At 32.1% G+C, this 54866-nt stretch overlaps 7 protein-coding genes across 11 annotated transcripts; 3 read left to right on the top strand and 4 right to left on the bottom strand.

The window, feature by feature from the left end:
- Window positions 1–8400: 8400 nt before the first annotated feature.
- LOC117933376 (receptor-like protein EIX2) lies at window positions 8401–11388 on the bottom strand. Its single transcript, XM_034854740.1, has 2 exons — window positions 10783–11388; window positions 8401–10086 (listed from the first exon to the last, which is right to left on the bottom strand). Exons 1-2 carry the CDS (start codon window positions 11386–11388, stop codon window positions 8401–8403), a joined length of 2292 nt encoding a protein of 763 aa, XP_034710631.1.
- Window positions 11389–16370: 4982 nt separating this feature from the next.
- On the bottom strand, window positions 16371–17987 carry LOC117933377 (receptor-like protein EIX2). Its single transcript, XM_034854741.1, has one exon. It carries the CDS (start codon window positions 17985–17987, stop codon window positions 16371–16373), a length of 1617 nt encoding a protein of 538 aa, XP_034710632.1.
- A 7450-nt stretch (window positions 17988–25437) lies between these two features.
- Window positions 25438–42474, top strand: LOC117933969 (trafficking protein particle complex subunit 1-like). Of its 5 annotated transcripts, none has more exons than XR_004654399.1 (7): window positions 37778–37870; window positions 38234–38543; window positions 39450–39564; window positions 40460–40578; window positions 41069–41129; window positions 41256–41305; window positions 41629–42474. XR_004654399.1 is itself a non-coding variant. In XM_034855554.1 (6 exons), the coding sequence occupies exons 2-5, from the start codon at window positions 38320–38322 to the stop codon at window positions 41118–41120; spliced, it is 510 nt and encodes a 169-aa protein (XP_034711445.1). In that variant the 5' UTR covers window positions 25438–25519; window positions 38234–38319; the 3' UTR covers window positions 41121–41129; window positions 41256–41500. The 5 variants fall into 5 exon arrangements, 3 of the variants coding, with proteins under 3 accessions (XP_034711445.1, XP_034711446.1, XP_034711444.1); XR_004654398.1 differs by having other exon boundaries at window positions 41644–42474; XM_034855554.1 differs by lacking the exons at window positions 37778–37870; window positions 41629–42474 and adding an exon at window positions 25438–25519 and having other exon boundaries at window positions 41256–41500.
- On the bottom strand, window positions 26372–27562 carry LOC117933378 (receptor-like protein EIX2). Its single transcript, XM_034854743.1, has one exon. The coding sequence runs from the start codon at window positions 27560–27562 to the stop codon at window positions 26372–26374; it is 1191 nt and encodes a 396-aa protein (XP_034710634.1).
- LOC117933379 (receptor-like protein EIX2) lies at window positions 27610–29408 on the bottom strand. The gene is made up of 2 exons (XM_034854744.1): window positions 28748–29408; window positions 27610–27774 (listed from the first exon to the last, which is right to left on the bottom strand). The coding sequence occupies exons 1-2, from the start codon at window positions 29351–29353 to the stop codon at window positions 27610–27612; spliced, it is 771 nt and encodes a 256-aa protein (XP_034710635.1). The 5' UTR covers window positions 29354–29408.
- A 2911-nt stretch (window positions 42475–45385) lies between the features above and the next one.
- LOC117932945 (UDP-glycosyltransferase 88A1-like) lies at window positions 45386–47113 on the top strand. The gene has a single exon (XM_034854273.1). It carries the CDS (start codon window positions 45537–45539, stop codon window positions 46968–46970), a length of 1434 nt encoding a protein of 477 aa, XP_034710164.1. The 5' UTR covers window positions 45386–45536; the 3' UTR covers window positions 46971–47113.
- A 5818-nt stretch (window positions 47114–52931) lies between these two features.
- Window positions 52932–54570, top strand: LOC117932972 (UDP-glycosyltransferase 88A1-like). The gene has a single exon (XM_034854307.1). The coding sequence runs from the start codon at window positions 53004–53006 to the stop codon at window positions 54432–54434; it is 1431 nt and encodes a 476-aa protein (XP_034710198.1). The 5' UTR covers window positions 52932–53003; the 3' UTR covers window positions 54435–54570.
- The last annotated feature ends 296 nt before the right edge of the window (window positions 54571–54866 follow it).

Consider the following 54866-nt stretch of genomic DNA (forward strand, 5'->3'; position numbering starts at 1 on the left):
CAGACATTTCAACCTCAAGTGTCTTCAATTGTGCAACAATATCCCTTATTTGCATTATGTGCTCTCGCACACCACTCACATCGGTGAGCCTTAAGGATTAAAACTTCATTATTAGGGTGCTGGCAAGTGCATTATCTGAAGTCACAAGTTGCTCATCAATAGCCTTCAGTAATGCCTTGACATTGTCATGCTGATCGACAGAACCACGAATACCATAAGAGATTTTGGTCTTTATGAACATCAGACTAAGGCGATTTGTCCGCTCCCATTGTTCATAAAGAGCCTTTTCTACTGTAGTGCTAGTGTCAGTAATGGTTGGTTTGTCTTTCCTGATAGCATAATCAATGTCCATGCTCCCTAAATGAAAGAGAATTCTCTCATTCCAAACCTTATAGTTATCACTTTTCAATTCGGGAATGTCACATTTTATATTAGAGAAATTCTTAGTTGCATGATTGCACAAAAATTAAACATACATGCTTATAATTCAAATTTGAGACTAATAAACAAATATCAAGTTTTACCAATGTAACTCATGTTCAAAAATTATGAATCTAGTGACATAAAACTTACTTGTGGGCTAAAGTTCTAATTCAATCAGATCCATGTAAAACCTTATGATAAAACTATCAAATTATGTTCCATTTCCTAATTCCTGTGGGTAATTAAGAAATATAATTTGATATTCAATCCTAATTAATTATACAAATATAATAAAAAATTCCTGTGGGATAAAATTTTATTATATCAAATATAATTAATTACCCATAATGTCATTTTCCTATATGTGATCCCAAAACACTTAATATATAATTTGCATAATTAAAGATGCTTTGACTACTCCTTAATTAATTAAAATTATATAGATCACTTGACATTTAATTAATTCACAAGAAAACTTATCTAAATTGCATGAAACCATAAACAATTTTTACACAAAACTCAATATCAATGTGCAAAGTTTCTAAAATTGTATAAATTATAAGCACATTAATATCTAAAATTATATCCATAAAGAGCATTTAAGAGTAAATTTAATGTGCAAATTATTTAATTTAATGTTGTATGCATAATAAACCATTAAAAATAAAAATATGCATTCAACTAGCAAAAATAAATAATCTAGCACATAAAATATCCATAAATTAACATATTTTAAAAACACTATATTTTATGATTTATTTTTTATCACAATTCACTAATTCCAGATCTCTGGCCAGGGACATGGAAAGCCGTGTCACATTATAAACCAACCCCTTTTACAAAAATAAATAAATTTATAGGTTGCTGTTAAGGAGTCAAACCTGTGCAATGAATGAGGGAGGACAAGGCTATGACCAACTGGGCTACTACCCCTTTTCTGATTACTTGTTTACCTATTTAAGTCTTATTGACAGTCAAAACGATAAGCCCCTGTAGTCGTCCCCTACCTTCAGTCGGGTTTGTTTGACCCATCTGCAACCCGAAATGAAACCTGACGGTTTCCAGACACCAAAATGATGATTTAAAACACCGAAATGTTAGAAATCTCATCTCCTAATGATTTCTAACAATATTTTTCATCAAAAACTTCTAAAACTAAAAACTCCAAAATACAAAAACTCACTTGATTGAAAAATGCAGATTGTAAAATGAACAAGACAAAGACATACAAGGCTCTGATACCAACTGCTAGACAATAATAAATAATCTAAACATGCTATAAAAACCGTTAAATAGCAATTAGATCATAAACGAAATTATAGATAGATCAGAAAACATACCTCCCGCCATTGCCATTCTACAGGTTAAAATGTGTTTTGCTATTTTCGGGTTTTAGGTGCTTCTAAACCTTCACAACCTCTACTTAGATGGTGTTTTGAAAAATTGAAAGAGATTGCAGGCTTAGGGAACCTTACCCATTAGTGTTCTGCCTCGTTTTAGAGACTCTCTCCATCACCGAGTCTGCTTGGAGCGTGCATAGAACATGGGGTAGTGATGCAAACGTGACTCTGAGCATGAATCCTCATTCTTAAATGGATGGAATGATGTGGACCACATTTCGAATCATGTCTTCAGTTTATTACCGAAGATGTAGGAGAAAAAAATCCCAACAATAATCCCACATTGAAAAGGGATTGGCACATTTTGTGGGTTTATATTATTTCCCGCTTAACTATTACTAGAGTTTTATTATTAGATTTGGTTTCTCTTTGATTTTTAGAAACCAAATCTAATTATAATATTTAGAAAGTTTCTAAATTAAGGTTAACTTTCTAATATGCCCCCTTAAACTTGATTTGTGACTCTAATAAGCATCCTTAACCTTCTAAAATCTTCAAACTTGAGACTTGGTAAAAATATCTACAATTTGACCTTGAAATTTTACAAATTTTAATTGGTCCTCCTTCTTCGTAATACACTCTAATATAATGATATCTTCTATTGATATGCTTGCTTCAATTATGGAAAATTGGATTTTCTAATATGCAATAATTGATTTGTTGTCCACATAGATTTTTGTTGGTTCTTTTTGTGGAAAATTAAGCTCCTTCAACAAAATTTTGAGCCAAATTGCATGACATACACATGATGTTGCCAAAGCAAATTCCATTTCACAAGTTTAAAGTGTCACAATAGGTTGCTTCTTTGAGGACCAAATAAATGCGACATCTCCCATGAGAAAGCAAAGCTAGTAGCACTCTTTCAAAATTTTATGTCATCACCCCAATCACTATCACTATATCCAACAAGTTTAAAATTGTGAGAAATTGAATAATATAAATCATGATCAAGTGTACCTTTGATGCAATGAAGAATTCACTTGGTAGTTTTCTCGTGAGTCATCATTGGTGCTTCCATAAAATGACTAATATGTCTAACTTAAAAAAAAATGTCTAGTCTTGTGCAAGTTAAATGCTGTAGACTTCCAACTAAACTTCCGGATTATGTTGGATTCACATTTTCTCTTTCTTCATATCTTGACGATTTAACTCCACATTCAATTGGTGTGTTCACCAGATTATACATATTCATGCCAATCTTCTTGATAATTTCTTTTGCATGGCCTTCTTGAGAAATAAAAATATCATTTTTGGTTTATATCATTTCTATGCCGATCGTTCTTAATCAAACCTTTTGCATTAGAAAAAGGTGGTGGTGGCGGCGGATAAGACTAGAAATTGATCCCATGAAGTCCTCATGTTCTCATAAGTCGTCCATGTTGGAAGAGTGTGTGAGTGGGTGGTCTGAGTAAAAAGCAAAAGGTGGTAATCCCACATTGAAAAGGGATTGACACCTTTTGTGGGTTTATATTATTTCCCACTTAACTATCACTTGAGTTTTATTATTAAATTCAGCACCTGGACAGTCTTATATTGTAAACTGCAAGCACCTGACCATCTATTTTGGGGAGAGGAAGGATGGTGTGGAGGTTTATTTAATTAATTGTAACCTAGATATTTATATTGTGTTTAACCATTTTGATTAGTATGTATATGATACTTCTACATGTATTGGAGAAGATGGTTTTCTCAATGTAACTTAATGGATGGAAAGATTTTGCTATAAGCAGCTTTTTGATTTTATTAAAATGCATGCTCACATTTTTTTTTGTTGTAGACATGAATTAACTCGATGGGTTATCGTGACTTTTTAAGTGTTGCAGGTGGTCAATATGCTGTCATAATTTCTTCTAGAGGCTTCTATAAAGTATTCTGATGTACGTCCCAGGTATTCTTCCCATTTATGACTTTGGTTTGGTAGAACAATCCCCTGTAAGTCCTGTAGCCTTTGATACTTTTTTGCTATTTAATTGAAATGATGAATTTTGTCTAATGTTTGTGGATTATTGCTTGTCCTTTCGTTATTCAGGAGCCAACTTACCTATTTCTTGTGGTATTTATAGAAAACCAACAACTATGGATCTTTTTAATAATGTTTTCAAACAATGGTTTTTCATAATAATTTTAAAAACAGTTTTGAATTGGTTTTACGAATAAAATTTTCTTTATCTATATTGGTTAGCGGAATATGAAAGGATAAGATATGTGTATCATATTCCATTAGATAGGAAATACAATCTTAAGATATGATTTTTAATGGAATATATTATTTTTAGATATACATATTTTATAAATATGATATTTTAAGACATTATATCCAATGCGAGTTGTTATATTATTTTATATTTATATTTAATTTAAAAAATAAATAAAAATAATAATATGAAATATATGTATATATATTCCAATATTTTTTATTTAAAAAATTGAAATTTCTCTTATGTTTAACAATGTTCATAATTAAAATATTTAAATTTTATAAATAAAAGATTTTTATATTATGTTATTCAATATATAAAAATAATTTATAAATTATATATTAAAATAATTTATATATTATATATTAAAATTAGTTTATAGATTTTTTTAGTTTTTTAACAATAAATTTAATTTATAATAAAAAAAAACTTATTTTACAAAATGAGTATGTAAAAAATAAAAAATTGATAATTTTTTTTTTATGATACATGAGATATACATATCTTATATTTTAACACATGAGATTAACATATCTCATATAGAAGTAATAAAAAAATGGATAATATATTCCACTAATTATTCAATTTTATGTTTGGTTGAATATAAAATAAAATAAGTATCCCATCACCAACTAAATGAAATATGATATAATATCATCTCAAATGATATAATATCCTCTTCCCGATCCTATCTCATACTATATCCGATTGACTAAACACGAATTCTGGAATTTAAATATGAAAAATGGATTTTTCTATTTATTGTATGCTGATATATGTTGAAGAAACTATGAAAAAGTACATTGTGTCTCAAACTCATTTTTCTAACACATAGTCGTCTCCCTCTTTTACATAGGTCAATAAATCCAAGAGCAAGATGACTGATCTTTCCCTCAATACACTACTTGCCTAACGCACAGTTCATTCTTAAGGGTTGATCTGGACTTTCCTTGAAGTTACCGTGAAGAACGCCAGTTTCCCAGCACTCTTTTGTCCCATTAGACTAGTTTTTCTTGGCAACCAAAATGAGCACACACGAAAAATCAATGAATGGTTAGCCGTGTGTGAAGAGTCCACAGCCAAAAAGATGCTTAAATTTGCATTCAAGAAACACAAATGCTACTCTACATACTAACAACAGCCAAAAAGTTTGCATTTCATGTTATCCAAGAGGTGGAATAGGCATTCTTCCATGCCTTTTAGATTGCCAATTAGTATTTGTTTATTTTTATCGTTTTCCTTGCTATCCAAATATATATATATTGTGAACCCCGTATTTCTCATGTGCGTTCCCACTCTACGGCATGACGGAATGACTCAGTTTTTATTTATTAAAAAGTAGGATTTTTTAGAAAAAGATTTGGAGTCGCTACTTATTTTTGTTTTATTTTAAAAGGGAAAATAAAATAAGAAAGAAAACCCTAAATGTGACTCTTTATTTGGAAAAGACAATCTACAAGAATAGAGACGGGTTCCAGGGTCAAGTTATTTATCGGGAAGTTATGGTGAAAGACCATAGCACCCCTCTAAGCCCGTATACATACGGTCTCTACTAAATGAATTGAAGGAATTGTGACAATTAACTAATTAATCATGAATACCAAAGTTAATAACATAAATCAATATACATAAAAGTGATAAAAAAAAAATAAAATTACAAGAATGTACAAAATAAATGACAATAGAATTATACAAATTGATTTATTGAACTAATTAAAAAAATATTTGAAAAATTTAGTTTTTTGAAAATTTCGAAGGATTTTATTAAAAACAATTTTAAATGAATGATTTCAATTTATTTATTTACAAAAAAAAGAGTCAATTTATTTTCTCAATTTCATTTGTATTCAATTTTCAAAAAAGTTATTTACACTTATTGTATCAAAAGAATTTATTACAAAATTTCAATTTGTGAACAAAAATTATTTTTACTTGCTTTTACTAGAAAATAATGAATTTTTACAATTTTATTTACAAAAATATTTCAATTTGTTTTCATTTAAGAAAAGTGACTTATACGAATTATTAAATAAAATATAACTTTATTTTCAAAATAATTTTTAAATAAAAATTAATTTTTGGGCAACTTTATTTACAAAATAATTTTTGGACAATTTTTATTAAACAAATAAATTTTTGGATAATTATTATTAAAAACAAATTTTTTGGATTTTTCTAATTTTTATTAATAAAAAAACTTTATTTTATTAAGAAGAATATTTTAAAATTATTATTTATTAAAACATGTTTATTAAATTATTCCTCTTATTTAAACAAAATTTCTAATATGTTCGATATTGAAGTATGTACACATTCAATAAATATATACAAATAAATATTTACAGAAACTAATAAAAATAAAACTAAATAGTAGTGGTAAATAAATCATGTACCCAAATAAGCTTACAACAAGTTCAATATCTTTCTATAACTTTTTTATTCTCACTTTCTTCCATGAAATTTCGTACTCCACGTGTCATAAATTTGTACTTAACCAACAAGATTGCAAAATGGGCCTATGCAAAAACAAAAATAGCCCAAATTCAAATTTCAAAGTAGTCCAACAAATTTTATCAATTAAAATGGGCCAAAATAGCAATTTAAACCCAACATATTTCACATGTCATAGGCCCTAATCCAAAATTTCCAAATTAATAGTCAAAATACAACATAATTAACCAAGCCCAAAATATCACAAAACAAAATAAATTTAATTAGGCCTAAATTTAATATCTCATAATCTAAACCTAATTTAATAGACACCACAATTGTCCATGTCCAAATTAAATAGTTCAAATTGACCAAGCTCATATCAAATATTCAAATCATCCAACAAATTTCATCCACATTGTGGGCCCAAAATTCATATTAATTAACAAACCTACATTAATAATACATATGGTCAAAAGAAATAATGTCTCAATTCCAATCCAATAAGCCTAAATAAATAACCAATAAATAATAGGCTCAAGTCCAAATAAGATAAACAATATGCATATCCAAATCTCAAGACCTAAATATATGACCTACGAACATAAATGCATAAGCCCATATCCAAAACTCAAAACCAAAACACAAGGCCCACAAACAAATACAAACCCAATTTAAAAAACAATCATTATTAAAATCAAAAGTAAAAATAAAACTTACACAATTTCAAATTTTGGAAAGATGAGAAAGAGAGAAAGTTGAGGAATGGAAGACTGAGAGAGGGAAGAAGGGAGTCGCCGACTCGCAGTGGCTCCTTGGCGATGGGAGAGGTTGATGGTTTTTTTTGAAAAATGAAAAAAAGAAATGGAAGGAAGGAAACGAGTGAGGGGGGGGGGGGGGGGGGGGGGGGGGGGGGAGGGGGAGGAGTACGGGTAGTGTGTGGGCCGGCAAATAATGAAAGAGAGAGTAAAAAAAGATGATTAAAAAAAAAAAACCAAAAAATGGAGGGGGGTATGGGGAATGGGTTAGACGTGCAGGAGAAGGAAATGGGTAAGGGGAGTGGGAAGGATGAAGAGAAAGAGAAAGAGGAAGAGAGAGGAGAGACAAGAGAGAAAATAAAAATAAAAATATAATATAATATAATAATAATAAAAAAAAAGAAATAAAACCATTAAAAATAATAATAAAAACTAAGAATTAAAGGGTATAAGTGGGCCAAACAATATCATAGATAATCGAGATTTAAAATCTAAAGGTAAAATTAGGATCAAAATTTATAAAAATAAAAATGAGATAAATTTTAAGGTCTACATATATTAGTATTTTTTTGAACCAAACATAGTATTAAAGTTTTAAAATAAATTTTATTACATAAGAGTAAAATTAGAAAAATTGTAATTGTTTTAGGATGTCTAGGGTTAGGTAACCCAATCACAATAATTAAGAAATTGAAAGATGATGTTTCATGAAACTTAGGTCATGCCGATTTAGGTTGCAATTATGGTGCTTATTATTTTCTAATCCTTTCAAATCAATCCAAGACCCACCATTAAATTATTTTAATAAATTGTTGTATAATTATTGCATTACTTTAGGGAAATAAAAAAATAAAAAAATTAATAAATTATTTTATATGCTTTAATCCTGGGTCATCTTGTTTAGTGCATGTTATTTCCTACTTTGATGCTGGGGTCATCTCTGGTTGCAATCACTGGGTGGTTGCCTATTTCATTCTCTGGATGTGACACCAAATAAACCACTTTTTATCAGCTTTTATACATACATATAAAAGTTATTGATAATTGATAACTGATGAGGCACTTGAAACTCGTTTCACCGGAGGAAGAAAGAAATCAGGATGAGCAAAAGGACATAATTTGAACTGATAAATTCAAACTTGGGATGATTAAAAAAAACATGGAAAACAAGGTTGCCAAATTTATTTGCAATTACAAACACCATCCGAGTAGTTTATACTTCACGTCATCCAGCAGCCGAAAATAAGCATGTCTCCAAGCTCTGTTGAATGCTAATGGAGCCAAAATGGCCCAAAAGCCAACCACGAAACCCCATGGCATACCCAAATAGAACCATTTCATATCAATCCATCCATTGTCCGGAATTGGACCTTTTGGTTTACCATCTTCACCACAATCATCAGTCAGTGGAGCTCCACAAAGCTCCGGGTTGCCAATGAAACTGAGGGGACTAAAGCCTTGGATCTGGGTGCCTGATGGAATTTTGCCAGACAAGTTGTTGTATGACAAATTTAAACTGCTCAAAAATGACATATTTGCCATACCTTGAGGAATAACACCAGAGAGTCTATTCATGGAGAGATCAAGAGACTCCAGTGATGTCATGGCCCCAATCTTCACAGGAATCTTCCCTTGGAGATGGTTATTAGACAGGTTCAAGAATATCAAACCATGGAGATCTGTGAGTTCTTCTGGGATCTCACCAGATAACTTATTGCTTGAGAGGTCCATGCCAGCTAGGAGGCCAAGTGTATTGTCATACTCGTACTCTACTCCTTTCATAACCAGTATTGCTGTGTCAATTGATCCCGAATAAATAAAATCTTCATTATGAAAACGAAAGGGGGAACTTGAATTTGATTGTTTGGTCATGCTGCTGAAATTACCAAAGCATCTAGGAATGGTTCCCGAGAGATTGTTGTTTCCCAAGTCCAGGATTTGAAGGGAATCAAGGTGGCAGAGTTCAAGAGGAATACTTCCAGTGAACTTATTTGAATGAAGGACAAGAACCGCTAGACCCGGTATATATGTAATCTCACCATCCCCTGGAAATATTTCAATGAACTTTCCATTGAAGTTCCCCATCCATGCTGGTATCGTCCCAGTGAATTCATTCTTACTAAGGTCTAGAACCATTAGACTAGAGCAATTTTTCAATGGAAGTGGTAAATTTCCGGAGAGATGGTTGTTGCGCAAGTGCAATGAACCGAGCCAAATTAGAGAACCCATGGAGCTAGGTATATGTCCCGTCAGATTATTATTTCCCAATTTTAACATGATCAATTCTCTCCAATACATCCAACAATTGGGAAGTTCTCCCGACAGAAGATTTCCTGAGATTTCTAGATACTCCAATAAATTTACTTTTTTAGTTCTCCGACACAACATAGGTGAAAGAGATCCACGGAATAAATTATTGGAGAGGTCTAGTTGTGCTACATCAGAAGAGATTGGGGGCAGTGGATCAGTGAAATTGTTTGAGCCGAGATAGATATAGGATGAATGTAAACTTGGAATACTACCAATGATTTGGTTGTGAGATAGATCTACAGTACTAAGGAATCGAGTCCAAAACCAAGCTGGGATGACACTGGAGATTCCTGCATAGGACATGTTTAGATCTTCCAAATGCTTCTGTGTTTGAAGCCATGCAGGAAATTGAGGCCCTAGAAGGCAAGACCCCAAGTCTAATGCTCTGAGTTGAAAAGGAGGAGTCCAGTTGGAGCTGACTTGCAAAGTTAACAAGTTTGAAGATGCATCCAATTTTTCTAAACTTGTTAGATTGGCAAGGTGCTTTTCAGATATAATACCCTCGAAGAAGTTTTCCCTAATTCTTAGATAACGCAAGGATGAAATTCCTCCTAATGAGATAGGAATCTGACCAGAAAACGAGTTTCTATCAATAGAAAGAGAGGACAAACTTTTGAATTGGCCAAGTTCATTGGGAAAATGACCTGAAAGCCGATTCATTCCCAGGTCTAAATGTTCTAAACTTTTACATTCTCCAAGAGTATCTGGAAAAGAACCTAACAGTTTATTTCCTCTCAAGCTTAAAAACTCTAGACTTTTTCCAGGCCTATTATGTGACAAATTCAAAAGTTGGAAACTACAAAGATTTCCTAGAGATCTAAAAATTTCCACTTCAACAGCATTGTATGATAGGTCAAGATATGTGATATGAGTGAGATTTCCAATATCATTTGGAAGGATACCATGAAAATTTTTAGATTCAGAATTGAGGGATCTAAGATCGAGGTGTTCAAGGCTAGTTATATGATATAACCAATCGGGAATAGGAGAAGCAAAATTGTTATAAGAAAAATCTAGGAATCTAAGAGAAGTCATGTTACGAAGACTTGATGGAATTGGACCCTGAATATTGTTAAATGCTAGATTAAGAGTAACAAGAGAATTAAGATTAGCAAACCGATCAAATGATATAGAAATAAAATAATTATTTGAAAGGTCAAGGATGACTAGAGATGAAAAATTAACATGTGGGAGAGGGTCAATAGAATGAAGCTCACACCAAGACAAGCGCAGCACAGATAAAGAATGAAACTTATTCATTACCTGTAACCAATTTGATGCTTTGCTTAGGTTCACATTTGTCATGTCAAGGAACTCTAGGAAGGTAAGACCAGAAATCCACTCAAGATCCTCAACATTCAAAGAATCATAGTTCCCAATGTCAAGATAATGCAACTTGGATAAATTTCCAAGTTGATGAGGAATAACACCACCAAAGCCTGCACTAGAGATATTAAGATATCTCAAATTGGAGAGGGAACCAAAGAATTTTGGAATATTAAGGAACCCAAAGTAATTACAGCTCAAGTCCAAGTATCGAAGATGCTTCAAGTCCAACAAAGAACTACTTATCTGACCACCCAGAGAACCATGATCTTGAGAAAGATCCCATCGGAGGTTGAGCTTGAGAACATGTCCTGTTGTGTTGTGACAACGAACTCCTTCCCAATTACAACACTCTTCACTGGCCCAAGAAGAGAGTCTGTTTGAAGGATCATGAATGCCTCTTTTGAAGCTCAAAAGAGCTTCTCTTTCTTTTTCTCTGCAAAGAGCCTTTGGACTATGCCCAGCACAACAACCGAACTTTGTGACTGTAGTGAAAAGAAAATAGAGCAAGAGAACCACTAAACCTCTCATGTACAACTCCATTAGGCGAGATGATTTTAGAGCACACAATGTGAAGGGTTTCAAGGATTATCTAATATTTATAGTCATTAGAGACATGGCCCACAAGAGTATAGTGTTGCCTTATTCTAAAAATTTCTGATGTCGATAGGTCAATTTATTGTGTTAAAAAAGGATAGCTGTGGAGTAGTGTGGACTAGCTGTGTATATGGATAGGTTTCGTGGAAAAGAAAATACATGACATGACATAATTACACTTGCTATGATGTAAGTTTAGAAAAGTATTTCCATGTTCTGCAATTTTAAGTGAAATCCAATACTATTTATTAAAGATGACATAATTATATATTTTATTAAATATATAATGCCGATCTTGTCTCCAATAACTTGTCGGTTGGAGTTCACTCTGGCTTTGATATTTTTACAAACTAAATAATTTTTATTTAAGGAGAATCTTATTAGTATTTTATTTTTATCATTTCATGTTATTCAAATATATGCAAATCATTTTCTCTTATATTTTTCTCTTTTATTTAATTAGCATGTTTTAAGAACCAAACTTCATATTAAAATTTTAGAATAAGTTCATTGCATAAATAATTAAAAAAACATTTCATACAAATGATGGTTAATATATGTATATATAAGAAAGTACAAGACATTAGTTTTTAGAAAACATTGGATAGGGATGGCAACAAGATGAGTTCTGGATGGATCTTCTCCATCCCAACCTCGTCCCATTTATTTATATCTATTTTGGCTCATCCCCACAAAAAAAAAAAAAAAAAAAAACATTTAAAGAGGGCAATAAATGAGAAAGTATAAGACATTAGTTTCTAGAAACCATTGGATAGGGATGGTAAAGGAGCAAGATGGATCACTCTCATCCAAATATCATCCCATTTATTTATATCTATTCTCATCCTTGCCCAAAAATAAATAAATAAATAAATAAAATTAAATAGGGTTGGGTAGAATTGGTATAGGAAATTCCCATAATCGCCCCATATGCCTCATTTATTTTTTATTTTAAAAATTTTAAATATTATCTATCAATAAAGAAATATTATAAATATTTATAATTTATTTTTTTGAAAAGTAATATTTTATGTATGTTAAAAATTTTTGAAAAAAAAAAAAAAACAAAAATAATTTTTTTATTTAGAATTACATATAATTGGGGTGGGGTAGAGTGGGAAAAAGTTGTACCTAAACTCGCCCAAACCCATTCTGGTTTTTAAAACTTCACAAACTTGTCTTGAACTCATTTATCTTTATCCCAATCTCTTCCTATTTGGGGCCGGGCGGGTAGGTATTTAGAAAAACCTATCCCATTGTCATCCCTACTATTGGATCATGATGAAATTATCATACATCTTATATTAAAGAGTAAAAATCACTTTATAAAGTAGAGCTACATGTAGTATATACCACGTATAATTATAATGTTATACATTAATGTTATACCTATAACAGTATCATGACCTTAGCTTTCTCCGTGTGAAAAATTTTAAAATGTCAAGGATTATTTTTGGTAGTAGAAGGATGACTCTCTCATGCTGTGGTTGACTTGCAAGTAATGAGAGTGACCGTGACAAAATTTTCCATGAAAAGAAGAAAAGATGATCATATGGTTTTGTCCTCTTTGTGATTTCCTCTACCATATTGCCCAACTAGTAAAAACCAATGTCATGGGAATATGGTCTGTTTGAAATTCGGCTTGGTCGTGCTTGACTAGCAAAGAGGCAAATGACAAAATCTTCTGGGTTTTCTAAGTTAATTAAAAGAAAAATGCAATTTTTCAAATGAAAATGTAATTTCTATTTCTCCGAGGATACATAAAATTGTCTCTCCTCATTCAATATGCCTTATACACGAAGTAGTTTTAGGATCATCATTTTTTCTCACTAAATAAAAGAAGCTATTGGCAACAGTGATAAGTATAGCCATTAGCAGCAAAAAGAAGATCGTGCAACCTTTAATCACAGCTACTTAAAAGCCCATTAAAACTTGCTTGCATTTTATAGGTGTATTTTCATCTTCATTTCCATGAAGAAAATTTGGCAATCAAAGATATAATATATATATATATATATATATATATATATATATATATATATATATATATATATCTGTATAGAACTTCACATGTATATCTCATTAGAGGACATCTATTCCTCTATTTGCATACATAACTATCCAAATTATATGTTTTCATTTTTTGGGTCAACTTTCCACATAGTTAGGAACAAATAATGAAAAAAAAAAAAAAGTCATCTATTGACTCTTCTCGCTACCCAACAGCAGAAGCAGACAATTGGCCTGTAGGTAGTGAGGGCACGAGCTTGACCCATAGGCTATGAAAATGAGATGGCTTTAAAAAACTGCATGCAGAAACTGAAAGAAATGAAATTTTAAGCAACACGCCAATGTGTATATACACAGTGGACAATGATCTTTGCCCGTAGGTGGTGAGGCATGAGCTTGACCCATAAGCTATGAAAATGAGATGGCTTTAAAAAACTGCATGCAGAAATTGAAAGAAATGAAATTTTAAGCAACACGCCAATGTGTATATACACAGTGGACAATGATCTTTGCCTGTAGGTGGTGAGGCATGAGCTTGACCCATAAGCTATGAAAATGAGATGGCTTTAAAAAACTGCATGAAGAAATTGAAAGAAATGAAATTTTAAGCAGCAGGCCAACGTGGAATCTAAAGCTCAAAATGTGGAATTCCTGTTGTCAATGCAATATATATATATATATATATATATATATATATCTATATTTCCTTCAACACAGTGGACAATGATCTTTGCCCGTAGGTAGTGAGGGCATGAGCTTGACCCAAAGGCTATGAAATGAGATGGCTTTAAAGAACTGCTTGAAGAAGTTGAAAGAAATGAAATTTTACTCAGCACTCCAATGTGGAATTCCCGTTGTCAATGCGTTTGATAACAAAGTTCAGACTCATAAAATTAAAAGTTTAGAGTAAAGAGAGAAATTGAAGTTGAAGGTCAAGCCATGAAAAACCTGGGAACTTGAGGGACTAGTTTTAAATTCAATTCAGCCGGCCGGCCAAAGCCACAAAAGGAACTTGGTTTCTCCTGTTGAGTAATGGTGTTTACATAAGTCGGCCCCTTTTCTCCCTCACTATGCCTAAGACATGGTTGTAGGGTCTTTCTAGTTTCTAACAAGAACTGAAAGGAGCTGTTAATTGTGGTGACAATAAACTACAGAACTTTTGTCATGAAACAATTGCTATAGGTTTAATATCATTTGTGATTTGCTTATAAATTTATCCAGAATTGTATTTCATATCTCACTGTTAAATGTGTCTTTATTTTTCCTTTCATTACTTCATGTACCTTTTTTCAAATGGATAATGATTCTAGAGAATATTTAGCAACGTGAAAGATTAAGGTAATGTTTGATAAAATAAAAAATAATTGGCAATGTGCACTTTAATCCTTTTTTCCATGGTTATTCCTCGTCCTTCAAATGTCCCTATACGTTTAGTGCCTTGGCCTCTACGCTCTGAGCGAGCCTCAACCTTGCTACGAGTGCCTCATGTTCATCCTTGTTGCTCATGACATCGAAGCCTAGGCGAATGTCATATCTTTAGGAGATACTAAGGCCACCCATGCTCTTGTATGGACGTGGCTGTGTCTGACCTGTCCACCCTAAATTCCCATGGCAAACTTATGCTTAGGTTAGATTCTCATGTCGTGTCTGATTCTTTACTTTTCGTGAAGTCTACCAGGAAATTTGCAACCATTTATGTCTTCAAGGTGATTGGCATACATGAGTCTGTTAATTATTAATCATAGCTGATCTTAAAGAAACTTTCAGAGTTCTTGGCATTGTTATAATCCTTTAATCTGGCATTAGGATTTCGTCTTTGACAAGCAAACGTTCAGAATGAGACCCTTAGGTGATAAAATGATTTTATAAATTGCAAAGGTTTAAGGAACTGCTACAACAAACCATGGTAATCAACTTTGTGGAAACTGAATGGAGTAAATTACAGCGAGATCGCAAAGTACTTGAGGTTGCAGTGAGGCAGCAACTTCATGAAAAAAGACAAGTCCAAGTTGAAGCCACAAATAGATAATAAATGGTGAATGAAAGACTAGAGAATGGAGTCAAGATGGTAAGATTGAATATGTGAGCAGTTGAAACAAATATGAATATTGAAAGTATCAAGCGACAATGAGGTAGTGAATTTCATTATCATTGTGGAAGTAGCTTGAAAATGCTGAACTCACCTACCTCTGAAGATACTTTAGCTGTGGTTGACAAGAAAATTGAGTGAAGGCTAGGAAAGAAAATAAAAATTTTAAATCAAGGAACCACCTGGGGCGGGTTTCATCTAGGAAGAAAGAAACATTTTATGGGGCTTTTTGCAATCACTCAAAATTTTATTTCACAGATTGCTTCTCTTACATATACAATGACATGAGATCTGTTTGCAGTGAATAACATTTCTCTTGATTAGATGTGTTAGACTGACATTTCTATCCAAATATTTATTTTTTGGTGTTTTTGAGTCATGAAAACTCCATCTTAGATTTATCAGAGCAACCAAAATTAATAGTCACAAAAGGAAAATTAGGATATGAGTGGAATAAAACAGACCAAAAACCCACCACAGATCCCAATGGCATGCTCAGATAGAACCACATCATTTCGATCCATTCATCGTCATCTTCATTAGCATTGCCTGATAGGCTTTGTGATGCATAATCTCCAGCACAAGCATCTGTAAGAGGAGCCCCACAGAGCCCATCATTGCTAATGAAACTGCTAGGATTAAAGCCTTGGATTTGTGTCCCAGATGACAATCATCCAGAATATAATTATATTTCATCCTTACTCGTGAGTATAGATATGTTGAAAACTGATAAATCAAACTACCGATAATTAAAAAACATGGATGGAAGAAAATCATAGAAGTGCTGTTTATCGTACTTGGAAAACAAGGTTGCCAAATTTATTTACAATTACAGACACCATCCTAGAAGTTTATACTTCATGTCATCCAAGAACCGAAAATAAGCATATCTCCAAGCTCTGTTGATTGCTAATGCAGCCAAAATGGCCCAAAAGCCCACCACGAAACCCCATGGCGTACCAAAATAGAACCATTTCATCTCAATCCTTCCATTGTCCTCTTCATCATCATTGTTTGGAATTGGACCTTTTGGTTTACCATCTTCACCACAACCATCAGTCAGTGGAGCCCCACAAAGCTCCGGGTTGCCAATAAAACTGAGGGGGCTAAAGCCTTGGAGTTGGGTGCCTGATGGAATTTTGCCAGAAAAGTTGTTGTATGACAAATTTAAATGGCTCAAAAATGATATTTTTGCCATACCTTGAGGAATAACACCAGAAAGTCTATTCATGGAGAGATCAAGAGACTCCATTGATGTCATGGCCCCAATCTTCACAGGAATCTTCCCTTGGAGATGGTTATTAGACAGGTTCAAGAATATCAAACCATGGAGACCTGTGAATTCTTCTGGGATCTCACCATATAACTTATTGCTTGAGAGGTCCATGCCAGCTAGGAGGCCAAGTGTATTGTCGTACTCGTACTCTACTCCTTTCATAACCAGTGTTGCTTCAAAATAACGTTCATTATGAAAAGGAAATGGGGAACTTGAATTCGATTGTTTGGTCATGCTGCTGAAATTACCAAAGCATCTAGGAATGGTTCCCGAGAGATTGTTGTTTCCCAAGTCCAGGATTTGAAGGGAATCAAGGTGGCAGAGTTCAAGAGGAATACTTCCAGTGAACTTATTTGAATGAAGGACAAGAACCATTAGACCCGGTGTATATGCAATCTCACCATCCCCTGGTAATGTTTCAATGAACTTTCCATTGAAGTTCCCCATCCATGCTGGTATCGTCCCAGTGAATTCATTCTTACTAAGGTCTAGAACCACTAGACTAGAGCAATTTTTCAATGGAAGTAGAAAATTTCCGGAGATATGATTGTTGCGCAAGTGCAATGAACCGAGCCAAATTAGAGAACCCATGGAGCTAGGTATATGTCCCATCAGATTATTATTTCCCAATTTTAACATCATCAATTCTCTCCAATACATCCAACAATTGGGAAGTTCTCCTGACAGAAGATTTCCTGAGATGTCTAGAGACTCCAATAAATTTACTTCTTTATCAGTTCTCCGACACAACATGGGTGAAAGAGATCCACAGAATAAATTATTGGAGAGGTCTAGTCTTGCTACATCAGAAGAGATTTGGGGCAGTGGATCAGTGAAATTGTTTGAGCCAAGATTGATTGATGCAAAATGTAAACTTGGAATTCTACCAGTGATTTGGTTGTGAGACAGATCAACTATAGCATAGGATCGTGTCCAAAACCAAGCTGGGATGACACTGGAGATTCCTGCATGGGACATGTTTTGCTCTTCCAAATACTTCTGTGTTCGAAGCCATGCAGGAAATTGAGGCCCTAGAAGGCAAGAACCCAAGTATAAGTATGTGAGTTGAAAAGGAGGAGTCCAGTTGGAGCTGACTTGCAAAGTTAACTGGTTTGAAGATGCATCCAATTCATCTAAACTTGTTAGATTGGCAAGGTGCTTTTCAGACATAATACCCTCGAAGAAGTTTTCCCTAATGTTTAGATAACTTAAGGATGAAATTCCTCCTAATGAGATAGGAATCTGACCAGAAAACAAGTTTCTATCAATGGAAAGGTAGGATAAACTTTTTAATTGGCCAATTTCACTGGGCAAATAACCTGAAAGCCGATTTATTCCCAAGTCTAAATGCTCTAAACTTTTACATTCTCCGAGAGTATCTGGAAAAGAACCTGAAAGCTTATTTCCTCTCAAGCTTAAAAACTCTAGACTTTTTCTAGGCCTATCATATGACAAATTCGAAAGTTGGGAAGTACAAAGATTTCCAAGAGATCTCAACACGTCTCCTTCAAGAGCATTGTATGATAGGTCAAGATATGTGATAGAAGTGAGATTTCCAATATCATTTGGAAGCATACCATGAAAATTGTTAGATTCAATATTGAGGGATCCAAGATCGAGGTGTTCAAGGCTAGTTATATGATATAACCAATCAGGAATAGGAGAAGCAAAATTGTTATGGGAAAGATCTAGGAATCTAAGAGAAGTCATGTTACGAAGACTTGATAGAATTTGACCATGAATATTACTGGATGCTAGATTAAGAGTAAGAAGAGAATTAAGATTCGCAAATCAATCAATTGATGAAGACATAAAATAATTAATTGAAAGGTCAAGGATGACTAAGGATGAAAAATTGACATGCGGGAGAGGGTCAATAGTATGAAGTTGACAATAAGACAAGCGTAGCACAGATAAAGAATGAAACTTATTCATTACTTGTAGCCAATTTGATGCCTTGCTTAGGTTCACATTTGTCATGTCAAGAAACTCCAGGAATGAAAGACCAGAATTCCATTCAAGATCCTCAGCATTCAAAGAATTTCTATGGTCGTAATAAGAATTCCCAACGTCGAGATAATGCAACTTGGATAAATTTCCAAGTTGATGAGGAATAACACCACCAAAACCTGTAGTAGAGAGGTTAAGATATCTTAAATTGGATAGGGAACCAAGGAATTTTGGAATATTAAGGCTCCCAAAGTCATTGCAGCTCAAGTCCAAGTATTGAAGATGCTTCAAGTCCAACAAAGAACTACTTATCTCACCACCCAGAGAACCATAATCTTGAAAAAGATCCCATCGGAGGTTGAGCTTGAGAACATGTCCTGTTGTGTTATGACAATGAATTCCTCTCCAATTACAACACTCTACATTGGCCTAAGAAGAGAGTCTATTAGAAGGATCATGAATGCCTCTTTTGAAGCTCAAAAGGGCTTCTTTTTCTTCTTCTCTGCAAAGGGCCTTTGGACTATGCGCATCACAGCAACTGAACTTTGTGACTATAGTGAAAAGAGAATAGAGCAAGAGAACCACCAAAACTCTCATGTAGAGCTCCATTAGGCTAGATGATTTTAGAGCACACAATATGTAAGGGTTTAAAGGATTATATTTATAATCATTTGAGGCATGACCCACAAGACTATAGTGTTGCTTATTTCTAAAGAGAGAATTGTGTTTTGGGCCCATCTGGGCCCAAAAAGTTAACATTTGGTCCATATATCATGCATATTTAAGCCCAAGACCCAAACAAAGTATGAAAATTAAGATGAAGGATATTGTCTTTTATTAATCCCTAAAATACCCTTAACCCTCACATAGGCACAAGTGAGTGTGAATTTCAATTTTTTTGTATTTTTTTTCCCTTTTCTATTCCCTATTAAGTATTACTCATTTCTAACTTTTTTTTTTCTTTTTCTTCCAATCTATATTTCTATTTTATGTCAAATAAAAATCAATAATGTTTTTTTGTTTTTCATTTTTAAAGATATTGAACTTTTTGCTCTTATTATAAGTAATGATAAAATTTTTGGGATTTTTCATCCAAATATTTTTTATCTTTTAGTTTAATTTTCATTTTTTATTTTAAATTTATATTACCCTTTCATTTATATTTTTCTCTTATTTTTAATTATTTTTATATTTTCTACATTAATCATATTTTAAAAATTGACTATCACTTCACTTTATAATATATATATATATATATATATATATATATATATATATATATATATCCTTTTAGCTTTTTGATTTTTAATGTTTTTATTTTAAAATTTTTAAAAAGATAAATTTATTGAAAAAAATAACTAAGATATGAAGTTCTAATATTAAATGAAAATTTTTTCTTATCTAGATAGACTAATACAAAGTATTTTGACTCACAACAAGAAAATTGTCAATACAATTTTTTAAGTTTTTCATTTTTAAATAAATGAGTATAAATATATTAAAAGAATTAAAGATAATCTTAGTAAATAATTTTTAAACACCTCATAAAATATTAGTATTATTTGTTTGTTCTAACTTGTAAATTAGGTATCATCAAATATTATAGTTTTTCAAATTTATAGAACATATATTAAATACTTTTTAAATACCTCATAAAATATTATTAATTTTTTTTTCTAACTTGCAAATTAGACACATGATGTTTATTATTTCGAAAATAATGTAAACACTCACATGCATATATATATATATATATATATATATATATATATATATATATATATATATATATATATATAATATTAATCAAGAAAGACAATATTTTTAATATTAATTTTACCAACTTTCCAATAATTTTGAAAAGTGTAAATAGGGTAATTGGCCGAATTAAAGTCTTCAAAATATTCAAAATTTCTCCATTCCAAAATTACCTAATTGCTCTCCACACTAATCTTAAATATTTTTTAATAAAGATTTAAATATTTTCTTATTAAAACAAAAATTTCAAAGTAATAAGATAAAAATCACGAAATTTTCAAAACAATAATTACAACAAATATTTTTAATTTTAAAACTAATTTCATAATTTAAATTAATGATTTAAAAAAATAAAAATATTATAAAAATAATTTTTATTTATTTTTAATTTCATTTAAATATGATTTTTTTAATCTCTATTGATGACAATGAAATTATGTTTATAAAGGAAAAATAGTAAAAATATATATTTCATTTAGTTTACTTGTAATGAACAATTCAAACATGATTGATTTTAATTTTATTTCCTATGTGTTAATTTTTGTAGGGAATGTCTTAATGATATAGTTTGGTAAAAAAAGAAAAAAAAAATTATCAATAATTGTCTTAATGTCAAATTCAAGTTGTTTAAAAATTGTATAAAACCTATTAGGAGCCTTGTACACCTTTGTACACTTAGCACATTTCCCTTGTACAATTAGTGTAATATCCTTGTACAATGACACAAATTTCATATTTCTCATAAGTTATATGTTTATGTAGGTGTATTAATCATATTTTCAATGGTTTGGTTAAGAAAATGGTGGATGACTTAGGATCAATTTTTTTTCCCCAAATATCATTATTGGAGAAAATATTAGAATTTCCAAGTGAGAATTAAATAAAATGCATGACATAGGCGTACAATCCTTGGGTGACAAGGAAAATAAAAAAGTGGTTTAGAATTGATTAAAATAATTCACAAAGGGTAATTTTGTATACCTTTGTACAATTAGTACATTTCCCTTGTATAGTTAGTATAATACCCTTGTACAATGGCACAAATTTCATATCCCTCCTAAGTTATGTGTCCATGTCCACGTAGGAGTGTTTAACCATATTTCCAATGGTTTAGTTGAGAAAATAGTCGATGACTTAATGTCAAAAAAAATTTCCCCAAATATAATTATTGCAGAAAGCATTGGAATTTTAATGCGAGAATTAAATAAAGTGCATGATATATATGCACAATTCGTAAGTGATAAGAAAAATAAAGGAATGACTCATAACTATTATAATCTTTCACAAATGGTAGTCTTGTACGCCTTTATACACTTAGTACATTTTCTTTGTACGGTTAGTGTAATACAATTGTATAGTGACCCAATAAATGAATAAATAACTTTTTTTTTCATATAAAAAAAATAGTACTAAACAAGGTTTTCAATTTCCATTTTTAAAAATAGTTTTCATTTTTTAATTAAACATATTTTCAAAAAGGGACAATATAGAAAATAAAAATATTTTTAAAAATAAAAATAAATAAAAAATAAAAACTAGAAAAATATTTTAAAACCAAACTCAAATATAATCTATATAATTTTTAGTTATTTGTTTTCATCTAAAATAAGTAAATATACATTTCAACCCTTTTATATAAGAAAAATTCAATCTCTACTATGTATTAATATAATCCACTTCTAAAATTAGGTCATATGAAAACATTTTAATTGAGTACTTAAAATAAAAACTTTTCATCCATCCTCTTTATTTCCTTTTCTTTTTCTTATTTTAATAAATTTTCAATTAATTCAAATCATTAAAAAAAATCCTTAATAAATAAATTTGTAACAATTCATATAACTTATTATTAAAAGTCATGTTCAAAAAGTTATTAAAATAAGGAAGGAAGAAGATTAAAAAAAAATTAAACTTTTTATTTTATAATAGTAAACAAAAACTTTAAAATACTTTTTAGTATACAAAAATTAAATAGTGAATATAGTTATTTTAAATGGTATTTTAATCATTAAATTATTTATTTCTAAAATGTAAAAGTTAAAAATAAAAGTAAAAGATAATTTTTATTTATTTAAATTAATATTTTTTTAGAAAGTATTTTCCAAAATAGTCTTTGGATCATTAATATAATTTTTTTTTATTTATAATTTAAAAATAAAAAATAATGTTAAATTTTCAATTATTTATAAAAGAGTTTAAAAAAATAATGAAAAATCCAAAAATAGTTAAATAAAAAAGAATAGTGGCAAGTAGTAGGATAAAGACAAAAATGAGTCAAGTGATATTTTTGTTAATTACTATCACATAATTACATGTGGTTGGAGGATCTTATCTTAATTATCAACCCCATATTTCTAAAAGTCTTTAATATTGATTATTGAATTCAAAAAGTATGGTCGTGAGAGAGAGAGAGAGAGAGAGAGAGAGAGAGTTTAAAATATCAAAAATTATTTGTGGTTGTAGAAGCATGACTCTTTGTCCCATTTTCTCCAATTTTGTTGAGCATTAATATTTTTCTAATTGAATTATTGTCCTTGGAAGGATGACTCAACTCTCTTGCCGTGCTTGACTTGCAAGTCAATTTTGTTGAGCATTAAATTTTTTCAAATTGAATTATTGTCCTTGGAAGGATGACTCAACTCTCTTGCCGTGCTTGACTTGCAAGTAATGAGAGTGACCGTGACAAAATTTTCCATGAAAAATGCAACAAGGCAGTCTAACACGTCTTTATGCTGGGGGGTCATCATAGAAACAGTACACTCACTATTTATTATATTAAAATAAATATATTTGATAAATAATTAAAATATTATAATTTTTTTTTTAAAATAGAAAAATATAGGATAAGACAAAATAATATCTAAACCCACCCGAATCCAACCCGAGTATTAAAAAATTTTCAAACCCACCCCAAACGGGTATTCAAATTTCAAATTTGTCCTACGGGGTGGAAAAAACCCGCCCAGGACAGCTGCCAAATCTGACTAGCAAAGAGTGTGGAAAGATTTTCAGTGGTTGGATTTGGCTTTTTAGGTGTTAGGTTTAGTGGTTGACTTGGAAATGTGATGCACATTTTTGAGGATGTGTCTTTATAATATTATTATATCTATAGAAACTTAGCCCAATCAACAAGATGGGCCTGTGAGTGGAGAAAAAAGCTCTGAATTCTACTCATTTTGTCGATGAAAAAGTTGAGAAGAAACATGATGATGTTTTTGGTATAGTTGATAAAAACTTTATTGACTATTAAATTTTACATTCTAAATGTTTTTTTTTTTCATGTGTCGGTGTAAGAAGTGGTTTGATATCTATAGGAATGTAATGCTAATATTATTTAAGTGGGCAATGATTCAAAATTTAAATTCATAGTGATTGGTACCATAAAAGTGAGAGTGTTTAATGGTGTTGTAAGGACATCGAGTAATTTTTTTTGGGAGCTTTGGAAACATTAGGCTATGATTTTTCTCGGTGAAGAATGATATTATAAATTTCAACAAAAGTGCTTTGATAGCTATGAAAGGGGAAAAGATGAAAAAATTATGTACTTTAATTGGAAAGATAATTTAAGGTAGAGCTCTTAAGGTGGAGTCATGCCATGAAGAGTCTTTTACTGGTGTTAAAGAAATTATCGAGAGTAGATGAACATGATAAGATGATTAGAACTCTATTTTTCGGCTAAAAGTACCCATTAACATAAGGATGAAAGCAATTTCAAAATAAATAAAGTTATGAAGAAAACAAAGACGGATTCTAGAGTCGGGTTCAATGAGAGTTTGAACTTGATATATGTTTATTCTCATTAAATGTATAGGATTAAGAAAACTTAAGTCGAGATGGAGATTGTTGGTATTTAACTCAAACTATTTATTTTTAATTTTTAAGAAAGTTAATATTTATAGAAGTTGTATTTTTGTAAATTATTTATTAACAAAAAGTAATTGGAGTTGTTTGGAGCAATAAGAAAATTGTTTGCTAAGTTTGTAACTAGATGCATAAAAATTCACGCATATTTCAATATCATTAAAATTAGTTAAAAACTTTTGTATTTTCCAATTATTTCATGGTTATATAAAAGAATTGAAACAGATGAGATGCGTTTAAAGTGACATACAAAATAAATAATTAAATTTAAATTTATTGTTTTCTTTTTTATTTTATTTTTTCTACTTTTACCTTTATTTTTTTCTCTCTCATTTTTTGAAGAACCAAACATGAACTTTATATGAAGTTCCCCATAAAAATAAAAAAAGTAAAAAATCGTAAGTTGATGAATCACAACACTAAAAGTGTGTTTAACAGTGATTATATGAAGCGTTTTTAATATTTTTAACACTTGAAAATTTTTATCTTTTTAAGTGTCAGAAGGATTAAAAATGCTTTCGACAATCATTGTTAAACAGGTTTTAAAGATCTATCTTCATTAATCATTCCCTTCCATAATTACCATATTTTTCATAAGTAAGATGAATTTTATAAATACACAATGTTATTCACAATGGAAGAAATATCAAATATAAAAACTCATTTTTCTTCAAATTAGGATATCATTTCGAAGTTTTAGTGATGAGGCTTTGGTAAAGTAGATTGGGGCTGTGTGGGGGAGAGTAGAGACGAAGTGACTCGATTTGGGTCTTTGACACGTTTTTATTCCATGCCATGTCATCCTCTAGCTTGGCATCCAATTGAGATACTCATTGAAGCTTGGGCGTGAAACTCTTCAAAGGGGATTGTTCTTCAACTTTAGCCTTTTTTTGTATTGCCACTAACCACTAAATAGGCGAATTTTAGAAAATAAATACAGTATTTTTTAAAATATGATAATTAAAAAATTATTTCCAATTCCATGACAATTTGAATGATTTTTTTTTTTAATACATCATTGGAAAACACAAGAAAACGACGTCGTTCGAAGCAGAACAGTAAAGCGCCCTTCGGCCTAGCATCGACTCTCTTCACTGCAATCGGTGGCTTTTGCGGTCTCTCTCTAGCTCTAGGTATCAGATGTCTTCGTTTATTATAATTTTTCTTTGTTTGTTTGATGAGAAACTGAAAGAAAATGAGATAGATGGAATGTTCTGAATCTTAAAGTTTTCATCATTCACTCCTGGTGGAAACAGAATCTTCCCCTAAATTAGCGTTGTACACGTATTTAGCTGAATTTAGAATTTTCAATTTCTTTTCTTTTCCTTAATTTTATCAGCATCCAAGCAGTCATTTAGGGTTTTTCTGGCTTGAGATATTGGCATTTGATCTATTTGATTTTTATTCTTGTTCAGAAAAATGTAAATATATTTGCTAAAGAATTAGAATAACCAAAAATTGATCATATTTAGCCGTTGTTGGGTGAATTCATCAATAAGGAAAAATGCAGTTCTTTGGAGGGTCGGAGATCAGCCCATTGCCGCCGCTGCCAACAGCATCGGGAAACAAGGCCCACATGATGTATGTGTTTAACAGGAATGGGGTGTGCTTGCTTTACAGGGAATGGAATCGCCCTCTTAGGACTCTGAATGCCCAGCAAGACCATAAGCTCATGTTTGGTCTGCTTTTCTCTCTTAAGTCCTTAACAGCTAAGATGGATCCCACTAGGTATATCTTCTTCCAAGTCTTTGATTCGAATTGGAACTGTTTTCGGGGTGTTTAGGTGTTTTGTGGAAATGGAATTACTTGATTTTGTATTTGGATAACTTTTGAAAGCATAAATTCATTGTTTGGAATAGAATTATAACATATATGTAAGAAGAAAGAAATCAGGATGAGCAAAAGGACATAATTTGAACTGATAAATTCAAACTTGGGATGATTAAAAAAAACATGGAAAACAAGGTTGCCAAATTTATTTGCAATTACAAACACCATCCGAGTAGTTTATACTTCACGTCATCCAGCAACCGAAAATAAGCATGTCTCCAAGCTCTGTTGAATGCTAATGGAGCCAAAATGGCCCAAAAGCCAACCACGAAACCCCATGGCATACCCAAATAGAACCATTTCATATCAATCCATCCATTCTCCGGAATTGGACCTTTTGGTTTACCATCTTCACCACAATCATCAGTCAGTGGAGCTCCACAAAGCTCCGGGTTGCCAATGAAACTGAGGGCACTAAAGCTTTGGATCTGGGTGCCTGATGGAATTTTGCCAGAGAAGTTGTTGTATGACAAATTTAAATTGCTCAAAAATGATATATTTGCCATACCTCGAGGAATAACACCAGAGAGTCCATTCATGGAGAGATCAAGAGACTCCAGTGATGTCATGGCCCCAATCTTCACAGGAATCTTCCCTTGGAGATGGTTATTAGACAGGTTCAAGAATATCAAACCATGGAGATCTGTGAGTTCTTCTGGGATCTCACCAGATAACTTATTGCTTGAGAGGTCCATGCCAGCTAGGAGGCCAAGTGTCTTGTCGTACACGTACTCTCTTCCTTTCATAACCAGTGTTGCTGTGTCGGTTCGTCCCCATATAATATAATAAACTCCATTATGAGAAGGAAAGAGGGGACTTGAATTCAATTGTTTGATCATGCTGCTGAAATTACCAAAGCATCTGGGAATGGTTCCCGAGAGATTGTTGTTTCCCAAGTCCAAGATTTGAAGGGAATCAAGGTGGCAGAGTTCAAGAGGAATACTTCCAGTGAACTTATTTGAATGCAGGACAAGAACCTTTAGACCCGGTGTAAATGTAATCTCACCATCCCCTGGAAATGTTTCAATGAAGTTCCCCATCCATGCTGGTATCGTCCCAGTGAATTCATTCTTACTAAGGTCTAGAACCATTAGACTAGAGCAATTTTTCAATGGAAGTGGAAAATTTCCGGAGAGATGGTTGTTGCGCAAGTGCAATGAACCGAGCCAAATTAGAGAACCCATGGAGCTAGGTATATGTCCCGTCAGATTATTATTTCCCAATTTTAACACCGTCAAATCTCTCCAATACATCCAACAATTGGGAAGTTCTCCTGACAGAAGATTTCCTGAGATGTCTAGAGACCCCAAATAATTTACTTCTTTATCAGTTCTCCGACACAACATGGGTGAAAGAGATCCACGGAATAAATTATTGGAGAGGTCTAGATGTGCTACATCAGAAGAGATTGGGGGCAGTGGATCAGTGAAATTGTTTGAGCCGAGATAGATATAGGATGAATGTAAACTTGGAATACTACCAATGATTTGGTTGTGAGATAGATCAACTGTAGCAAAGGATCGTGTCCAAAACCAAGCTGGGATGACACTAGAGATTCCTGCATAGGACATGTTTAGATCTTTCAAATACTTCTGTGTTTGAAGCCATGCAGGAAATTGAGGCCCTAGAAGGCAAGACCCCAAGTCTAATGTACTGAGTTGAAAAGGAGGAGTCCAGTTGGAGCTGACTTGCAAAGTTAACAAGTTTGAAGATGCATCCAATTCTTCTAAACTTGTTAGATTGGCAAGGTGCTTTTCAGACATAATACCCTCGAAGAAGTTTTCCCTAATGCTTAGATAACGCAAGGATGAAATTCCTCCTAATGAGACAGGAATCTGACCAGAAAACTTGTTTCCATGAATAGAAAGAGAGGACAAACTTTCTAACTGAGCAAGTTCATTGGGCAAATGACCTGAAAGCTGATTCATTCCCAAGTCTAAATCCTCTAAACTTTTACATTCCCCAAGAGTATCCGGAAAAGAACCTGAAAGTTTATTTCCTCTCAAGCTTAAAAACTCTAGACTTTTTCTAGGCCTATCATATGACAAATTCGAAAGTTGGAAAGTACAAAGATTTCCAAGAGATCTCAGCACGTCTCCTTCAAGAGCATTGTATGATAGGTCAAGATATGTGATAGAAGTGAGATTTCCAATATTATTTGGAAGGATACCATGAAAATTGTTAGATTCAATATAAAGAGATCCAAGATCAAGGTGTTCAAGGCTAGTTATATGAAATAACCAATCAGGAATAGGAGAAGCAAAATTGTTACCGGAAAGATCTAGGGATCTAAGAGAAGTCATGTTACGAAGACCTGATGGAATTGGACCATGAATATTACTGTCTTCTAGATTAAGAGTAACAAGAGAATTAAGATTAGCAAACCAATCAAATGATATAGAAATAAAATAATTATTTGAAAGGTCAAGGATGACTAGAGATGAAAAATTGACATGTGGGAGAGGGTCAATAGTCTGAAGCTCACACATAGACAAGCGCAGCACAGATAAAGAATGAAACTTATTCATTACCTGTAACCAATTTGATGCTTTGCTTAGGTTCACATTTGTCATGTCAAGGAACTCTAGGAAGGTAAGACCAGAAATCCACTCAAGATCCTCAACATTCAAAGAATCAGAATTCCCAATATCAAGATAATGCAACTTGGATAAATTTCCAAGTTGATGAGGAATAACACCACCAAAACCTGCAGTAGAGAGGTTAAGATATCTTAAATTGGATAAGGAACCAAGGAATTTTGGAATATGAAGGCTCCCAAAGTTATTGCAGCTCAGGTCCAAGTATTGAAGATGCTTCAAGTCCAACAAAGAACTACTTATTTCACCACCTAGAGAACCATCATATTGATAAAGATCCCATCCGAGGTTGAGCTTGAGAACATGTCCTGTTGTGTTGTGACAACGAACTCCTTCCCAATTACAACACTCTTCACTGGCCCAAGAAGAGAGTCTGTTTGAAGGATCATGAATGCTTCTTTTGAAGCTCAAAAGAGCTTCTCTTTCTTCTTCTCTGCAAAGAGCCTTCGAACCATGTCCATCACAACAACCGAACTTTGTGGCTAGAGTGAAAAGAAAATAGAGCGAGAGAACCACCAAACCTCTCATGTACAACTCCATTCGGCTAGATGATTTTAGAGCACACAATGTGAAAGGTTTCAAGGATTATTTAATATTTATAGTCATTAGAGGCATGACCCACAAGACTATAGTGTTGTCTTATTTCTAAAAATTTCTAACATTGAGCGCTCAATTATTGTATTAAAAAAGGATGGTTGTGGAGTGTGGACTAGTTGTGTGCATGGATAAATTTCATGTAAAAGAAAATACATGAAATGACATAATTAATTACATATGTAAAATGAATCCTATTAGCATTTTTTATTCTTATCATTTTCCATGTTATTTAAATATGCGAAAATCATTTTTTTATATTTTTCTCATTTATTTAACTAGTATTTTTTAGAAACCAAACATGGTATTAAACTTATATAGAATAAGTTTATTACATAAATCATCTATAAAAAAAAAATTCATACAAATGATGGCTAATAATATATATATATATATATTATTGAATTATTGTCCATAGAAGGATGACTCAACTCTCCTGCCGTGTTTGACTTGCAAGGAATATTGAGAGTGACCGTGACAAAATTTTCCACAAAAAGAAGAAAAAATGACAATATAATCTTGTCCTCTTTTGTGTTTGCAATTAGGCTGGGCCATGCTATTCAACACCAATTAATCACCCAATCTATTTATATATTCATATCTGCATAAAATTAAACTTCACATATACATCTAATTAAAGGACATTTATTCCTCTATTTGCATACATAATAATCCAAATTATATATTTTAGTTATTTGGGTGAATTTTCCATATAGTTGGGAACAAGTAATAAAAAATAATGAAAAAAAAAAGTCAACTATTTATCTTCCTTCATGATCATGGATAGCACTAGAGGAAAAATAAAACTAGGAAAGAATTCAAATTCTTTTATTTGGTTGGGAGGAAGAATATTAAAGGAAAAGTTAAATTTGATCAGAATTATGTAAAACAATATATGTATTTTAAAATTCTTTATTATTTATATGACAACAAAAAAACAAATTTTAAAATCATGTGGAAAAAAATTATTAATATATAAACATATTTATAAATAAATATTTATTTATTTATTTTCTTTATTTCTTTAATTTTTTTATTTCATTTTTTCCATTGTGTATACCTTCTCTTTCACTACCATAAATGATTTCTCCTTCCTTAAGGCAAGATCTGTTCCACTCTTCATTATTCCACACTGTTTTCTTTCCTTCATTAATGCAAGACTAATCCTACTCTTAATTATTCCACACTTTTTTCCAAATTCCATGGTTGATGATCTCCCTTAACTTCCCTCCACACTTTCGTTATCCTACTTTATCCCAAACCAACCAGATTTCATATGGGAATGCGAGCATGGTCCTCAAATTTGAAAATGCAATAACACAGTCTGAATCGTCATTATGTTAGTGATCATAGAAGCAGTAGACTCCTTATTTTACGCCAGAATATTTTTCTTCATATACATTTCGACCAAACTTCCCTTGTTACATCAATGCGAATAGAAGTTTTTGCATTAAAAAACCGATAGCTCATGTTTCGTGTAAGTCCTCCATGATAAGATACAAAAAAAATAGACAGTTGAATATTCTCATCACCATCACAATTATTCACCCCATCACTACTAGAATGATTTACTACAAGAATGATCACCTTTGAACAAAGCCTTAATCGATATTTTGAGAATTTTATTTGCAAGTTTAAAATACTTCGATTAAGTCAATAATGTTTTTAGGAAATCTTTAAAAGATTTTCATGCCTGAAAAGCTTGAGGTTCAAGGTAGTCTCCTAGACTAGGTTGGTCTTTCCATCTCCAAATTGATTTTCATCAAAATTATAAAAGTATAAAATTAATTAAAAACTATATATATATATATATTCTTTTTTTGTTTTTGTTTTTTCCCTTGTATGTACTTTCTCTTTCACTATAATAAATTATTTCTTCTTTCTTAAGTCAAGACTTGTCCCATTCTTAATTATTCCACTTTTTTTTTTTCCAAATTCCATGGTTGACAATCTCCCTTAACTTCCCTCCACACTTTCGTTATCCTACTTTATCCCAAACCAACCAGATTTCAAATGGGAATGCGAGCATGGTCCTCAAATTTGAAAATGCAATAACACAGTTTGAATAGTCATTATGTTGGTGATCACAGAAGCAGTAGACTCCTTATTTTACGCCAAAATATTTTTCTTCATATACATTTCAACCAAACTTCCCTTGTAACATCAGTGCGAATAGAAGTTTTTGCATTAAAAAATCGATAGCTCATGTTTCGTGTAAGTCCTCCATGATAAGATACCAAAACAGAATGTTGAATATTCTCATCACCATCACAATTATTCACCCCATCACTACTAGAATGATTTACTACAAGAATGATCACCTTTGAACAAAGCCTTAATCGATATTTTGAGAATTTTATTTGCAAGTTTAAAACACTTCGATTAAGTTGATAATGTTTTTAGGAAATCTTTAAAAGATTTTCATGCCTGAAAAGCTTGAGGTTCAAGGTAGTCTTCTAGACTAGGTTGGTCTTTCCATCTTCAAATTGATTTTCATCAAAATTATAAAAGTATAAAATTAATTAAAAACTATATATATATATATATATATATATATATATATATATATATATTCTTTTTTTGTTTTTGTTTTTTCCCTTGTATGTACTTTCTCTTTCACTATAATAAATTATTTCTTCTTTCTTAAGTCAAGACTTGTCCCATTCTTAATTATTCCACACTTTTTTTTTCCAAATTCCATGGTTAACAATCTCCCTTAACTTCCCTCCACACTTTCGTTATCCTACTTTATCCCAAACCAACCAGATTTCAAATGGGAATGCGAGCATGGTCCTCAAATTTGAAAATGCAATAACACAGTTTGAATAGTCATTATGTTGGTGATCACAGAAGCAGTAGACTCCTTATTTTACGCCAAAATATTTTTCTTCATATACATTTCAACCAAACTTCCCTTGTAACATCAGTGCGAATAGAAGTTTTTGCATTAAAAAATCGATAGCTCATGTTTCGTGTAAGTCCTCCATGATAAGATACCAAAACAGAATGTTGAATATTCTCATCACCATCACAATTATTCACCCCATCACTACTAGAATGATTTACTACAAGAATGATCACCTTTGAACAAAGCCTTAATCGATATTTTGAGAATTTTATTTGCAAGTTTAAAACACTTCGATTAAGTTGATAATGTTTTTAGGAAATCTTTAAAAGATTTTCATGCCTGAAAAGCTTGAGGTTCAAGGTAGTCTTCTAGACTAGGTTGGTCTTTCCATCTTCAAATTGATTTTCATCAAAATTATAAAAGTATAAAATTAATTAAAAACTATATATATATTCTTTTTTTGTTTTTGTTTTTTCCCTTATATGTACTTTCTCTTTCACTATAATAAATTATTTCTTCTTTCTTAAGTCAAGACTTGTCCCATTCTTAATTATTCCACACTTTTTTTTTTCCAAATTCCATGGTTAACAATCTCCCTTAACTTCCCTCCACACTTTCGTTATCCTACTTTATCCCAAACCAACCAGATTTCAAATGGGAATGCGAGCATGGTCCTCAAATTTGAAAATGCAATAACACAGTTTGAATAGTCATTATGTTGGTGATCACAGAAGCAGTAGACTCCTTATTTTACGCCAAAATATTTTTCTTCATATACATTTCAACCAAACTTCCCTTGTAACATCAGTGCGAATAGAAGTTTTTGCATTCAAAAATCGATAGCTCATGTTTTTGTGTAAGTCCTCCATGATAAGATACCAAAACAGAATGTTGAATATTCTCATCACCATCAAAATTATTCATTCCATCACTACTAGAATGATTTACTGCAAGAATGATCACCTTTGAACAAAGCTTTAACCGATATTTTGAGAATTTTATTTGCAAGTTTAAAACACTTCGGTTAGGTCGATAATGTTTTTAGGAATCTTTAAAAGATTTTCATGCTTGAAAAGCATGAGGTTCAAGGTAGTCTCCTAGACTAGGTTGGTCTTTCCATCTTCAAATTGATTTTCATCAAAATTATAAAAGTATAAAATTAATTAAAAACTATATATATATATATATATTCTTTTTGTTTTTCCCCCTGTATATACCTTCTTTTTCACTATAATAAATTATTTTTTCTTCCTTAAGGCAAGACTTGTCCCACTCTTAATTATTCCACACTTTTTTCCAAATTCCACAATTGACAATCTCCCTTAACTTCCCTTCACAATTTTGTTATCCTACTTTATCCCAAACCAACTAGATTTCAAATGGGAATGTGAGCATGGTCCTCAAATTTGAAAATGTAATAACACAGTTTGAATTGTCATTATGTTGGTGGTCATAGAAATAGTAGACTCCTTATTTTACGCCAAAGTATTTTTCTTCATATACATTTCGACCAAACTTCCCTTGTTACATCAGTGCGAATAGAAGTTTTTGCATTAAAAAACCGATAGCTCATATTTCGTGTAAGTCCTCCATGATAAGATACCAAAACAGAATGTTGAATATTCTCATCACCATCAAAATTATTCATCCCATCACTACTAGAATGATTTACTATAAGAATGATCACCTTTGAACAAAGCCTTAACCGATATTTTTATAATTTTATTTGCACATGTAAAACACTTCGGTTAAGTCGATAATGTTTTTAGGAATCTTTAAAAGATTTTCATGCCTTAAAAGCTTGAGGTTCAAGGTAGTCTCCTAGATTAGGTTGGTCTTTCCATCTTCAAATTGATTTTCATCAAAATTATAAAAGTATAAAATTAATTAAAAACTTATGGATGAAAGTTTTGGTTTTTTAACAAAAAAAAAAAAAATGCAATCCTAGCTTAGTACATCCTTCATCTTACATGAATTATCAAATTGATAAATTTGATAAACCTTTCTTTGATTCTTCTTGATTCTGTATTTTACTCTATGTATCCTCTTATTTAATGACTCTAAGGAGATCTTCTTTCCTATTATGCTTAAATGCAATCATTAATTAAATTCAAACCTTATTTTGTTATCATCAAAATTGAGATTAAGAAAACCTTGGTTTAATAATTGTGAGTCATATCCAAAAGGCATTAGCTTATAGTAATAAAATCCTTCTTTTGTCACAAAGATTGTCTTCTTCTCATTTGGTTCATATAGGAGAATCTTATTGTAGACCTACATAGACATCCACCAAGGTAAAGAATGCAGGATTGGCTATATATATATCCCTACGGATTGGGTCACTATTGATAAAGGATAGTGGCGACAAGTATTCTTAATAGAGATACCAAGATATTTCATGAGGTTGAGAGAATGTGTCCTCTTAGGTGATTCAAATGACATTTGATAAAAAAAAAAATGATGGTCATAGCAATTACTTAAATGGAGTTTGTCATATGCTCCCTGGAGTTAGAATATGTCAATTGATCACATAATAGGTGGATTTGTAATGATAGATTAATAACACTACCTTGTTAGATTATGGATACCTTTTCATGGGAGGTACATGCAGTGAATAGTAGGTCCCAAACCCGAGCTTCACCTTATTGTAATTACATAGGATATTGTAATGCAATTTATTCTTTTTTGTGGAGTGTTAAGACAACTTTAAAATTGGATTTTGAGGCAACCAATACTTTCCAATGGGTCCTAATGGTTTCTACTCAAGCTCCTATTTCATGGCAACACATTTTATTTGAGGAATTTGGATTTCTGGTTCATAAGTGTGCATAAGGCCATTTTGGTAAAAACATAAGATTGCATTAGATCTTATGAATGGACTTTTTGGATTGGACTTATTAGTTAATTGAAACTCAATAAAGCTAATTAATTAATTAAGACTCAAATGAGTTAGATTATGTGATCCAAGCCCAAATTGAACTCAATTTACTTAAGCACATAAGGAAGCTTATAAATACTTCCTAAGGGGTTAAAGCTTCAAACTTTTGCCTCTTGTCTTCCAAAGACATTTTTGTAGGGAGAAACCCTAGCCACCCTCAATGAGGAAGAGAAGCTCACACTTCTCTTACATGTCTTGATTTGTGTAAAGAGAGATTGGGTGAAAGAACATCGGGTAGACAAGATCTATGGCTTCTTCAATGAGTTCAACAAACTAGAATTGACATATCATTAAGTTCGTGTTCAACATCCCAATAAAATACTTAATTGACCAAATTTCATTAATACACATCACTACCATGCACAAAAGAGAAATTATTAAATCACTCTACTTTAACAACATCCTACTTTTTTTAAACAAACCAAGTTAGTGATCTATGTCATTTTCCTTCACAATCATCCACACATTTTTCATAACCCCCACATTTCATTGTTTTTATGAAGCTGAAGAAAGGGTTTGGGAAGCACATTTCTCAAATAAGATCAATTAAGAGTGAATTTGAAGAACTACCATTCCTCTAAACATATCCAAATAGCACTCAAACCCTAAATGGAGGTTAATAAAAAAAAATAAAAAACATAAGTTGATGAACCACAACACTAAGGTTCTATCTCTGCTGACCGTTGCCTTTCTTAATTACCTTATTTTCATAAGTTAGATGAAATTTAAAAATACACAATATTATTCACAATGGAAGAAAAATCAAATCTAGAAACACATTTTTCTTCAAATTAGGATATCATTTCAACCCATTTAAGATCTTAGCTCTATAATTTTTGCAACTAAATAAGAAAATAGGATCGTAGATATGAGAAAGACAAATATTATCTAAATAAGGTTAAGCATTATACTTACTCAATAGTTCTTGAAGTGATGGAGAGAGAAATAGAAATGCCTTTTTCGTTAAAGAAATATATTCAATCTAAAGATTTCAACATTTAACTATGATGGAAAATAACCCATGTTCAATGTCGAAGTTTTAGTGACGAGGCTTTGGTAAAGTAGATTGGGGCTCTATGAGGGTTTAACGTGTGAGGGAGAGTAGAGACAAAGTGACTCAATTTGGGTCTTTGACATGTTTTTATTCAATGCCATGTCATCCTCCAGCTTGGCATCAAATTGAGATACCCATTAAAGCTTGGTTGGGAAACTCTTAAAAGGGGATTTGCTCTTCAACTTTAGCTTTTTCTTGTATTACCACAAAGGAGGAAAATGTCGAGATATATCGGCGATATATCGCCAATATATCATGTATCGGGAGGGATCGACACGATATTTCGTGGAGAAAAATCGGAGGAGAGATATTTCTGTAAAAATCGTCAAAATATCAGCGATATATCAGATTGGGGAGATAAATCGGCAATTTTGTGAAAAAATCACCTCTGGTGGCAAAATATCGGCGATATATCGGCGGTTAATCGGAGATAAATCACCAATTTTTTAGCGATATTTCCCCTCCTTCATGCAGCGTGATCTGACGGCCCAGATCACGCTTGTGTAGATCCGATGGCCTAGATGTGATTCCAACGGTAATATGGTGATCCAACGGCCAGATTGCTCCCAGTTTTTTATCCAACAACCAAAATTGATTTTCAACGGTAAATTAATGTTCCAACGGCTATTTTGGCCTAAATTTCTTCTATAAATAGCCCAAATTTCATCAATTTCATCTATTTTTTGCTTTCATTCTTCATTTGCTCTCTCATTACTCCAATTTTTATTAAGGTTGCTCAATTATTCAATCATTTTAAGGTATGTTTGTTTTAAATTGTAATTAATTTTGTTTGCAATTGTAATTAATTCATGTATTTTCAATTAATTAGTATGTTTGCAATATGGATGATTTAATGCTATTTTTACATTCAATTGTAATTAATTTTTATATTTTTATTAAATTAACTTAGGTTAATTTGATTATTTAATTATAAATTGATATGTTTATTTTAGATGATTATTTGTGATTTATTTTCACATTTAGAATTAAATTAAACTAGTTAACTTAGCTAAATTATTTAATTAATTTAGCTAACATGCTAAATTATTTAATTAATTTAATTAACATGAACTAGTATATTTTGAATATGAAATATGTTTATTTAATGTGTACAAATTATTGATATTTAATGAAATGAAGTATTTTATGTGACTTTATAATGAGAACAATTACAAAATTAACATTTCTCATAGATCGACATGATATAATTACATTTAATATTACAAATTATATCATATGTATATCAAAATTTTCAATAAAATAACTTTAAAATGTCTATTATACTTCTAATTATATTATTATGAGGTTTTCCTTACATTTCCATGAGTTTTTAACAATTTTAAGCCTACCGATATTCTTTTCCAAAATATCCACCAATATATCCGTAAAATCAAAGTACCTATATATTCGTGATTATCAATATTTTCATTATTGATTACCATTAATCACTAAATAGGGGGATTTTAAAAATATGACAATTAAAAAATTATTTCCAATTCCATGACAATTTGTAAAACACAAGAAAACGACGTCGTTCGAAGCAGAACTGGAAAGCGTCCTTCGGCTTAGCATCGACAATCTTCACTGCATTCGGTGGCTTTTGCGGTCTCTCTCTAGCTCTAGGTATCAGATCTCTTCGTTTATTAAAATTTTTCTTTGTTTGTTTGATGAGAAACTAAAAGAAAATGAGATAGATTAAAGTTCTGAATCTTAAAATTTTCATCATTTACACCTGGTGGAAACAGAATCTTCCCCTAAATTAGCGTTGTATAAGTATTTGGCTGAATTTAGAATTTTCAATTTCTTTTCTTTTCCTTAATTGTATCAGCACCCAAGCAGTCATTTAGGGTTTTTCTGGCTTGAGATATTGGCATTTGATCTATTTGATTTTATTCTTATTCAGAAAAATGTAAATATATTTGTTAAAGAATTAGGATAACCAAAAATTGATCATGGAATTGACCTAAAATTTTTCCTATGCTGCAGAAACTTCAAAAACAAAAAAGTTTGTGTCTCATCTTAATTCACATCTATATTTAGCCGTTGTTGGGTGAATTCATCAATAAGGAAAAATGCAGTTCTTCGGAGGGTCGGAGATCAGCCCATTGCCGCCGCTGCCAACAGCATCGGGAAACAATGCCCACATGATGTATGTGTTTAACAGGAATGGGGTGTGCTTGCTTTACAGGGAATGGAATCGCCCTCTTAGGACTCTGAATGCCCAGCAAGACCATAAGCTCATGTTTGGTCTGCTTTTCTCTCTTAAGTCCTTAACAGCTAAGATGGATCCCACTAGGTATATCTTCTTCCTAGTCTTTGATTGGAATTGGAACTGTTTTCGGGGTGTTTAGGTGTTTTGTGGAAATGGAATTACTTAGATTTTGTATTTGGATAACTTTTGAAAGCATAAATTCATTGTTTGGAATAGAATTATAACACATATGTAAATTTATGCATGTGTAACCTGCTCAAGTCAATAAATCCCTATTCCCTACTACCTGGTTTGGGTTATTTCCTTTTCATCATTCACATTGGGACACTGTCCATAAGGTGTGACTACACATATACAAACAATCAGAAGATCACATAATGAATTATACACTCAATCCTTGTTCAACCCTGAGATGGGTGGCTTGAAATCCTTATCTGTAGCTTCTGAGGTTGCAAGCTAGGACTACTTTCCATGAAATGCGTGAGATATAGCTTTGCAGTATTTCTAGGCATGATGTGTAAAGGTGTACATAATTTCATTTTTTGAAATCTTTGAAGTGGTTCTACACCAAAGGGGCTTAGTTTAAAATTTAAATGTGAGGAAGAACATGATAAAGTCAGTTTAGGTGCTATTTGTGTAAATTTGAATATTTCTTCTTACTGGAACAGGAAGTATAAGGGCTTCCTTAATTAATAAACTGCTGATTAGTAATGCAAATTTTAGTTACTCTTCTAGATTGAACAATATTGATCAATTGACTTCAGTATATAGTTTCTATTTGTAGATAGGTTAATTATTACAGTACCCAAACTCTTGTAGAGGTGAACATTCTTCTGATTTTAAGCATACTAAACCTCAGGTTTTAGGCACAGGCACTTCACTTTGCGGCACAAAAAATTATTCCATTGTTGTTGATGTATAAATTACTGATGCATATATAATGTTGTGATATGCTTCTAATTTTAGTTTCTTTATCATCATTTCTGGCAGTGTGGAGAAGGGAAACCTTGGGGTACCTCAGTTACCTGGCCAGGGATGTTCATTTCATAGCTTTCGTACTAATACGTACAAACTAAGTTTCATGGAAAGTCCATCTGGCATAAAGGTTACTAGAAATGTTCATATTGATTTATTTATTATTTTATTTTATTATATTTATTTTCTTTATTCCTCTCAAGCTCACAGACATGTGTAGAATTCCTAATTGTGAACTTCAGTTTCTGCTTTAATTTAGATGATTCAGTTATGCAGTACTTACTGACAAATTATGGCCATTTAGCAATAGCATTTACGAATATATTTATTGTCAAATTCATTTGCAGCAAATTAGATCCTTAGCTGATAATCATAAGCGATAAGGTTGGTCCCATTGTTTGAGTGGTTTTCTTTGTAGCTGTTGAAATATAATTAATCAATTATCTTTATAGGGAAAATAGGAATTGTTGAATCATTATCAGTAAAATGCATGAGCTCCCTATTTACATGAGGAAGCTTTCTGAATAGCTATAAATCAACTCCTGGATTCTGTTATTAGATGAATAAAAGCTAATGCTAGTAATAATTGTAAAAGTACATTGTAGATGGGAATCCTCTAGGTTTCTTAAACAACACTGGATATGATCTGTTTCTGGTGGGATTATCCCTCAACCTTAAACAGTACTCTATCCTCTTAACCTGCTGATATGGTTTTATTAAAAACTGACTGAAGATCAGCTCCTTTGAGTGTTGTATGATATTTTCTGTTGTTGGGTTATAGCATCATGTACTCCTGTTGATAAGTTGATGGACCTACAGTTCATGCTCTTGCATTGCAAAATTTTTGCCGTATTTACTGACCTTTTGCCTCATGAAATTTCATTTTATCAGTTAATGCATTTGAATATCTGTGTTGAGTTATTTATTTTGATGGTGTAGAAAATCATAATATGCCTTCTTCTGACATAATTCTGGGTGTCACTGTATAATATATATATATATATATGTATATATATTTTGTGCAGATTATCTTGGTCACTCATCCTGGAACTGGTGATCTACGGGAATCCCTGAAGTATATCTATAACTTGTATGTTGAATATGTTGTCAAGAATCCGCTCTATTCTCCGGGAACTCCATTCAGGTGCCAAATAAACTTTTATAGTTTTTGAACTCTTAATAAATCTATCAGTTGAGGATTTGAGTCTCTGGTTATTGTAAGTAGAAACTGTGTTTTTGCAATGCCACATTGGAGATTTCCTTTAGGATATATCCAAGGCAAGTCCCACATGTACCTAGGTATGTTAGGACTCAAATATTTGAAGCTTTCATGCACATAGTTGGACATTGACTTGACACCTTTATTGACCATATCAATTTTGGAGATAGTCCTTATATGCCCGGATCATTTATGTGTTAAATGGGTCAAAATAAACTGAAATTTCTATTACCTAGATAGGCACATGTCTTAACTTGCACATTCTACTATGAGCATGACTGGAATTTACTTTATGAATTAGTTTCCTTCTAGTTCTACAGGATAGTTCTTGGTTTTGACTACAAGCTTCAATTAAGTTTTTTAACTGTAAAACAATCAAATTCTTACCATATAAACCTGTAATTGGTTTGTGTAGGTCTGAGCTATTCAATAAAACTCTTGATCAATATGTGAGGGGTCTTGGATAGCATCTCAAGGTAGCACTTAACTGCCATTATCTGGTTTTGCACTCTGAATTATATTTCCATGACTCCAAGTCACTCATCAGTACTTTTGCTGCCTCATCTAGAGCAATGAAATGAACATGAATTTCCATTTGGCAGATTACAATCAGTTTAGCTATCAGCATACCAGTAGATTGGTTCATGTGCAGGTTAGTGAAACTACCCATTTTGTGGATATCATGTCCCAGTTTTCATTACGAGTATGTACTGTGGGAGATAAGCCTATAACTTTGATAGATGAACTTTGAGAACAGTTTTTTCCCGAGGCTCTGTCCATTAAAAGGGGATCTATTATTGAAATAAAGTTTGTGTTTGGTGATAATTTTATTGTAGAACTTTGTGAATATTGTTCCTTTGTTTCTTGTCCATGCAAAAAGACACATGAATCCATGGTGAAAAGAATTGCATGCATCACTGCTGCTATTATTTAATATCGTTCTAATTATGCTTTTGCTCCCTTTTTGCAAAAAAGTAATTTCCACAACAGATTTCAAGTTTAACTTATTGAATGTGAAGATCCATGCTCTGCGTATTTGGTGGATCCCATGGCAGTGGCATGCATTTGAGTTACTGGCATGTTCAATTCATCTTTTGGGTTGCCACGTCTCTTTTTTCTTCAGATTGAAGCCTAGGTAAAATTTAGCATGTTGGTTGGTTTCCAAAGCTATGCAGAATTTGTTGTATACAAGATTCTGTCGTTTCTTGCTTTCCACTTTTATGGGTTCTCAGGTATCTCGAGTGTGTGAGGAGTCTGACAAAAAGGCCTTCATTTTGCTTTAATTACATTTGATGGTCTTTTCATGGTATTTATTTAATTACATTTGTTAGTTTTTTCTACTGATGATTTTTCTACAATTTTCTTTTAATGGATGGAAAGTACTAACAGAAAAGCCCAATAAGGGGCAAACCTAGTAAAGGGGTAATTTACAAGGAAACATTTGAGCTCCCCTGTTTTGTCTATAAGAAGAAAGAGGCATGAAGCCAAGATTGCAAGGAATCATCCAAGCTCCTCTGTTTATTCTAAGAAAAAAAGAAAAAAGCCCAAGGTTTTTGTCATGGAGACAAATTAATAGAATTTAATTTCTGCAGGATTATAAGTTTGAGTTCCTGCAAGTTTGGTCTTACGTCTTTAGGTGGGAGCCCCATTTTTTGTAATTGAGGTGCGTCATGTTCTTGATTGGTGTTGCCAGGTTCTTGGAATAGCACAAATGACTTCAAGAAAGAGTATCTTTGCCTGAAACCAATACTGTTGCATAGGTTTAATAACACCTTTAGGATTGAAGCTCCCTTTGGAACTTGAAGACATTGCTGCATAACACTTACAGAGAGTAGCTTAATTTGAGCGTGTTTTTTTGTCAATGAACAATATCCAAGCTTTGATTATTAATTAATTTCAAAGAAATGATATTGATTATTTATTTGGAAAGATAAAATTCCATGACAGTTTCTTGTTTTTTTTATTATATTTTATTTCTTTCTAAGTATTAGATTTGGTGGTTTGGTTGTTCTCATTGGATGGATAATGGAAAACACCATGTGTGAAGTTTCAAACTATCTTTCTGATTGACTGGACATTGTTTTGGGTATGTATCCTATGCAAGTTTTTACTGGTTCATAAACAGAGATGATGGGCTAATATTCCGTTGTTGCGAGCCATCCTCTATCTCAGTCAAGGCTGAATTTGGTCTAGAGATTGACAATTCATTTTCAAAATTGTATCTCCTGCACATAGACACAGTACTTTGTGCTTGGAAATACAACCAATCAAGTGTATGCCCGCTGATTTTATTTTTGTGTAAGGGCCTGGTGACACAATTTTATGGAGATATATGAATTTGGGAAGAGTTCTTTCAAGGTTTGTAGGTTGACAACCATGGGGAAGAGGCTTTCTTGGTTGGCTGAATGTTCATGTAGTAAGTCGAATGGGGTTCTGTTTAATTTCCTTTTCCTTCTTCCCTTCAACTTCTTTACTGTTTGGTTGAACCATCCGCTGCTGCCATGATGGCTCATTTTGGAGATGTCCGTCACATATAAGCATTTGCCCGAGCAAAGGTTTAATGGGGTAGTGTTGGTGGAGGAAATGAAGCTGGTGATGCCAATGTAGGAGTCAGAAGTAGGGTTTGTGTTGGCCATGGAGGTTGAGAAGCCAGTTAAACAGTTGGTTCATGTTTGGAATGTTGGAATAGAGAATGTGAACAAGAAATTACTTTCATTCTCATTCTTTTCTTTTTTCTTTTAATAATCGTGGATATCCGGGTCAATTTACGCATACATCGACTAATTCCACGGGACTTTGAAGTTAACGAGTAAGCCTCCAGTGGCCTTGAGACTTTCATTCTCATTCATTTATGTCTTAAGACTTAAACATGCGCAACATCAGTATTGAATCCGTCTTGCATAGATTATATTATATAATTACATGTTTAGAAATTTTTTAAAAATTAAATCTGAATTTTAACTTTTCATATTAAAAACTTTTTAAATTAAGTCTGTATTAAGTTCAGTGACTTAAACATTAACGTCCAAGTAGTCTTATTAATTTTAGAAAATTTTAGAAGATGGTATCATCTTATAACTTTGGTAAATAATTAAATATGTTAATTTTTATCATAAGAAAGAAACAATGAAAAATTAATTAATCTTAAGTATTTTTTAATCTAAAATATGTTAGATTTCCTAATATTAAAATATTTTAAAAACATTAATTATTAATCCAATTAAAATATTAAATTATTTTTCATATTTTCATAAACAATTTTTATTCAATGTTATAAAAACCGGATGTCTCATTGAATAAAAAAAGTTATTAGACCATAATTTGATAATTGAATGTGATAGATCTCTAAATAATATAAATATATGATTTATATATTTTATTTATAATTTATATATTATTAAAATTATAAAAAATATATATATAAGAATCTTGAAATTATATATATAGGTTATGGACACACTGACACTCACCGTAGCCCATGTTCGGAACATGAGTCATGACATGTGACATGTATATATATATATATATATATATATAGCGATCCATTTTCGGCGCGGTGACATGTGAAAGGTTATGACAAAAAAGTTGCGTCAGACATTTGAAACAAAAACCAAAAACCAAAAGCCAAAAAATTTAAAAAATAATGTTTGTCCATTAAACATTAAATATGATTTTTTTTTAAGAATATGTTTAATTTTTTTTTAAAATAAAGCATCTTTTAAATTAAAAATACTTTTAAAAAATTCTAAGTTGCATCCAAAGTTTGAAACGAATAGGTTGTTTCAAAGAGACAAAAAAAAAAATAAATAATAAAAATAAAACAAAACAAAAATCAAAAACCAAAAAAGAAATCATGTTTGTTTATAAAACATTATATATGATTTTTTAATTTTTTTTAAGGATTTTTTTTTTTTTTTTACATTTTATCAAATGTTTATTTTTTATTTTTTTTAAAAAAACACGTCTTTTAGATTAGAACTACTCAAAAAAAATTATTAAAAAGAATGTAAGTTGCATCATACACATGAAATGAAGGTAAAAATATTATTAAAAAGAATGTAAGTTGCCTCGTACATATGAAATGAAGGTAGGTTGTTTGGAAGAGAAAAAACACAAAACGAAAAATAAAAACAAAAAACAAAAAAAAAAATATTATGTTAGTCCTTGAAACATTATATATATGATTTTTCAATTTTTTAAGAATGTTTTTTTGCATTTTATCAAATGTCTAATTTTTTTTTAAAAATAATACTTCCAAAAAACTCTAAGAATGTGTTTAAATAATGTTTTTTTGAAATGCTTTTAATAAAAATATTTTTAGAGTAATTATATATGAAATATTTTGTCAAAAACCATTATAAATGGTTTTTCAACTTGTAAAAAGTGTTTTATAAATATTTCAACTAAAATATTTTTTTTTTAAAACATAGAAAAACGAGCTCTAAAAATTCCTTTGTAATTATTCTAAGTGTATGGGACCAGAAATCGTCCATGTCGTCCTCCATTTTGCTTGGGTTGCACATGGTTTGCTATGCTTCCTTTTTTATGCATTCCAAGCATCCATCGATTGACCATTAGATGGGAAATTATTGAAGTCTAAAACTACCCGTCTTCCTTTTCCACAATCCTCTCTCAAACCTGTCCTGCCAGTCTTTTCCACAGTGGTGCCAATAGGTGAAATCTCAACCTTAAATCATTATATATATTTTGTTTGTTTCCATGTTGTTGTCAAATTCTTACCTTTGGAACGCATACTCCACTCTCAGTGGGGTGCACGTTTGAATCAGTCATGATTGACGTCTCCTCTGCAGTATTTAACAATGAAGAGACTGATCCTGAAACAGTTAAGCCTCTCGGAACCACTCTCCCTCTCAGTCTAAGCAATGGAGAGTGTTGTCTTGTATCCATCACCAGGGATGGGTCACCTGATCTCAATGGTGGAGCTTGGAAAGCTTTTACTGAAACACCATCCTTCATTCTCCATCACCATATTCATTGTCACTCCACCTTACAACACTGGCTCTACTGCTCCTTATCTCGCCCGCGTCTCCTCCACCATTCCTTCCATCACTTTCCACCACCTCCCCACCATTTCTCTCCCTCTCGATTCTTTCTCCTCTCCCAACCATGAAACCCTTGCTTTCGAGCTCCTCCGCCTCAACAACCCTAACGTCCACCAGGCCCTTGTGTCCATCTCCAACAATTCCTCCGTCCGTGCCCTTATCGTTGATTCCTTCTGTACAGCGGCGCTTTCTGTGGCTGCTCAACTCAACATTCCATGCTACTATTTCTTCACTTCTGGCGCCTGCTGCCTCGCTTCCTTCCTTTACCTCCCTTTCATTCACCAGCAGACTACCAAAAGCTTTAAAGACCTCAACACCCATCTCCATATTCCGGGTTTACCGCCGGTACCGGCCTCTGACATGGCGAAGCCGATACTTGACAGAGAGGATGAGGCTTATGAGTTCTTCCTAAACATGTCCATGCACTTGCCAAGATCAGCTGGAATCATTGTGAACACCTTTGAAGCGCTTGAACCAAGAGCTGTCAAAACGATTTTGGATGGGCTCTGCGTCCTTGACGGTCCAACCCCACCAATATTCTGCATAGGACCATTAATTGCAGCTGATGATCGATCCGGTGGTGGTGGAGGGGGAGGTAGCGGCATTCCTGAGTGTTTGACATGGCTCGAATCTCAACCAAAACGCAGCGTTTTGTTCTTGTGTTTTGGGAGCTTGGGTTTGTTCTCAGAAGAACAGTTGAAGGAGATAGCGGTTGGGTTAGAGAGGAGTGGGCAGAGGTTCTTGTGGGTAGTGCGGAGCCCACCCTCCAAGGACCCGAGCAGGCGTTTTTTAGCACCACCGGAACCGGATTTGAATTCCCTTCTCCCAGATGGGTTTTTGGATCGAACAAAGGAGAGGGGCCTAGTGGTGAAGTCGTGGGCGCCTCAGGTGGCCGTCTTGAATCACGCCTCTGTTGGAGGGTTTGTGACTCACTGTGGGTGGAACTCAGTGCTTGAAGCTGTGTGCGCAGGCGTGCCAATGGTGGCATGGCCACTATATGCCGAGCAAAGGTTTAACAGGGTGGTGCTGGTGGAGGAAATGAAGCTAGCCTTTCCAATGGAAGAGTCGGAAGAAGGGTTTGTTACTGCAACTGAGGTTGAGAAGCGAGTCAGAGAGTTGATGGAGTCGGAGGAAGGAAACACCCTTCGTCTCCGGATCATGGCCATGAAAGAAGCTGCTGAGACTGCAATGAGCGACGGTGGATCATCCCGCACCGCATTAACAAAACTGGTCAAGTCATGGAGGCCAGGATGATTGAAAGAGAAGGCTGTTCGTCTTAGCTTTCAATTTCTTCCAAATCCCGATTATTCGGTACCACTTCAACCTAGCAATTGTTTAATTAGCAAAATTTTGCATTTCTTTTAGCAGTTCAATTTTATTGTGTTCTTGGGTATTAAGTTTGTTAACCTAATAGAAAATAAAGAAAAAGACAAACTTGTTTTGATAATTAATATACCAATGAAGTGCACCAACATTAATAATCCAATAATCAAAATTAATGAAAAGAATTATAGTGGTGAAGTTCTAATAAAAAACTCTTTGAATTAAGGTTGCATTTTATAAAAATAAAAAATAAAATTTTAAACATAAAAGGATTAAATATATAATAGGGTAAATTCATCTATCATCACATATAAAAAAATAAAATAAAATAAAAAATAAAAAAATAAATTGATGAAACATTACCTCTTCAACTTCTACAAATTGATAAAAGCTTATGAGAAACTCAACCCTTGCGAATTGATCGAGTAGCTTGATCTTGCGAGCTAACCGAACAGCTTAATCCTCGGCATCCGAGCGAAACACAATAATATTGATTCAAACTTCATAATCTAGCAAGATTTAATTCATTTCTTAACTATTTCATTTTTATCACAAATTTGGATGAATTTAATCATTCAATACAAACACCTTTGGACCATTTCTTGCAGTTTTCAATGATAATCCATAAAAACTTAGATATCATGCTTGTAAAGTCACGGGCACAGAAGCAAAAATATCATCTATTATTAGCAGATAAAGTCCTAGGAGGGCCACACATTCTTGAAATCCATACGTTTTTCCAATGGATACACCCTTCAGTGTACAGATTTTTTTCTTGCATGCGTGAATAAATGACAATCCCGTTGTCACTTTGTTTTGATCTAACAATTCCAAAATATATATATATGTTCCTTTCTTTTACACGTCATTTTCCTTCTACCTTCTAAAAGTTTTCTTCTAGAGTCTCACTTAAAGTTGTTTTGGACTCTTTATCGTATGATTGTTACAGCCAATATCCAGACATTGAACATCTTGTGACTGATTCTTCTCAAGAATTCATATAATAAATACAATTAAAAATATTAATTCCCCCCTTTTCCAATGTTGGGATGGTACTCATCTTTCACACCATTATTAGAACTGTCCCACCTTGAAGGTTTTTTAAAAATAAAGCTTCCTATTTGTGATTATCTTTATTGAAAATATTAATTAGAGTGACACCCCAAACCCTCATAGGGCTAAGGGGACAATGGTCATTTCATAGATGGACCCAAAGGTCTAACATGTGAATAATGTCAGAAATGTGATATAGTTATTCATTGATGTTGGCCGGTTGCTTGTGACATATCAAAATAGTAATCAAAGATTATTCAATCAACTTTGAAAATGAAACAAAGTCCCACATGCACGAGCATTTAAAACATTTTTCAATTAGATTTAATTGAAATAAAGTAAACTAACTAGCTAGTGGTAAATAATGGAGGGAATTTTTTTTTTGGTATTCGCCTATGATGAGACGAGTTTGGAAGAAGTATAAGTAGGTTAAGGATGTGTTTGAGATTTTTTTGAAACTCAAGATGGGTTGGACTATTGCTTTGTCCCTCGCCACCATATCCCAATTATATATAGTTATAAAAATAATTTAATTTAATTTATTTTTTCATTTCCCCCTTTTGTAACACATAAAATTTGCAATATTTTTTTGTTAAAATTAAAAAAAAAATTATTTATAATTTTATTTTATTTGATATAATTAAAGTTTTTCAAAAAATTAAAATTTTAAAATAAAAATAATTTTAAAAATAAGATATATATATATATGGCTTGAAATTTCATTGACTATTTCCCTTATTCCGAATAAGAAAAAAGTGACTAAAAATAATAAATGAAAATAATATAAAAGATATTTAATGAAATTTCAAATTTACGAAAATTACGTATATTTAATCAAAATTTCAAAGAAGGCCGGTGAATGAAATTAACTCAATTAGAAATCAATTACTTATATCTATTTATTTTATTATCTAATTCATTAATCACCACTTATGAATATAATCATCGCTTATAATTACCAAAATATTATGGTACTTAAATGCAGAAACTTCTAACCAAGGCCCAACAAGGTAAGGGGAACATAAGTACCTATAATCGCTTATGATTTCTAATAGTATATACTCTAGAGGTCCAAAATTCCAACCAAATTTAATAACATTCAATTTCCATCTTAGATTTTGGCAAGGCTTACATCAAGATTAAAACCAACATCCAATATTTTTGAATCATGAATTTTTTAAAAAAGATTTAAGACGTATTTTTTATCATAATTTTAGAAAGTGTTTCTAATATTTTTAATACTTGAAAAATAAAATTTTATTTCCTAAAATCACTATCAAGTACACTTTTAATTTATGTTACCACACATATCTTTGGTTAGGGTATAATAATAAGCCCCGATTTCAAATCACCTCTTCAAGGGCCATGGTTATTTTCCATTTTTCCAACTTTACCATATGACCATACTAGTGTTTGAACCTCCTCTTCCACCTAAAATTTATTAGGGTAGTTGCCTTGTTCCTATCGCTGCTTTATATTTTCGTCCTTTTATGATAGGTTTAACCTCAAAAGTTTGTTCAATCATTTTCACATGCTTCAAGCTATCAAGCACTTACGTTTTGTATGGCAGCAGAAACATGTTCACGTTTTGCAGGCAAAGTTCTTTAAACTTTCTTATCAACAGTTTCTCCTCTTGAATTGTGTGTCCACAACTTCATATTAACAAAATCTCCATAAATTTTGAAGTTCTATTGAAATTATTTTACCACTTCTCATGGGATTCTTAATTTTTATACTACTTGCTATGCAACTTTAGCTTTCTAATCCCCAAAAAATTCTAGGAAGACTAACTTAATTTGCTTAGCCTTTGTTGAATATATATACAAGTATAAAGAGACATAACAAGAGCAACTTTGCTTATGCTTTGTTAAACATATAGTAAGTCTAATAAAGAGAGACAAGATTTTCTTGAGCAAGAATCACAAGGCTTGCAATGAGGAAGTCTATCTTTTGACACTTGGTTTTCACAAGATACCAATGGGCCTTAGGTGTACACTTAAGGTGTCTCTCAACAACTCACGATTACTTATTACTTACGGCTGGTCTATAATAAATATTTTTTCAAAAAGAGTAGATATAGATTTAATGAACATTAAATGATATTAAAAACTTGTGGAATAATATTTCCATGTGATTATCAAGTGTTAGGTATATGATAGATAAGTTCAAGAAGCCTGTTTTGACACTAATCTTGTTAATTTAAGAACATTGACAGTAATTTTAAAAAGTATTTTTAATATTTTTAACATTTAAATTTTTTTAACAATTCAAGTATTAGAAATGTTAAAAATATTTTTTAAATTTACTACCAAATGTACTCTACATTTGTTATTCAGATTAAGTACTATTCGTTGTAAGTACATAGTTAACTATCCATATGTTAGTCTGATTTAGACTAATTAAGGAGAATCTATATGCTTTATTTGAAAGTTTCAAATAAAATAGAAAATAAGAATAATTTAATTAAATTTTTATGCACTTTTAAGTAAAAAATAGTATTTATATATATGTGATTAAAAGGTAATACTCTAATATTACTTTTGACTTAAAAATGTATTAAATAAAAAATATTTTTAATTGAATGATATGAATCGAGATATAGAAAAATGAGTTCTCATTCTACGTATATTTCTAAATAAGACCATGAAAATATATTTTTCCTATATTAAATAGAAAATAAGCGAATTATAATTTTAATAAACCAATCTTTCTTTTATGGTTTTAGGATCTTTTGACGTATGATTACGGAGATATTTTGTGTTTAAATTAGGGGAGTTTAAACCATGTTTTTAAAGTAAGGTTTTACTTTAAAAACAAAACAAAACCCCCAAAAAAAAATCATGTTTGTCCATCAAACATTATATATGATTTTTTTTTTTTAAGAATGTTTTCTACATTTTATCAAATGTTTAATTAAAAAAAAAACATCTTTTAAATTAGAAATACTATTAAAGACTCTAAATTACGTGAGATATAGGCCATTTGAAATAGAAAACAAAAAAAAAAAAAAAAACCAAATAATAATAATAATGTTTGTCCATAAAACATTATATACGATTTTTCACCTTTTTAAGAATATTCTCTTCATTTTATCAAATGTTTATTTTTTTTAAAAAAAAAATACTATTAAAAAGACTTTAAGTTGCATCAGACGTTTAAAATGAAGTTAGGTTGTTTGAAAGAGAAAATAAAATAAAATAAAATAAAAAAACAACAACAACAATAAAAAAAAGAAAAAAAAAAGGCAAAAGACAAAAAAAAAATAAAAATCATGTTTGCCCATAAAACATTATATTAATGATTTTTCAATTTTTTAAGAATGTTCTTTACATTTTATCAAATGTCTAATTTTTATTTTTAAAAAATTTCTTTTAAATTAGAAATACTCCTTAAAAAAAAAAATACAATTAAAAATATTCTAAATTGTGTTAAAACGTTTGAAACAGAGGCAAACCGTTTGAAAGAGACAAAGAAACAAAACAAAACAAAATAAAACAAAACAAAAATCGTGTTTGTGTATAAAACATTGTATATGATTTTTCAATTTTTTAGGAATATTCTCTACATTTTATCAAATGTATTTTTTTTAAAAGCATCTTTTAAATTAGAAATACTTTAAAAAAAAATACTATTAAGAAGACTTTAAGTTGCTATAGAAATTTAAAATGAAGGTAGGTTGTTTGAAAGAGAGAAAAAAAACAAAACAAAAAGCAATAATAATAATAATAATAATAATAATAATAATAATAATAATAATGTTTGTCCATAAAACAATATATATGATTTTTCAATTTTTTAAGAATGTTTTCTACATTTCATCAAATGTCTAATTTTTTTTTTTTTTAAAAAAAACATCTTTTAAATTACAAATACTTTTTTAAAAAAATACTATTAAAAAGACTCTAAATTGCATTAGACATTTGGAACAAAGGCATTGGTTGAAAGAGACAACAAAACAAAACATAAAGAAAACAAAAATGATGTTTGTCCATAAAACATTATATATGATTTTTCAAATTTTTTAAAATGTTAAAAATGTGTATTTTCATTTTCAAAAAACATCTTTTAAATTAGAAATACATTTTAAAAAAAAAAACTATTAAAAAGACTTTAAGTTGCATCGTACATTTGAAATGAAGATAGGTTGTTTGAAAGAGAAAAAAACCAAGAAAGAAAAAAAAACAAAAGGAAAAACAAAAAGCAAAAAAACAAATGTGTTTGTACATAAAACATTATATATGATTTTTCAATTTTTTAAGAATGCTTTCTACATTTGATAAAATGTCTAATTTTTTTAAAATATGTTTTAAATTATAAATACTTTTAAAAAATATTATTAAAAATGCCCTAAGAATGTGTTTAAATAATATTTTTTGTGAAGTGTTTTTAAAAAAAATATTTTTAAAAAAAATATTTTTGGAATAATTATTTATCAAATATTTTTTTTCAAGAACCATTATTAATGGTTTTCCAAGTTGTAAAAAGTGTTTTCTAAATATTTCAACTAAAACATTTTTTCACAACATAGAAAACGACCTCTCAAAATTCCTTTGTAATTATTGGAAGAAGCCTATAGGATCCGAAATTGTCCATGTCGTCCTCCATTTTGCTTGGGTTGCACATGGTTTGCTCTGCATCTTTTCTTATGCATTCCAAGCATCCATCGATTGACCATTAGATGGGAAATTATTGAAGTCTAAAACTTCCCGTCTTCCTTTTCCACCATCCTCTCTCAAACCTGTCCTACCATTCTCTTTCACAGTGGTGCTAACAGTTGAAATCTCAACCTTAAATCATTATATATGTTTTGATGATTGACTTCTCCCCCTTGTCCTTTTGCTTTCTGCAGTATTTAACAATGAAGAGACTGATCCTTAAACAGTTAAACCTCTCTCCCTCTCGGTCTAAGCAATGGAGAGTGTTGTCTTGTATCCATCACCAGGGATGGGTCACCTGATCTCAATGGTGGAGCTTGGAAAGCTTATACTGAAACACCATCCTTCATTCTCCATCACCATATTCATTGTCACTCCACCTTACAACACTGGCTCTACTGCTCCTTATCTCGCCCGCGTCTCCTCCACCATTCCTTCCATCACTTTCCACCACCTCCCCACCATTTCTCTCCCTCTCGATTCCTCCTCTCCCAACCATGAAACCCTTGCTTTCGAGCTCCTCCGCCTCAACAACCCAAACATCCACCAGGCTCTTGTGTCCATCTCCAACAATTCCTCCGTCCGTGTCCTTATCGTTGATTCCTTCTGTACAGCGGCGCTTTCTGTGGCTGCTCAACTCAACATTCCATGCTACTATTTCTTCACTTCTGGTGCCTGCTGCCTCGCTTCCTTCCTTTACCTCCCTTTCATTCACCAGCAAACTACCAAAAGCTTTAAAGACCTCAACACCCATCTCCATATTCCGGGTTTACCGCCGGTACCGGCCTCTGACATGGCGAAGCCGATACTTGACAGAGAGGATAAGGCTTATGAGCTCTTCCTAAACACGTCCATACACTTGCCAAGATCAGCTGGAATCATTGTGAACACCTTTGAAGCGCTGGAACCAAGAGCTGTCAAAACGATTTTGGATGGGCTCTGCGTCCTTGACGGTCCAACCCCACCAATATTCTGCATAGGACCATTAATTGCAGCTGATGATCGATCCGGTGGTGGTGGAGGGGGAGGTAGCGGCATTCCTGAGTGTTTGACATGGCTCGAATCTCAACCAAAACGCAGCGTTTTGTTTTTGTGTTTTGGGAGCTTGGGTTTGTTCTCAGAAGAACAGTTGAAGGAGATAGCGGTTGGGTTAGAGAGGAGTGGGCAGAGGTTCTTGTGGGTAGTGCGGAGCCCACCCTGCAAAGACCCGAGCAGGCGTTTTTTAGCACCACCGGAACCGGATTTGAATTCCCTTCTCCCAGATGGGTTTTTGGATCGAACCAAGGAGAGGGGCCTAGTGGTGAAGTCGTGGGCGCCTCAGGTGGCCGTCTTGAATCACGCCTCTGTTGGAGGGTTTGTGACTCACTGCGGGTGGAACTCAGTGCTTGAAGCTGTGTGCGCCGGCGTGCCAATGGTGGCGTGGCCACTATATGCCGAGCAAAGGTTTAACAGGGTGGTGATGGTGGAGGAACTGAAGCTAGCCTTGCCAATGGAAGAGTCGGAAGAAGGTTTTATTACTGCAACTGAGGTTGAGAAGCGAGTTAGAGAGTTAATGGAGTCGGAGGAAGGGAACACCCTTCGTCTCCGGATCATGGCCATGAAAGAAGCTGCTGAGACTGCAATGAGCGACGGTGGATCATCCCGCAACGCATTAACAAAACTGGTCGAGTCATGGAGGCTAGGATAGAGAGAGAGGGGTGCTCGTCTTAGCTTTCAATTTTTTCCAAATCTCGATTATTCAGTGCCACTTCAACCGTATTTCTTTCAGCAATACAATTTTATCTTGTTCTCGGGTGTTCCGTATATTATCCTAATCACATAAAGAAAGAGAACATTTTTAGCATAGTTTGATGATCAAAGAACTCCCCATATCCAGAGTCCATTAACAATTCATAATCTACTTATTAAAACAAATGAGAAGAATTATAACTGTGAAACTTTTGAAAAAAGACCTCTCATTTACATCACACTTTTCAAAAAATAAAACCCTAAATATAAAAAGGTCAATTATATAATATGAACAAACACATCAATTAATCATCATATAAAAAAAAAAAAAATTCAGCAAAGGCTACTCCTTTTAACCCTCATAAGTTGATCGGGCATCTCGATCCCCACG

The sequence above is a fragment of the Vitis riparia genome, chromosome 16 (genome assembly GCF_004353265.1).
Source record: "Vitis riparia cultivar Riparia Gloire de Montpellier isolate 1030 chromosome 16, EGFV_Vit.rip_1.0, whole genome shotgun sequence".
Taxonomy (NCBI): Eukaryota; Viridiplantae; Streptophyta; class Magnoliopsida; order Vitales; family Vitaceae; genus Vitis; species Vitis riparia.

Excerpts from the sequence above, each read along its gene's own strand:
- LOC117932972 (XM_034854307.1), top strand. The coding sequence starts at position 53,004 with ATGGAGAGTGTTGTCTTGTATCCATCACCAGGGATGGGTCACCTGATC.
- LOC117933379 (XM_034854744.1), bottom strand. The coding sequence starts at position 29,353 with ATGGAGTTGTACATGAGAGGTTTGGTGGTTCTCTCGCTCTATTTTCTT. Across the intron at positions 27,775-28,747 it reads AAGCATCAAATTGGTTACAG|GAATCTCTAGTGTCATCCCA; the intron begins GTAATGAATAAG and ends TGTCCTATGCAG.
- LOC117933969 (XM_034855554.1), top strand. The coding sequence starts at position 38,320 with ATGCAGTTCTTCGGAGGGTCGGAGATCAGCCCATTGCCGCCGCTGCCA. Across the intron at positions 38,544-39,449 it reads GCTAAGATGGATCCCACTAG|TGTGGAGAAGGGAAACCTTG; the intron begins GTATATCTTCTT and ends CATTTCTGGCAG. Across the intron at positions 40,579-41,068 it reads TCTCCGGGAACTCCATTCAG|GTCTGAGCTATTCAATAAAA; the intron begins GTGCCAAATAAA and ends TGGTTTGTGTAG.
- LOC117933376 (XM_034854740.1), bottom strand. The coding sequence starts at position 11,388 with ATGGAGTTGTACATGAGAGGTTTAGTGGTTCTCTTGCTCTATTTTCTT. Across the intron at positions 10,087-10,782 it reads AAGCATCAAATTGGTTACAG|ATTCCTATCTCATTAGGAGG; the intron begins GTAATGAATAAG and ends TTTTCTGGTCAG.
- LOC117933377 (XM_034854741.1), bottom strand. The coding sequence starts at position 17,987 with ATGTCTGAAAAGCACCTTGCCAATCTAACAAGTTTAGATGAATTGGAT.
- LOC117933378 (XM_034854743.1), bottom strand. The coding sequence starts at position 27,562 with ATGTTGTGTCGGAGAACTGATAAAGAAGTAAATTATTTGGGGTCTCTA.
- LOC117932945 (XM_034854273.1), top strand. The coding sequence starts at position 45,537 with ATGGAGAGTGTTGTCTTGTATCCATCACCAGGGATGGGTCACCTGATC.